Here is a 62,122-nt window from a genome sequence, read left to right on the forward strand (position 1 = left end):
TGGCTTAAGGCCGAGGTCCAACAAAAAACCCGGGACCTAAAGAACAGATGGTGGATGGAGAAAGCACAGGGGATACAGCAGCTGGCCGACAGCCATGGTGTGCGAGGATTCTTAAAGGCCACCTACGGCCAAAACTCCCATGGCCCCACCCCACTGCTGGCCAAGAACGGGGAAACAATCAAGGACACCGAGGCAGTCAGGACCCGCTGTAAGGAGCACTTCGAAGATCTCCTCAATCGAGACTCTGCCTTTGACCCGAGTGTCCTCGACTCCATCCCGCAGCATGCTACCTGCCACCACCTCAGTAAAACCCCAGCCCTGCACGAGGTAGAAAAAGCCATAAGACAGCTTAAGAACAACAAGGCTACGGGAGCGGATGGAATCCCCGCTGAGACACTGAAGTATGGCGGAGAGGTACTGTTGGCGCGAATGCATGACCTCATTTCTCTCATCTGGAGGGAGGAGAGCATTCCGGGAGGTCTCAGAGATGTTGTGATCATGACCATCTTTAAAAAGGGGGACAAGTCCGACTGCGACAACTACAGAGGACTCTCCGTGTTATCAGCCGCTGGGAAAGTCGTCGCTAGAGTCCTCCTCAACCGTCTTTTCCCTGTGGCTGAGGAGTTCCTCCCGGAGTCACAGTGCGGATTTCGTCCCCTATGGGGCACAACGGATATGATTTTTACAGCGCGACAGCTGTAGGAAAAATGCAGGGAACAGCACCAGCCCTTATACATGGCCTTCTTCGACCTTACAAAGGCCTTTGACACTGTCAACCAGAAATCATGTTTAACTAACTTACTGGAATTCTTTGAGGATATAACGAGCATGGTGGATAGAGGTGTACCGATGGATGTGGTGTATTTAGATTTCCAAAAGGCATTCGATAAGGTGCCACACAAAAGGTTACTGCAGAAGATAAAGGTACGCAGAGTCAGAGGAAATGTATTAGCATGGATAGAGAATTGGCTGGCTGACAGAAAGCAGAGAGTCGGGATAAATGGGTCCTTTTCCGGTTGGAAATCAGTGGTTAGTGGTGTGCCACAGGGATCAGTGCTGGGACCACAACTGTTTACAATATACATAGATGACCTAGAAGAGGGGACAGAGTGTAGTGTAACAAAATTTGCAGATGACACTAAGATTAGTGGGAAAGCGGGTTGTGTAGAGGACTCAGAGAGGCTGCAAGGAGATTTGGATAGGTTAAGCGAATGGGCTAAGGTTTGGCAGATGGAATACAATGTCGGAAAGTGTGAGGTCATCCACCTTGGAAAAAAAGCAGTAAAAGGGAATATTATTTGAATGGGGAGAAATTACAACATGCTGCGGTGCAGAGGGACCTGGGGGTCCTTGTGCATGAATCCCAAAAGGTTAGTTTGCAGGTGCAGCAGGTAATCAGGAAGGCAAATGGAATGTTGGCCTTCATTGCGAGAGGGATGGAGTACAAAAGCAGGGAGGTCTTGCTGCAACTGTATAAGGTATTGGTAAGGCCGCACCTGGAGTACTGCGTGCAGTTTTGGTCACCTTACTTAAGGAAGGATATACTAGCTTTGGAAGGGGTACAGAGACGATTCACTAGGCTGATTCCGGAAATGAGGGGGTTACCTTATGATGATAGATTGAGTAGACTGGGTCTTTACTCTTGGAGTTCAGAAGGATGAGGGGTGATCTTATAGAAACATTTAAAATCTTGAAAGGGATGGACAAGATAGAGGCAGAGAGGTTGTTTCCATTGGTAGGGGAGACTAGAACTAGGGGGCACAGCCTCAAAATACGGAGGAGCCAATTTAAAACCGAGTTGAGAAAGAATTTCTTCTCCCAGAGGGTTGTGAACCTGTGGAATTCTCTGCCCAAGGAAGCAGTTGAGGCTGGCTCATTGAATGTTTTCAAGTCAAAGATAGATAGATTTTTAACCATTAAGGGAATTAAGGGTTACGGGGAGAGGGCGGGTAAGTGGAGCTGAGTCCACGACCAGATCAGCCATGATCTTATTGAATGGCGGAGCAGGCTCGAGGGGCTAGATGGCCTACTCCTGTTCCTAATTCTTATGTTCTTATGTTCTTATGTCAACCGCGAGGGTCTATGGAGCGTCCTCCTCCGTTTCAGATGCCCCCAAAAGTTCATCACCAACCTCCGCCTGCTCCAAGACGACATGCAGACCGTGATCCTTACCAACGGATCCATTACAGACCTAATCCACGTCCGGAACAGGGTCAAGCAGGGCTGTGTCATCGCGCCAACCCTCTGCTCAATCTTCCCCGCTACCATGTACACCTCACACTCAGCAAATTCCCCGCTGGAATGGAACTAAACTACAGAACCAGTGGGAACCCATTCAACCTTCGTCGTTTCCAGGCCAGGTCCAAGACTACCCAACCTTTGTCGTCGAGCTACAGTACGCAGACGACGCCTGCGTCTGCGCACATACAGAGGCTGCACTCCAAGTCATAGTCAACAAAGCATGGGCCTTATGCTAAACATCCGTAAGACAAAGGTCCAGCCTGTCCTCGCTACTCAGCACTGCCCCCCCCAGTCATCAAGATCCACGGCGTGGTCCTGGACAACATGGACCATTTCCCGTACCTCGGGAGCCTCTTATCAACAAGAGCAGACATTGACAACAAGATCCAACACCGCCTCCAGTGCGCTAGTGCAGCCTTCAGCCACCTGACGAAAAGAGTGTTTGAAGACCAGGCCCTCAAATCCACCACCAAGCTCATGGTCTACAGGGCTGTAGTAATACCCGCCCTCCTGTACGGCTCAGAGACTATGGGCTAGAACCTCCAATTTTTTTGTCTGCTTAATGCCCATTTAATGCCCATTTTACCGCTGAAATGACATATAACGCCCATATAGTGGCCCATTTTGATACAAAATGGAAACTGGGGCTTTTTTAGGAAACTTATCACCGACCGTTACTTTCCCCATGTGCTTAATGCCGGGAAAAAATACGACCGCCCGCCCACTTTTTTTGGGCATAATCAGCAGAATGGGCGAATTCAACGCCCATAATATCGCCCAGCGTTACTTTCTGCACGGAATTAACGCTGAGATTCGTTATTAACGCCCACCCACTTTTTTTTGTCGTAAAGAGCATATTTGCCGAAACTAGCAGCCATGAGATCGCCCAGCGTCACTTTCACCACCTCGCACACATATCGGCCACAATATCGCTCACCCAAAAAACCGCCCACAACAAGTGGAACGAACGGGACGAACCACAGTGTTATGGACGCCATGTTGTAGATCACATGTCGCGCCCTTTAAAAGGCTGCTCTGCTTCAACCTCGGTGGAGTTCGGATGTACTCTGCAGGTCATTGGAGTTGATGTGAACATCTCTGCAAACATCTTGACCATACAGTGACCAATTGGAATTGAAGAGGTGTGTTCGTTGGGACATTCATTGTTTGTGACCAATCGGTGGCAGACAGAGAGCTACTGCAATGGGGCCTGTCCTTTCTCACCCTCTCTTGGTGACCAATTACATGCAGTAGACTTGACATCGCTGAAGGAACGCTCCACAGCATTATGTGCCCAATGTACGAAGTGACAGACTGATGAGGAGGACCAGACGTTACACCCCCCGCAAGTACAAGGAGGAGCATTCTTACCTCGACTTGCCCGACACCACCTGCCTTCGGAGACTGCGCTTCCACAAAGAGGTTATCACTGAGGTATGCCAGCTCATAAGGGGTGATCTGCAGCCTGTCAGCACCATCAGTACTGCACTGTCTGTCGAGGTCAAAGTCACCACCGCACTGTCGTTCTACGCCTCGAGTTCTTTTCAGGCCACAGCTGGCGACATTTGCGGACTTTCTCAGAATGCCACACATCGCTGCATTAGACAGGTCACTGAAGCCCTGTACACTCGCAGGAGAGACTTGATCAGCTTCCCGATGACCAGGGAGGCACAGAGTGAGATAGCTCTAGGATTCTTCAGAATTGCAAACTTCCCCAAGGTGCAGGGAGCAATAGACTGTACACACATCGCGATGCGGGCACCTTTTCTGGATGCTGAGGTTTTCAGGAACCCCAAGGGATTCCACTCCCTGAATGTCCAACTCATTGTTAACCACCAGCAAATTATACTGGCAGTGAATGCTCAATTTCCGGGCAGCATCCATGATGCTCACATCCTGCGTGAGAGCACTGTTAAACAAGTCGGATACAATCAGCCACAAGGTCAATGTTGGATGCTTGGGGACAAAGGATATGACCTCGCCACCTGGCTGATGACCCCTGCGTGACACCCACACCGAAGCCGAGAGGCGATATAACGAGAGCCACAGAGCCACTCGCAATATCGTGGAAAAAACCATTGGAGTGCTGTAGCAGCACTTTAGATGCCTGGACCACTCAGAAGGCGAGCTTCAATACCACCCTGAGCAGATAGCTCAATTCATGGTGGTGTGCTCCATGCTACACAACTTGGTTATCAGGAGGGGACAAGAATTGCCTGATGAGTCTGACAATCCACCTCACCAGAGAGAGGAAGAGGAGGATGAGGAGGTGGACGCTGACATCAGCCCAGACAATCAGGCTGACGCTGAAGCTATTCCCCCACCCCACTGTAGACCGCATGAAAGGGCCCATGGTGGCATGATAGCTGCAAGAGCCTTCCATCAGGAACTCATCAAGATCGTTTTTCCTGAAAGAACGTTGGTGTTATTTACAAGGCTGACACATTGCTGGGTGTGCAGGTCATACATCAATGGTGGGCATCACCTTGGTGACAGTTAAAGTTTAAGTTGATTGAAGTTAAGTGTAATTATACCCTTGATGTTAAAGAATCACCAGCGTGTAATGGTGCAGCTATCTGAGCCAATGCGCTACAAGGTTTTGTTAAATAAAAAACATTTAAACTGAACATTCATCTGAAATCATCAGTATTTCTGTACAAACCAACCCTACCCCCCTCTCCCCCGCTTCTCCTCCCCTTCCCCTCCTGACTCCAAGCTGCCTGACCGAGGAGCTCCTCAGGCGATGCTTCATTGGCGGGGGAGGGGTGACGGCTGAAGCGCTGCTTGGACAGATATGGGAGAGGACGGTCCCAAGGTGGGAACGTGCTCCAAGCCAGAAGCAAGATGTTACTGCTGGCTCTCATGTGTGGTTAGCAATGGGGGTACGTCACCTTGGGGTACAGTGCTGCGCTCTCGGACCACTGGGAGCCCCCTGCCACCAGTGTTCCTGGCTACCAGCTCCAGAGCCTCCACCATCTCTTCCATGTTATGTCTTATTTGTTGGACAAAACCTAGGTGCCAGCTATGTTCTTGGTGCTTAGTAAGCTTTTTGCTGCTGGTGAATTTCCCTTGTGCCTTCCACAACAGCCAGACAAGTACACACCATAGCCACACATGCTAGTGCTGTTGGGGAGGATTTAAACTAATATGGCAGGGGGATGGGAACCAATGCAGGGAGACAGAGGGAAACAAAAAGGAGGCAAAAGCAAAAGACAGAAAGGAGATGAGGAAAAGTGGAGGGCAGAGAAACCCAAGGCAAAGAACAAAAAGGGCCACTGTACAGCAAAATTCTAAAAGGACAAAGGGTGTTAAAAAAACAAGCCTGAAGGCTTTGTGTCTTAATGCAAGGAGTATCCGCAATAAGGTGGATGAATTAGCTGTGCAAATAGATGTTAACAAATATGATGTGATTGGGATTACGGAGACGTGGCTCCAGGATGATCAAGGCTGGGAACTCAACATTCAGGGGTATTCAACATTCAGGAAGGATAGAATAAAAGGAAAAGGAGGTGGGGTAGCATTGCTGGTTAAAGAGGAGATTAATGCAATAGTAAGGAAAGACATTAGCTTGGATGATGTGGAATCTATATGGGTAGAGCTGCAGAACACCAAAGGGCAAAAAACGTTAGCAGGAGTTGTGTACAGACCTCCAAACAGTAATAGGGATGTTGGGGAGGGCATCAAACAGGAAATTAGGGGTGCATGCAATAAAGGTGTAGCAGTTATAATGGATGACTTTAATATGCACATAGATTGGGCTAGCCAAACTGGAAGCAATACGATGGAGGAGGATTTCCTGGAGTGCATAAGGGATGGTTTTCTAGACCAATATGTTGAGGAACCAACTAGGGGGGAGGCCATCTTAGACTGGGTGTTTTGAATGAGAGAGGATTAATTAGCAATCTCATTGTGCGAGGCCCCTTGGGGAAGAGTGACCATATTTTGGTGGAATTCTGCATTAGGATGGAGAATGAAACAGTAAATTCAGAGACCATGGTCCAGAACTTAAAGAAGGGTAACTTTGAAGGTATGAGGCGTGAATTGGCTAGGATAGATTGGCGAATGATACTTAGGGGGTTGACTGTGGATGGGCAATGGCAGACATTTAGAGACCGCATGGATGAATTACAACAATTGTACATTCCTGTCTGGCGTAAAAATAAAAAAGGGAAGGTGGCTCAACCGTGGCTATCTAGGGAAATCAGGGATAGTATTAAAGCCAAGGAAGTGGTATACAAATTGGCCAGAAATAGCAGCGAACCTGGGGACTGGGAGAAATTTAGAACTCAGCAGAGGAGGACAAAGGGTTTGATTAGGGCAGGGAAAATAGAGTACAAGAAGAAGCTTGCAGGGAACATTAAGGCGGATTGCAAAAGTTTCTATAGGTATGTAAAGAGAAAAAGGTTAGTAAAGACAAATGTAGGTCCCCTGCAGTCAGAATCAGGGGAAGTCATAACGGGGAACAAAGAAATGGCAGACCAATTGAACAAGTACTTTGGTTCGGTATTCACTAAGGAGGATACAAACAACCTTCCGGATATAAAAGGGGTCAGAGGGTCTAGTAAGGAGGGGGAACTGAGGGAAATCTTTATTAGTCGGGAAATTGTGTTGGGGAAATTGATGGGATTGAAGGCCGATAAATCCCCAGGACCTGATGGACTGCATCCCAGAGTACTTAAGGAGGTGGCCTTGGAAATAGCGGATGCATTGACAGTCATTTTCCAACATTCCATTGACTCTGGATCAGTTCCTATGGAGTGGAGGGTAGCCAATGTAACCCCACTTTTTAAAAAAGGAGGGAGAGAGAAAACAGGGAATTATAGACCGGTCAGCCTGACCTCAGTAGTGGATAAAATGATGGAATCAATTATTAAGGATGTCATAGCAGTGCATCTGGAAAATGGTGACATGATAGGTCCAAGTCAGCATGGATTTGTGAAAGGGAAATCATGCTTGACAAATCTTCTGGAATTTTTTGAGGATGTTTCCAGTAAAGTGGACAAAGGAGAACCAGTTGATGTGGTATATTTGGACTTTCAGAAGGCTTTCGACAAGGTCCCACACAAGAGATTAATGTGCAAAGTTAAAGCACATGGGATTGGGGGTAGTGTGCTGACGTGGATTGAGAACTGGTTGTCAGACAGGAAGCAAAGAGTAGGAGTAAACGGATACTTTTCAGAATGGCAGGCAGTGACTAGTGGGGTGCCGCAAGGTTCTGTGCTGGGGCCCCAGCTGTTTACATTGTACATTAATGATTTAGACGAGGGGATTAAATGCAGTATCTCCAAATTTGCGGATTACACTAAGTTGGGTGGCAGTGTGAGCTGCGAGGAGGATGCTATTAGGCTGCAGAGTGACTTGGATAGGTTAGGTGAGTGGGCAAATGCATGGCAGATGAAGTATAATGTGGATAAATGTGAGGTTATCCACTTTGGTGGTAAAAACAGAGAGACAGACTATTATCTGAATGGTGACAGATTAGGAAAAGGGAAGGTGCAACGAGACCTGGGTGTCATAGTACATCAGTCATTGAAGGTTAGCATGCAGGTACAGCAGGCGGTTAAGAAAGCAAATGGCATGTTGGCCTTCATAGCGAGGGGATTGGAATACAGGGGCAGGGAGGTGTTGCTACAGTTGTACAGGGCCTTGGTGAGGCCACACCTGGAGTATTGTGTACAGTTTTGGTCTCCTAACTTGAGGAAGGACATTCTTGCTATTGAGGGAGTGCAGCGAAGGTTCACCAGACTGATTCCCGGGATGGCGGGACTGACCTATCAAGAAAGACTGGATCAACTGGGCTTGTATTCACTGGAGTTCAGAAGAATGAGAGGGGACCTCATGGAAACGTTTAAAATTCTGACGGGTTTAGACAGGTTAGATGCAGGAAGAATGTTCCCAATGTTGGGAAAGTCCAGAACCAGGGGTCACAGTCTGAGGATAAGGGGTAAGCCATTTAGGACCGAGATGAGGAGAAACTTCTTCACCCAGAGAGTGGTGAACCTGTGGAATTCTCTACCACAGAAAGTAGTTGAGGCCAATTCACTAAATATATTCAAAAGGGAGTTAGATGAAGTCCTTACTACTCGGGGGAACAAGGGTTATGGCGAGAAAGCAGGAAGGGGGTACTGAAGTTTCATGTTCAGCCATGAACTCATTGAATGGTGGTGCAGGCTAGAAGGGCTGAATGGCCTGCTCCTGCACCTATTTTCTATGTTTCTATGTTTCTAAAAACCATAGGGTAGTAATAGTAGGGGATTTTAACTATCCAAATATTGATTGGGACAAATGTAGTGTGAAGGGTATAGAGGCTGCGGAATTCTTGAAATGCATTCAAGAGACCTTTTTACAGTCAGTATGTAGAGGGGGCGGTCTTGGATTTAGTTTTGGGGAATGAAGCTGGGCAGGTTGAAGGAGTATTAGTGGGGGAGCACTTGGGTGCCAGTGACCATAATTCAGTCAGATTCAAGTTGGTTATGGATAAGGACAAGAATAGGCCTGGAATAAACATTCTGAATTGGGGAAGCGCTAATTTTGCTAAGTTAAGGAGTGATTTGGCCATAGTGGACTGGAAACAGCTACTTGTGGGTAAATCAATGTCGGAACAGTGGGAGCATTCAAGGAGGAGATCCGGAGGGTTCAGGCCAAACATGTGCCCTTAAAGAAAAAAGCTGGGAAAAATAATTCTAGAGCCCCCTGGATGTCAAGAGATTTACAGGGGAGGATTAAGAAAAAAAAGGGACATGTCACATATCAACGGCTAAATACTTTAGCATCTTTAGAGGATTATAGAAAGTTAAGAGACAAAATGAAAAAGGATATTAGGAATGCTAAGAGAGAGTACGAGAAATTCTTGACCAGTAAAATTAAGGAAAACCCTAAGATGTTCTTTAAATATATTAAGAGTAAGAAGGTAACTAAGGAAAGGGTAGGGCCTATTAGACACCACGAGGGTAATCTTTGTGAGGAGGCGGAAGATGTTGGTAGGGAAGAGGTAATGCAGATACTGCTATAGAGGAGTGTGATATTCTGGATTAAATAAATAGAGAGAGGAAGTATTAAGGGGTTTAGCAGCTTTGAAAGTAGATAAGTTCCCAGGCCCGGATGAAATGCATCCCAGGTTGTTGAGCGAAGTAAAAGAGGAAATAGCAGAGGCCTTGACCATCATTTTCCAGTCCTCTTTGGATATGGGCAGGGTGCTGGAGGATTGGAGGACTGCTAATGTAGTACCCTTGTTTAAGAAGGGAGAAAGGGATAGGCCGAGTAATTACAGGCCTCTCAGCCTTACCTCAGTGGTGGGAAAATTATTGGAAAAAATCCTGAAAGACAGTATAAATTTACATTTGGATCGACAAGGATTAATTAGGGACAGTCAGCATGGATTTGTTAAGGGAAGATCATATTTGACTAACTTGATTGAATTTTTTGAGGAGGTAACTAAGAGGGTCGATGAGGATAGTGCGTATGATGTAGTATATATGGACTTTAGCAAGGTTTTGATAAGGTCCCACATGGCAGACTGGTCATGAAGGTTAAAGCCCATGGGATCCAGGGCAAAGTGGCAAGTTGGATCCAAAATTGGCTTGGAGGTAGGAAGCAAAGGGTAATGATTGATGGATGTTTTTGTGACTGGAAGGATGTTTCCAGTGGGGTTCCGCAGGGCTCAGTGCTGGGTCCCTTACTTTTTGTGGTTATATATCAACGATTTAGATTTGAATATAGGGAGTATGATTAAGAAGTTTGCAGACGACACTAAAATTGGCTGTGTGGTTGATAATGAAGAGGAAAGTCATGGGCTGCAGGAGGATATCAATCTACTGGTCAGGTGGGCAGAGCAGTGGCAAACGGAATTTAATTCGGAAAAGTGTGAGGTGATGCACTTTGGGAGGGCTAATAAGGAAAGGGTATACATATTAAACGGTAGGCCACTTAATAGCGTAGATGAACAAAGGGACCTTGGAGTGCTTGTCCACAGATTCCTGAAAGTAGCAGGTCAGGTGAATAAGGTGGTTAAGAAGGCATACGGAATGCTTGCCTTTATTGGCCGAGGCATAGAATATAAGAGCAGGGAGGTTATGCTTAAATTGTATAATACCTTGGTTAGGACACAGCTGGAGTACTGCGTGCAGTTCTGGTCGCCGTATTATAGGAAGGACGTGATTGCACTAGAGAGGGTACAGAGGAGATTTACTAGGGTGCTGCCTGGAATGGAGAATCTTAGTTAAGAGACAGATTGGATAGGCTGGGTTTGTTCTCATTGGTCACGATGGGCCAAAATGGCCTCCTTCTGCGCTGTAAATTTCTATGTTTCTATGCCAGACACGAGGCTCCAAAAGAAAGCACTCTACTCGGAACTCCTTCATGGCAAATGAGCCAAAGGTGGGCAGAGGAAACATTACAAGGAGTCCTAGAAACGACCGCAGCTCCGTCACGTTCTGTGGTTTTGGTGCGTTCTTGATTGCCTCCATCTTCGAATCGGTGGGCCTGATGCCATCCGCCATGATTCTTCTCCCCAGGAACTCCACTTCAGGCACCAGGAAAATGCACTTCGAGCATTTTAGCCTAAGCCCCACACGATTAAGCCGACTAAGAACCTCCTCCAGGTTCTGCAGGTGCTCGACAGTGTCTATAACCAAGATTTCGCCCTGGAAGACCATGGTGCACAGAACCGACTTCATCAAGCTTTCCATGTTCCTCTGGAATATCGCCATGGCTGATCGAATCCTCAACGGGCATCTGTTGTAAATGAAGAGACCTTTGTGCGTGTTGATGCAGGTGAGGCCTTTCGATGATTCCTCCAGCTCCTGCATTATATAGGCCGAGGTCAAGTCCAGCTTCGTGAACGTTTTCCCTTCTGCCAGTGTCGCAAATAGGTCATCTGCCTTTGGTAACGAGTATTGATCCTGCAGTGAGAAACGATTGATAGTTACTTTGTAATCACCACAGATTCTGATGGTGCCATCTCCCTTGAGGACTGGAACAATAGGACTGGCCCACTCGTTGAATTCGATCGGCGAAATGATGCCCTCTCATTGCAGCCTGTCCAGCTCGATCTCCACCCTCTCTCTCATCATGTAAGGTACCGCTCTCGCCTTGTGATGGATGGGTCATGCCCCCGGAATCAAATGGATCTGCACTTTTGTTCCTTGGAACTTCCCGATGCCTGGTTCAAACAGCGAGGAGAACTTGCTTAGGAACTGGGCACATGAAGTATCGTCGACGGACGAAAGCGCTCGGGCATATCTTTCCCAGCCAGCTCCTGCCGAACAGCGTGGGGCCATCTCCCGGTACCACCCAGAGTGGTAACTCGTGCACCGCTCCATCGTAGGAGACCTTTATGGTAGCACTGCCAATTACGGGAATCAGTTCCTTTGTATACGTTCTAAGTTTAGTACGAATGGGAGTCAAGACTGGCCTTGAAGCCTTGCTGCACCATAACTTATCAAAAGTTTTTTTGCTCATTATGGACTGGCTTGTGCCCTTGTCCAGTTCCAATGCATACTGGGAGTCCATTTAATTCAACCTTCAGCATTATCAGGGGACACTTTGTGGTAAATGTGTGCACCCCATATACCTCTGCCTCCTCGGTCTGAGGCTCTGGTTCATCGTGATCCACCGTGAATCTGTCCTCCTCTGCAACACGGTGGTTTGCAGGATTGGCAGGGTTTGCAGCTCGCCTGCACATACGTTGGAGGTGTCCCATTGTTCCACAGCCCTTGCAAATGTATCCTTTGAAGCGGCATGAATGGAAACGATGATCACCCCTGCAGTGCCAAGGTGTTAATGGCCTTGTATTCACCACCCTTGATGGTGGACTCTGAATCATCTGCGGACGTGCAGCTGCAGGCGTGTAAATCCTGCCCTGTACATTTCAATTCAAAAACAACCTTACTTTGTTCACAGTATTTGCAGCAGCACTCGTGTGTTGAGAAATTTGTTTGGTATTGTCACTGATGGCAATAAACTCCTGGGCTATCGCTATGGCTTTACTCAAGGTTGGGGTCTCTACAGACAAAAGTTTGTGAAGTATTACTTCATGGCCAATGCCAAGTACAAAGAAGTCCCTGAGCATGTGCTCCAATTGACCTTCAAATTCACAATGTCCTGCAAGGTGCCTTAGCTCGGCGATGTAGCTCGCCACTTCCTGGCCTTCAGGCCTCTTGTGCATGGAGAACCGATACATCGCTATCAGAACGCTTTCCTTCGGGTTTAGATGTTCCTGGACCAATGTGCACAACTCATCGTACGACTTGTCTCTGGGTTTCACTGGAGCGAGCAGGATTTTCAGGAGGCCATACATTGGTGCCCCACAAATGATGAGGAGGATCACCCTTCGTTTGGCAGCGTTCGCTTCTCCTTCCAGCTCGTTGACCATGAAGTATTGGTCGAGTCGCTCCACGAAGGTTTCCCAATCATCTCCCTCTGAAAATTTCTCCAGGGTGCCCACGGTTCTCTGCAGTGTTGCGGTGGGGTTCGTCACCTGTATCTCCAGTTGTTATGTCTTGAATAAAGACTAGATACTGCAAGCTCAAAGTAAAGTGTAACCGTAGTCCTTTATTACAGATCTCAGAGTACCTCTCCAGCCTGTGATGCCTCCTTATATACAGGTGCTCCCAAGGGATTTTGGGATCCCTTGGGACTCCAGGGGATAAGCCATCTGGTGATTAGACATGGTATTTACAGGTTTACATACATAACAGTCATGATGACCCTTGACCTCCAGAATCGCGGGAATCGAGCATTGCCATGCCGTTGCTAACGATGGCCACACTTTACGGCAGAAGGTCAAAAAAATTTAACGCTACCGCCCATTTCATATCGCTCGCGGCAATGCCCATTTTCAAAAATGGAGACTAGGTGGTTTGAGAATGGGCGAGAATCCGGTGATCTGAAAACCCTTTTTTACTGTCCACACCGGAAATATTGCCCATTTTGGGGTGATAAGCACTACCGTGGAGATTCTAGCCCATGTACAGTAGACACCTCAAGTCGCTGGAGAAATACCACCAACGGTGTCTCCGCAAGATCCTACAAATCCCCTGGGAGGACAGATGCACCAACGTTAGCACCTCGACCAGGCCAACATCCCCAGCATTGAAGCACTGACCACACTTGATCAGCTGCGCTGGGCAAGCCATATCGTTCACATGTTCGATTCAAATTTGAATATAGAGAGTATGATTAAGAAGTTTGCAGACGACACTAAAATTGGCTGTGTGGTTGATAATGAAGAGGAAAGTCATGGGCTGCAGGAGGATATCAATCTACTGGTCAGGTGGGCAGAGCAGTGACAAATGGAATTTAATTCAGAGAAGTTTGAGGTGATGCACTTTGGGAGGGCTAATAAGGAAAGGGTATACACATTAAACGGTAGGCCATTTAATAGTGTAGATGAACAAAGGGGTCTTGGAGTGCTTGTCCTTGGAACTCTTTTTGGGAGGAAACTAAAACATTAAATCATTAAATCGTGTCCCCCTGGGGGGCACACCAAACCTTTTTTGTATGGTTTTTTTTGGGTTTTTTTGTGTTTTTGTTTTTTTTAAAGTTTTTTTGGGGCACTAAAATAATATTTTTTTTCTCCAAGTGCCCCCTATAAAAGGGGAGGGGGAGACTAAAAACACCGACAATTAAAACAAATTAAACTTTAAAACATAAAATCAAATTAAAATTTGGTTGCCGGGCTTGATGATGCACTCCAGTCCCTCCGGTGCCCACCTCTCGCGGAAGGCCGCGAGCGTACCGGTGGACACCGCGTGCTCCATCTCCAAGGACACCCTGGACCGGATGTAAGAGCGGAAGAGAGGCAGGCAGTCAGATTGAACGACCCCCTCGACCGCCCGCTGCCTGAACCGGCTGATGGCCCCCTTGGCCGTGCCCAGGAGCAGTCCTACAAGGAGGCCCTCGGACCTACCCGCTCCCCTCCGCACAGGGTGCCCAAAGATCAGGAGTGTGGGACTGAAGTGCAGCCAGAATTTCAGGAGCAGCCCCTTTAAATAATAAAACAGGGGCTGCAACCTCGTGCATTCGGTAAAAACATGGAACACGGACTCCTCCAGACCGCAGAAATTGCAGGCAGCCTGGGAGCCCGTGAACCGGCTTAAAAATTTATTGCACGGCACTGCTCCGTGCACCACCCTCCAGGCCAAGTCCCCGATAAATAGTGGGAGGACTCCCGCGTAGAGTGCCCTCCATCAGGGACCCAAGCCTCCTCCGGACGGCAAGATGGTACGCCATGGCGTGTCCGGACGGCAGGCGAGGATGGAAAAGTTGAGAGTGTGCAGGAGCAGCCTGTACAGGAAACCCCTCCGCGCGGAACTGAAAGGCATGGAGGGGATTTCCTCGAGGCGGCTCAAGTTTTGAGACGCTGGCTCCCGAGGGAGGTTCCGGGGTTTGGCGCCGATGAGGAATTCCGTCCAGACGGGTGTCAGTTCGGATGGGACCTCCCCATGTGCTTGAGCCTCCTCGATGCACCTAACGGAGTCGGGGCCCAGAGCTGTTTTTAGCGACTCGATGGCATCGGCCGCGCGGCGGACGTTGGCAGAATTTAGGCGCCGCGCCAGCGTGTCTGGCGCCATCCAGCCCGCTCCTCCGCCATCGAACAGGTCCCTGACCCTGGTCACCTCACCAGCCACAGCCCTCTCGTCCGACTGCCACCTAAAACCTCGGTCGTGGATATACGGATTCCCGAGCAGCGGCTCCTGCAGGACAGCCGCCACTCCAGCCGGTGGAGAGCTGCGCTTGGTGGAGACTTTGTTCCAGACCCTGATGAGTTCCTTGTAAAAGACAGGCAGCTCCTGGAAGGCGGTCCTGACGCCCCCCAAGCTCACAAACAGGAGCTGCGTGTCGTAGTTGAGGCCGTGCTGCTGGAGGAAGAAATACGTCGCCAGAGCACACCACCTAGGAGGGGGCTCGACATAAAGGTATCTCTGCAGGGTCTGAAGACGGAAAGTCTGAAGAAGTGGTAGTGAGGTGGCTCATGCGGACCTCTCCTTGCCATTCCAGGAGCCACGTGGCTTTGTCTCCCGGAACGGTGTGGGTTTCTTGCAGGAAGCACACCGCATATTTCCCCTCCCGCAGGAGCGAAAATTTGTTAAATCTATGGTGTGCCTCTCTGCCGCCGTTGATGTTGAGGCTGGCTATGGTTATCTTCATGACAAAAGCATAGTGCAACCTCTACCTAACCTATTGGGGGAGGGGGAGTGGAGTCGTTTGTTGAACTCCGCTCCTTCAGCAGCCCAGCGAGGAACCTTTTGAGCCGGCGCAGCTCAAGGCCTTGCGCCTTTGATAAGGGCCCGCCCGCGGCCATGGTTTTAGCGGCGGCGCGGATGGACGCGATGAGCAGCACGGCTCGGACCATCTTTCCTGGGCCAGATGGGCTTGGTTGCGGTGACCCTGGCTCTGGACCAAAAAGTCCCGGAGTTCCTTTACAGGAATGAGGGGGACTTAGCGACGGGCACGAGGAGATCCACCGCCTCACTGGCGATGGACTCGAGATCTTCTCCCTCGTCCCCCATCGAGTCCCCATCCCCCTCCGGGAGGTCGCCGCCAGCAGCCGGCCCGTCGACCGCACGAGGTACGAGAAACGGCCCGGCCGCTCCATCCGGCCCTGGCTCTGCCCCGATCCCACCCCCAGGATCGTCGGCAGAGGAGTCCCCACTGGGCTCTTTTAAAAGCGGTGCTGGGTCAGGAAGCGACAGCGGAAGGGGTTCCTCCTCCGCCCCAGTAACCGGGGAACGCGGAGAGACCTGGTCAAAGAAATTCTCCAGGTCCTCCAAGTACCCCAGCTCCAAAGTAGGGGGCGAGGGTTGTTGTTCTTCCCCCTCCCCGCCGCCACCCACCGGCCCAGCGTGTGGATGTATATTAAATTTTTTTTCATTTTCATTTTCTGCCGAGTCGTGCAAATCCCGGGGGAAGTTGGGTATTGGCTGGGCGGGCTCAGGTTCGGCCTTTTCGGCCCCACCCGCCTCAGTCCCCGGGACGCTTGACCCGGCGGCTACGCATTCCTCCGCGATCCCCACGCCCCCCACGACAGGCAAATCTTCCACGCCATCCCCGGGAGGCAGAGGCTGGGCAGCCTCGACTGTCTCACCCTCCCCGGGGAAAGACTCCTCGCGCCTACGGCGCAGTTTGGGGGCGCTGGTGGGGGACGTGGGACACGCGTTGGCCACCGACTCCTCCGCGGAGGGATGTTGTTCACCCTCCGCCTCATTGGAGCGGCGCCTCCTTTTGTTCCTGGGGTTGCGCGGAGGCAGGGAGACCTCCATGTCTGCCGAGGCCTCCCGCTCCACCCCCCCCTTTTTCTTATCTTGCCCACGCCCGAGCCCCTCTGTGATATTTGTCAAGGGCTCGGGCACGGGCTCAGGGCACCCCGCGCTCGCTGGTGACGGGGTTGGGCTGAGCGCGGTGATCAAATTGTCTGGCGCACAGAGGGAACCCGCCTCGAGATGTTTCGCCTTCCTCCGCGCCTTCTTTCCGATCGGACGCTCTCCCTCCCCCCCGCCGGAGGCCGTGAAAACAAAGGCCCCCGACGATGCCCGCGCACCCACAGCTCCCGGCACACGGACGCTACTAGGGGGAGGGGTGGCGGCGGCGCCAGCCTTGGCCGCCCTCGGTGGTTTGGCGGCCTTGGAGGCGGGGCAGTTCTTACGAACATGCCCCACCTCCCTACAGGCATGGCACCGCACGCCGTCCGACGTCCAGAAGACACGGTAGGCAGTCCCCTCGTGCACCACATTAAATGATCCCTCCGTCGTCTCCTCCCGCGCCAGCCGGACAAAGAGCTGGTGGCGGAAGGAGAACACATGGCGCAGGCTGCTCTCCCTGAGGGCGAGCGGTATGGGGTTGATCCCCGACCTTACCTCCACCAGTTGGTGTAGGTGATGGAGGAGGAGCCCAGCGGGAACAAAGGGCGGGACGTCAGAAAGGATGACCCTCTGCGCGGTCGCCTCGAGAGGGTCCACCGGCAGGAACGTCCCGCCCACCGTGAGCCCCTTTTCAAGGGCCAGGGACACCGCCCGCTCCGACCCCAGGAAGAACACGGCCTTCCCAGACATCTTGCGACAATGGCCGAGGGGCCGACTACCCCAGCCATCGCCCCGCACGCACTCCTCGATGGTCATTGTGGGGTGAGTGTAGCTCTTGACCCCGTGTTTCTTTGTTATTAGTCTGAATGGTGGCAGGGCAGCAGGAGGCGCAGGAGGTGCCGTGGATGTGGACACCGCCTGCGCATATGTCTTTGCTGGCCCTGCCACCGACATGGATGGGGCCGCCATCACGGGGTGCCTTTAAGGGCCACACCCACCCCAAAGTCACAGGCCTTAATGGTCTTAAATGGCCTCGTTGGTGTTTGAACAGAGGGAGCTCTAAAAGAGGCACACCTCTCCCCTAGTTGACAATTGGGGAGGGGCCTTGCTCCCTCTGCTCAGTTGTCTTAATTGGTTTTTCAATTAGGAGTAAAGGGGCTCTCAGAGAGAGAGGGGAGAGACAGAGAGAGAGAGAAAGAGAGTGGGGGGGGGGTGGGAAAGAGGGAAGGTGTGAGGGCAGGTCTCCCCTCACAGCGATGGGTGGGTGTTTTTCTTGGGGTGCACTCCCCAGATGATGGAAAAACAAACACAGTCTTTGTAGATGGTCTTCGGGTGGGGGGAGAAGATGTCTTCACCTGGGACAGCTGGAGCCACCCAGGCACACACTCCCAACGATGTTAAATAGGTGATTATTAGTTCTTCAGCCAGGTAGCTCCAGCTATCCCAGGCTAGGCAATGGGGGAGGGGTGCTTCAGTGGTGTGTGGGGCCTAGCTGTAAGCAAGACGCCCACACACACTTCCACACACACACACCCCCCGCGATGTTCCGGCCCTCTAGCAAGTCTTCTTTCCTCCCCCCACCGATACAACAAAGTCTTTAAGGGAATGCACCAAAACACACCCACCTTTGGTTGATTAAGTTTTCTCCCTCCCTCCACACTGGATAGTTGTTCTTTTTTCCCCCTCTCTCCAACTCTCTGCAGCAGTATTAAAGGTTGTTGAGTTTTCTGCTCTCCTCCTCTCCCTCTGGATGAATTGTAATTGTAGGAAGCCCCTTCCTCCTCTTCCTGGGCTGTTTCACAGGGCTCACTCAAGGCCTCCCAGGCAGGAGCAACAACAGCAAGCTCCTTCTCTCACTGCTCCAGGCTCTAACTGAATAGGCTACGCCTCCAAGACTCCACCATTGCTTAAAAACTCTTTTTGGGAGAAAGTTAAAACATTAAATCATTAAATTGTGTCCCCCCGATCTTGGGGGGGGGGGGTGCACCAAACATTTCCAAGGCCCTTTTTTTTGTGGTTTTTTGGGGGGGGGGGTTTTGTTTTTTTTAAAGTTTTTTTTGGGCAATAAATCATATTTTTTCCTCCAAGTGCCCCCTATAAAAGGGGAGGGGGACACTAAAAACACCGACAATTAAAACAAATGAAACCTTAAAACATAAAATCAAATTAAAATTTGGTTGCCTCCAGTCCCTCCGGTGCCCACTTCCCGCGGAAGGCCGCGAGCGTACCGGTGGACACCGCGTGCTCCATCTCCAAGGACACACTGGCTCGGATGTACGCGTAGAAGAGAGGCAGGCAGTCAGGTTGAACGGCCCCCTCGACCGCCCGCTGCCTGGACCGGCTGATGGCACCCTTGGCCGTGCCCAGGAGCAGTCCTACGAGGAGGCCTTCCGACCTACCCGCTCCCCTCCGCACAGGGTGCCCAAAGATCAGGAGTGTGGGACTGAAGTGCAGCCAGAATTTCAGGAGCAGCCCCTTTAAATAATAAAACAGGGGCTGCAACCTCGTGCATTCAATAAAAACATGTAACACGGACTCTTCCAGACCGCAGAAATTGCAGGCGGCCTGGGAGCCCGTGAACCGGCTTAAAAATTTATTGCACGGCACTGCTCCGTGCACCACCCTCCAGGCCAAGTCCCCGATAAATAGCGGGAGGACTCCCGCATAGAGTGCACTCCATCGGGGACCCCCGCCTCCTCCGGACGGCAAGATGGTATGCCATGGCGTGTCCGGACGGCAGGCGAGGATGGCAAAGTTGAGAGTGTGCAGGAGCAACCCGTACAGGAAACCCCTCCGCGCGGAACTGAAAGGCACGGAGGGGATTTCCTCGAGGCGGCTCAAGTTGTGAGGCGCTGGCTCCCGAGGGAGGTTCCGGGGTTTGGCGCCGATGAGGAATTCCTTCCGGACGGGGGTCAGTTCGGACGGGATCTCCCCACGTGCTTGAGCCTCCTCGATGCACCTAACGGAGTCGGGGCCCAGAGCTGTTTTTAGTGACTCGATGGCATCGGCCGCACGGCGGACGTTGGCAGAGTTTAGGCGCCGTGCCAGCGCGTCTGGCACCATCCAGCCCGCTCCTCCGCCATCGAGCAGGTCCCTGACCCTGGTCACCTCACCAGCCACAGCCCTCTCGTCCGACCGACACCTAAAACCTCGGTCGTGGAGGTACGGATTCCCGAGCAGCGGCTCCTGCAGGACAGCCGCCACTCCAGCCGGCGGAGAGCTGCGCTTGGTGGAGACTTTGTTCCAGACCCTGGTGAGTTCCTTGTAAAAGACAGGCAGCTCCTGGAAGGCGGTCCTGACGCCCCCCAAGCTCACAAACAGGAGCTGCGTGTCGTAGTTGAGGCCGTGCTGCTGGCGGAAGAAATACGTCGCCAGAGCACGCCACCTGGGAGGGGGCTCGATGTAAAGGTATCTCTGCAGGGTCTGAAGACGGAAAGTCGCGAGCTGGGTGCTGACGCACACCAACGACTGACCGCCCTCCTCAAGCGGGAGACTCAAGACCGCGGCAGAGACCCAGTGCTTCCTGTTGTTCCAGAAGAAGTCCACCAGCTTCTTCTGTATCTTGGTGATAAACGCAGGGGGAGGGGTCAAAGTGACCAGCCGGTACCACAACATGGCGGCCACCAGCTGGTTTATGACTAGCGCTCGACCCCTGTAGGACAGCACTTGGAGCAGTCCTGTCCAGCGCCCTAGGCGAGCGGCGACCTTGGCCTCCAGCTCCTGCCAGTTCGCCGGCCAGGCTCCCTCGTCGGGGCTAAGGTAGACTCCCAGATAGAGGAGATGGGTCGTGCTCCAGGCAAAAGGCCTGAGCTCCTCCAGCAGGGAGTCCACCCGCCACTGACCCACCAGGAGTCCAGAACATTTCTCCCAGTTGATCCTGGCAGAGGATGCGGCCGAGTAAATCTCCTGGCACTCACGCATCCTCCGCAGGTCAGCGGGATCCTCTACTGCGAGGAGCACGTCATCGGCGTAAGCCGAGAAGACGATCTCCACGCCCGGCCCTTGCAGAGCCCGTCCCGTCAACCTCGTCCGCAGGAGGCGCAGGAAAGGCTCCACGCAGATGGCATATAACTGGCCGGACATGGGGCATCCCTGGCGCACCCCTCTCCCAAAGCGAAGGGGCGCCGTCAAGGGCCCGTTAACCTTTATCAGACACTCCGCGGCGGCGTACAAAAGTCGGATCCGGGCGACGAAATGCGTCCCGAACACGAAAGCGCGCAGAGTTCTGAACAGATAGTCGTGATCCACTCTGTCGAACGCCTTCTCTTGGTCGAGAAATAGGAAGGTACCGACAGACCAGCCTCCTGGGAATGATGGATGAGGTCCCGGATCAGATGGATGTTATCGTGGATTGTCCGGCCCGGGACCGTGTAGGACTGGTCGGGATGGATCATGTGGTCCAGCACGGCGCCAAGGCGAGCAGACATCGCCCTGGCGAAGATTTTGTAGTCCGTGCTGAGGAGGGAGACCGGGCGCAAGTTCTTAAGGAGGCGGAGATCGCCCTTCTTAGGCAGCAGGACGATGACTGCCCTGCGCCAAGAGAGGGGCATCTCCCCGGTCGCCAGACATTCCCCCAGGACCCGCGCGTAGTCGCCCCCCAGGACGTCCCTGAACGCCCTGTGGAACTCCACGGTCAGCCCGTCCAGCCCCGGGGCTTTTCCCCTCGAGAGCCGGTTGAGGGCGCCGGTCAGCTTCGCCAGGCTTAGCGGAGCTTCCAGATTTTCGGCGCCCTCCGGGCTGACCTTCGGCAGGTCCTCCCACAAAACTCTACGCGCTTCCTCGCTGGACGGCTCCGGAGAGAACAGAGCCCCGTAATATTCACAGGCCCTGTTGTTGACGTCCTCCGGATCTGAGACGAGAGAGCCGTCATCGGCCAGCAGCGTCAAGAGCTGCTTACGGACACTCTGACTTTTTTCCAACGAGTAGAAGAAGGGGGAGCCGCGGTCCAGATCCCGCAGGAACCGGATCCGCGACCTCACGAACGCGCCTCGGGACCCGACGAGCTGCAGGTCCTTCAGCGCGACCTTCTTCGCTTCGTACACCATCCGCAGGGCCGGGTCCTGGACGACTTGACCGAGACGGGACTCCAGGTCGAGCACCTCTTTTTCTAGGCGCCCGACCCTGGTCGCCCGCCTCTTGGTCGACCCCCTCGCGTACTCTTGACAGAAGACGCGGACGTGAGCCTTGCCCACGTCCCACTATAGCCTCAAGGAGGAGAAGCCCCCCTGCTTCCTTCTCCAGTTGGCCTAGAAACGATAGAACGAGTCCTGGAACCGCATGTCCTCCAGCAGCTGGTTGTTAAAATGCCAGAACGCGGACCCTGTCCTCGCACGGAGCGAAGCGAGCTCCGCCTACACCAGGTGGTGGTCCGAACACGGCACCGGTCACATGGAGGCTACCGGGACGCAGGACACGTACGCCCGAGACACGTAAAGGCGGTCGACTCTAGACCATCCTACTCCAAGCCTCACCCGAGTAAAGGCGCTGGAGTCGGGATGGAGATTTCGCCAGACGTCCACCAAGTCGAAGGACCCGACCAGGTCCCTCAACTTCTCCATCGCCGTCATGCTCTGCGGGGCACCGGAGCGGTCCCTCGCCTCGAGGGTGCAGTTAAAATTCCCCCCGAGGACAATGCAGTTGCCGACGTCGACGGAGCCAAGAAGAGCGGACACTTCTTCGAAGAAGCGCGTTTGCTGCGGGCCGGGCTGAGGGGCGTACACGTTCACGAGATGGAGCGGCATGTCCCCCAGGCGAACCGTGACGTGCAGCAAGCGGCCTGGCACGAGCTCCTTGATCCCCAAGATCTCCGGCTGAAAATGCGGGGCCAACAAGATGGCCACCCCACAAGAAGTGGTAGTGAGGTGGCTCATGCGGACCTCTCCTTGCCATTCCAGGAGCCACGTGGCTTCGTCTCCCGGAACGGTATGGGTTTCTTGCAGGAAGCACACCGCATATTTCCCCTCCCGCAGGAGCGAAAAATTGTTAAATCTACGGTGTGCCTCTCTGCTGCCGTTGATGTTGAGGCTGGCTATGGTTATCTTCATGACAAAAGCAGAGTGCAACCTCTACCTAACCTATTGTGGGGGGGGAGTGGAGTCGTTTATTGGCCTTCACTCCTTCAGCAGCCCAGCGAGGAACCTTTTGAGCCGGCGCAGCTCAAGGCCTTGCGCCTTTGATAAGGGCCCGCCCGCGGCCATGGTTTTAGCGGCTGCGCGGACGGACGCGATGAGCAGCCCCGGCTCGGACCATCTTTCCTGGGCCAGATGAGCTCGGTTGTGGTGACCCTGGCTCTGGGCCAAAAAGTCCCGGAGTTCCTTTGCAGGAATGAGGGGGACTCAGCGGCAGGCACGAGGAGATCCACCGCCTCACTGGCAATGGACTCGAGATCTTCCCCCTCGTCCCCCGCCGAGTCCCCTCCGGGAGGTCGCCGCCAGCAGTCGGCCCGACGACCGCACGAGGTACGACAAACGGCCCGGCCGCTCCATCCGACCCTGGCTCCACCCCGATCCCACCCCCAGGATCGTCGGCAGAGGAGTCCCCACTGGGCTCTTTTAAAAGCGGTGCTGGGTCAGGAAGCGACAGCGGAAGGGGTTCCTCCTCCGCCCCAGGAACCGGGGAACACGGAGAGACCTGGCCAAAGAAATTCTCCAGGTCCTCCAAGTACCCCAGCTCCAAAGTAGTGGGTGATGGTTGTTGTTCTTCCCCCTCCCCGCCGCCAACCCCCGGCCCAGCGTGTACAGAATCGTTAAAATTGTTCATGTTTTCCATTTCTTCCGGGCCGAGCGACTCCCGGGGGAAGTTGGTTAATAGCTGGGCGGGCTCAGGTTCGGCCTTTTCGGCCTCGCCCGCCTCAGTCCCCGGGACGCTCGACCCGGCGTCAACGCATTCCTCCACTGGCCCCATGCCCCCCACGATAGGCAGACCGTCCACGCCATCCCCGGGTGGCAGAGGCTGGGCAGCCTCGACTGTCTCACCCTCCCCGGGGACCGATTCCTCCTGCCTACGGCGCAGTTTGGACGCGCTGGTGGGGGACGCGGGACACGCGACGGGCACCGACTCCTCCGCGGAGGGATGTTGTTCCCCCTCCGCCTCATTGGAGCGGCGCCTCCTTTTGTTCCTGGGGGACGCGGAGGCAGGGGGACCTCCATGTCTGCCGAGGCCTCCCGCTCCACTCCCTCCTTTTTCTTATCTTGCCCGCGCCCGAACCCCTCTGCGGTATTAGTCAAGGGCTCGGGCACGGGCTCAGGGCACCCCGCGCTCGCCGGTGACGGGGTTGGGCTGAGCGCGGTAAACAAATTGTCTGGTGCACTGAGGGGACCCGCCTCGAGATGTTTCGCCTTCTTCCGCGCCTTCCTTCCGATCGGACGCTCTCTCTCCCCCCGCCAGAGGCCGTGAAAACAAAGGCCCCCGACGATGCCCGCGCACCCACAGCTCCCGGCACGCGGACGCTACTAGGGGGAGGGGTGGCGGCGGCGCCAGCCTTGGCCGCCTTCGGTGGTTTGGCAGCCTTAGAGGCGGGGCAGTTCTTGCGAACGTGCCCCACCTCCCTGCAGGCATGGCACCGCACGCCGTCCGACGTCCAGAAGACGCGGTAGGCAGTCCCCTCGTGCACCACATTAAAATTGTCCTCCGTCGTCTCCTCCCGCGCCAGCCAGACAAAAAGCTGGCGGCGGAAGGAGAACACGTGGCGCAGGCTGCTCTCCCTGAGGGCGAGCGGTATGGGGTTGATCCCCGACCTTACTTCCCCCAGTTGGTGTAGGTGAGGGAGGAGGAGCCCAGCGGGAACAAAGGGCGGGACGTTTGAAAGAATGACCCTCTGCGAGGTGGCCTCGAGAGGCTCCACCGTCAGGAACGTCCCGCCCACCGTGAGCCCCTTTTCAAGGGCCAGGGACACCGCCCGCTCCGACCCCAGGAAGAATACAGCCTTCCCAGACATCTTGGAGGCTGCAACAATGGCCGAGGGGCTGACTACCCCAGCCATCGCCCGCACGCACTCCTCGATGCTCATTGTGGGGTGAGTGTAGCTCTTGACCCCGTGTTTTTTTGTTATTAGTCTGAATGGTGGCAGGGCAGCAGGAGGCGCAGGAGGCGCCGTGGATGTGGACGCCGGCTGCGCATATGTCTTTGCTGGCCCTGCCACCGGCGTGGATGGGGTCACCATCACGGGGTCCCTTTAAGGGCCACACCCACCCCAAAGTCACAGGCCTTAATGGTCTTAAATGGCCTCGTTGTTGCTTGAACAGAGGGAGCTCTAAAAGAGGCACACCTCTCCCCTAGTTGACAATTGGGGAGGAGCCTTGCTCCCTCTGCTCAGTTGTCTTAATTGTCTTATTTCCAAATTAGGAGGAAAGGGCTCTCAGAGAGAGAGGGGAGAGACAGAGAGAGAGAGAAAGAGTTGGGGGGGTGGGAAAGAGGGAAGCTGCGAGGGCAGGTCTCCCCTCACAGCGATGGGTGGGTGTTTCTTGGGGTGCACTCCCCAGATGGCAAAAAACACTCTTTGTAGATGGTCTTCGGGTGGGGGGAGAAGCTGTCTTCACCTGAGGTAGCTGGAGCCACCCAGGCACACACTCCCAACGATGTAAAATAGGGTAATTAATGATTCTTCAGCCAGGTCGCTCCAGCTATCCCAGGCTAGGCAATGGGGGAGGGGTGCTTCAGTGGTGTGTGGGGCCTAGCTGTAAGCAAGACCCCCACACACACTTCCACACACACACACCCCCCGCGATGTTCCGGCCCTCTAGCAAGTCTTCTTTCCTCCTCCCACCGATACAACAAAGTCTTTCGGGGAATGCACCAAAACACACCCACCTGTTGAAGATTGTAGAAATGGCTCTCCCTCCTTCCACACTGGATGGTGCTTTCACAGGTTGTTCTTTTCCCCCTCTCTCCAACTCTCTGTAGCAGTAATAAAGTTGATACATTTTTTGCTCTCCTCCTCTCCCTCTGGATGTTGAACTGTAGTAAGCCCCTTCCTCCTCTTCCTGGGCTGGTCTCCGGGTTCACTCCAGGCCTTCCAGACAGGAGCAAAAGCAGGGAGTTCCTTCTCTCACTACAGCACAGATCCAACTGAATAGGCCACGTCTCCAAAGCTCCACCATTGGTCCACAGAACTCTTTTTGTGAGAAAATTAAATCATTAAATCATGTCCCCCCGATCTGGGGGGCACACCAAACATTTCCAAGGCCCTTTTTTTGTGGTTTTTTTGGGGGGGTTTTTGTGAGTTTTTTTAAAGTTTTTTTTTGGGCACTAAAATCACATATTTTTTATTTTATTTTTTTTTCTCCAAGTGCCCCCTATAAAAGGGGAGGGGGACACTAAAAACACCAGCAATTAAAACAAATTAAACTTTAAAACATAAAATCAAATTAAAATTTGGTTGTCGGGGGTGATGATGCACTCCAGTCCCTCCGGTGCCCACCTCTCGCGGAAGGCCGCGAGCGTACCGGTGGACACCGCGTGCTCCATCTCCAAAGACACCCTGGCGTGGATGTACACGCGGAAGAGAGGCGGGCAGTCAGGCTGAACGACCCCCTCGACCGCCCGCTGCCTGGACCGGCTGATGGCCCCCTTGGCCGTGCCCAGGAGCAGTCCTACGAGGAGGCCCTCAGACCTACCCGCTCCCCTCCGCACAGGGTGCCCAAAGATCAGGAGTGTGGGACTGAAGTGCAGCCAGAATTTCAGGAGCAGCCCCTTTAAATAATAAAACTGGGGCTGCAACCTCGTGCACTCAATAAAAACATGGAACACGGACTCCTCCAGAAATTGCAGGCGGCCTGGGAGCCCGTGAACCGGCTTAAAAATTTATTGCACGTGACGGCTCCATGCACCACCCTCCAGGCCAAGTCCCCGATAAATACTGGGAGGACTCCCGCGTAGAGTGCACTCCATCGGGGACCCCCGCCTCCTCCGGACGGCAAGATGGTACGCCATGGCGTGTCCGGACGGCAGGCGAGGATGGCAAAGTTGAGAGTGTGCAGGAGCAACCCGTACAGGAAACCCCTCCGCGCGGAACTGAAAGGCACGGAGGGGATTTCCTCGAGGCGGCTCAAGTTGTGAGGCGCCGGCTCCCGAGAGAGGTTCCGGGGTTTGGCGCCGATGAGGAATTCTGTCCGGACGGGGGTCAGTTCGGATGGGATCTCCCCACATGCTTGAGCCTCCTCGATGCACCTAACGGAGTCAGGGCCCAAAGATGTTTTTAGCGACTCGATGGCTTCGGCCGCGCGGTGGACGTTGGCGCAATTTAGGCGCCGCGCCAGCGTGTCTGGCGCCATCCAGCCCGCTCCTCCGCCATCGAGCAGGTCCCTGACCCTGGTCACCTCACCAGCCACAGCCCTCTCGTCCAACTGCCACCTAAAACCTCGGTCGTGTAGGTACGGATTCCCGAGCAGCGGCTCCTGCAGGACAGCCGCCACTCCAGCCGGTGGAGAGCTGCGCTTGGTGGAGACTTTGTTCCAGACCCTGGTGAGTTCCTTGTAAAAGACAGGCAGCTCCTGGAAGGCGGTCTTGACGCCCCCCAAGCTCACAAACAGGAGCTGCGTGTCGTAGTTGAGGCCGTGCTGCTGGCGGAAGAAATACGTCGCCAGAGCACGCCACCTAGGAGGGGGCTCGACATAAAGGTATCTCTGCAGGGTCTGAAGACGGAAAGTCGCGAGCTGGGTGCTGACGCACACCAACAACTGACCGCTCTCCCCAAGCGGGAGACTCAAGACCGCGGCAGAGACCCAGTGCTTCCTGTTGTTCCAGAAGAAGTCCACCAGCTTCTTCTGTATCTTGGTGACAAACGCAGGGGGAGGGGTCAAAGTGACCAGCCGGTACCACAACATGGCAGCCACCAGCTGGTTTATGACTAGCGCTCGACCCCTGTAGGACAGCACTCGGAGCAGTCCTGTCCAGCGCCCTAGGCGAGCGGCGACCTTGGCCTCCAGCTCTTGCCAGTTCGACGGCCAGGCTTCCTCGTCGGGGCTAAGGTAGACTCCCAGATAGAGGAGATGGGTCGTGCTCCAGGCAAAAGGCCTGAGCTCCTCCGGCAGGGAGTCCACCCGCCACTGACCCACCAGGAGTCCGGAACATTTCTCCCAGTTGATCCTGGCAGAGGATGCGGCCGAGTAAATCTCCTGGCACTCACGCATCCTCCGCAGGTCAGCGGGATCCTCTACCGCGAGGAGCACGTCATCGGCGTAAGCCGAGAGGACGACCTCCACGCCCGGCCCTTGCAGAGCCAGTCCCGTCAACCTCGTCCGCAGGAGGCGCAGGAAAGGCTCCACGCAGATGGCATATAACTGGCCTGACATGGGGCATCCCTGGCACACCCCTCTCCCAAAGCGAAGGGGCGCCGTCAAGGACCCGTTAACCTTTATCAGACACTCCGCGGCGGCGTACAAAAGTCGGATCCGGGCGACGAAATGCGTCCCGAACCCGAAAGTGCGCAGAGTTCCGAGCAGATAGTCGTGATCCACCCTGTCGAACGCCTTCTCTTGGTCGAGGGATAGGAAGGCGACCGACAGACCAGCCTCCTGGGAATGATGGATGAGGTCCCGGACCAGATGGATGTTATCGTGGATTGTCCGGCCCGGGACCGTGTAGGACTGGTCGGGGTGGATCATGTGGTCCAGCACGGCGCCAAGGCGAGCAGACATCGCCCTGGCGAAGATTTTGTAGTCCGTGCTGAGGAGGGAGACCGGGTGCCAGTTCTTAAGGAGGCGGAGGTCGCCCTTCTTTGGCAGCAGGACGATGACTGCCCTGCGCCAAGAGAGGGGCATCTCCCCGGTCGCCAGACATTCCCCCAGGACCCGCGCGTAGTCGCCCCCCAGGACGTCCCAGAATGCCCTGTGGAACTCCACGGTCAGCTCGTCCAGCCCCGGGGATTTTCCCCTCGAGAGCCGGGCGAGGGCGCCGGTCAGCTCCGCCAGGCTTAGCGGAGCTTCCAGATTTTCGGCGCCCTCCGGGCCGACCTTCGGCAGGTCCTCCCACAAAACTCTACGCGCTTCCTCGCTGGACGGATCCGGAGAGAACAGAGCCCCGTAATATTCACGGGCCCTGTTGTTGACGCCCTCCGGATCTGAGACGAGAGAGCCGTCGTCGGCCAGCAGCGGCAAGAGCTGCTTACGGACACTCTGTCTTTTTTCCAGCGAGTAGAAGAAGGGGGAGCCGCGGTCCAGATCCCGCAGGAACCGGATCCGTGACCTCACGAACGCGCCTCGGGACCCGACGAGCTGCAGGTCCTTCAGCGCGGCCTTCTTCGCTTCGCACACCATCCGCAGGGCCGGGTCCTCGACGACTTGACCGAGACGGGACTCCAGTTCGAGCACCTCTTTTTCTAGGCGCCCGACCCTGGCCGCCCGCCTCTTGGTCGACCCCCTCGCGTACTCTTGACAGAAGACGCGGACGTGAGCCTTGCCCACGTCCCACCATAGCCTCAAGGAGGGGAAGCCCCCCTGCTTCCTTCTCCAGTCGGACCAGAATCGACGGAACGAGTCCTGGAACCGCACGTCCTCCAGCAGCCGGTTGTTAAAGTGCCAGTACGCGGACCCCGTCCTCGCGCGGAGCGAAGCGAGCTCCGCCCACACCAGGTGGTGGTCCGAACACGGCACCGGTCGCATGGAGGCCGCCGGGATGCAGGAAACATACGCCCGAGACACGTAAAGGCGGTCGACTCTGGACCATCCTACTCCAGGCCTCACCCATGTAAAGGCGCTGGAGTCGGGATGGAGATTTCGCCAGACGTCCACCAAGTCGAAGGACCCGACCAGGTCCCTCAACTTCTCCATCGCCGTCATGCTCTGCGGGGCACCGGAGCGGTCCCTCGCCTCGAGGGTGCAGTTAAAATCCCCCCCGAGGACAATGCAGTCGCCGACATCGACGGAGCCAAGAAGAGCGGACACTTCTTCGAAGAACCGCGTTTGCTGCGGGCCGGGCTGAGGGGCGTACACGTTCACGAGATGGAGCGGCACGTCCCCCAGGCGAACTGTGACATGCAGCAAGCGGCCTGGCACGGGCTCCTCGACCCCCAAGATCTCCGGCTGAAAATGCGGGGCCAACAAGATGGCCACCCCACAAGAAATGGTAGTGAGGTGGCTCATGCGGACCTCTCCCTGCCATTCCAGGAGCCACGTGGCTTCGTCTTCCGGAACGGTGTGGGTTTCTTGCAGGAAGCACACCGCATATTTCCCCTCCCGCAGGAGCGAAAATTTGTTAAATCTACGGCGTGCCTCTCTGCCGCCGTTGATGTTGAGGCTGGCTATGGTTATCTTCATGACAAAAGTAGAGTGCAACCTCTACCTTAACCTATTGTGGGGAGGGAGTGGAGTCGTTTATTGACCTCCACTCCCTGCGCAGCCCAGCGAGGAACCTTTTGAGCCGGCGCAGCTCAAGGCCTTGCACCTTTGATAAGGGCCCGCCCGCGGCCATGGTTTTAGCGGCGGCGCGGACGGACGCGATGAGCAGCCCCGGCTCGGACCATCTTTCCAGGGCCAGATGGGCTCGGTTGCGGCGACCCTGGCTCTGGACCAAAAAGTCCCGGAGTTCCTTTACAGGAATGAGGGGGGACTTAGCGACGGGCACGAGGAGATCCACCGCCTCACTGGCGATGGACTCGAGATCTTCTCCCTCGTCCCCCATCGAGTCCCCGTCCCCCTCCGGGAGGTCGCCGCAAGCAGCCGGCCCGTCGACCGCACGAGGTACGGCAAACGGCCCGGCCGCTCCATCCGGCCCTGGCTCTGCCCCGATCCCACCCCCAGGATCGTCGGCAGAGGAGTCCCCACTGGGCTCTTTTAAAAGCGGTGCTGGGTCAGGAAGCGACAGCGGAAGGGGTTCCTCCTCCGCCCCAGGAACCGGGGAACACGGAGAGACCTGGTCAAAGAAATTCTCCAGGTCCTCCAAGTACCCCAGCTCCAAAGTAGAGGGCGAGGGTTGGTAGTCTTCTCCCTCCCCGCCGCCACCCCCTGGCCCAGCGTGTACATGTTCTGTAAAATTATCATTTTCAGTTTCTGCCGAGTCGAGCGACACCCGGGGGAAGTTGGTTAATAGCTGGGCGGGCTCAGGTTCGGCCTTATCGGCCCCGCCCGCCTCAGTCCCCGGGACGCTCGACCCGGCGGCTACGCATTCCTCCGCTGGCCCCACGCCCCCGACGACAGGCAAATCTTCCACGCCATCCCCGGGAGGCAGAGGCTGGGCAGCCTTGACTGTCTCACCCTCCCCGGGGACAGACTCCTCTCGCCTACAGCGCAGCTTGGGGGCGCTGGTGGGGGACGCGGGACATGCGGCGGGCACCGACTCCTCCGCGGAGGGATGTTGTTCCCCCTCCGCCTCATTGGAGCGGCGTCTCCTTTTGTTCCTGGGGGGGTGTGGAGGCAGGGGGACCTCCATGTCTGCCGAGGCCTCCCGCTCCACTCCCCCCTTTTTCTTATCTTGCCCGCGCCCGAGCCCCTCTGTGATATTGGTCAAGGGCTCGGGCACGGGCTCAGGGCACCCCGCGCTAGGACATATGCGCAGGCGGCGTCCACATCCACGGCGCCTCCTGCGCCTCCTGCTGCCCTGCCACCGTTCAGACACATAACAAAAAAACACGGGGTCAAGGGCTACACTCACTCCACAATGAGCATCGAGGAGTGCGTGCGGGCGATGGCTGGGGTAGTCGGCCCCTCGGCCATTGTCGCGGCCTCCAAGATGTCTGGGAAGGCTGTATTCTTCCTGGGGTCGGAGCGGGCGGTGTCCCTGGCCCTCGAAAAGGGGCTCACGGTGGGCGGGGCGTGGTGATCAAATTGTCTGGCGCACTGAGGGGACCCGCCTCAAGATGTTTCGCCTTCCTCCGCGCCTTCTTTCCGATCGGACGCTCTCCCTCCCCCCGGCCGGAGGCCGTGAAAACAAAGGCCCCCGACGATGCCCGCGCACCCACAGCTCCCGGCACACGGACGCTACTAGGGGGAGGGGTGGCGGCGGCGCCAGCCTTGGCCGCCCTCGGTGATTTGGCGGCCTTGGAGGCGGGGCAGTTCTTACGAATATGCCCCAGCTCCCTACAGGCATGGCACCGCACGCCGTCCGACGTCCAGAAGACGCGGTAGGCAGTCCCCTCGTGCACCACATTAAAATTGTCCTCCGTCGTCTCCTCCCGCGCCAGCCGGACAAAAAGCTGGCGGCGGAAGGAGAACACATGGCGCAGGCTGTTCTCCCTGAGGCCGAGCGGTATGGGGTTGATCCCTGACCTTACCTCCCCCAGTTGGTGTAGGTGAGGGAGGAGGAGCCCAGCGGGAACAAAGGGCGGGACGTTTGAAAGAATGACCCTCTGCGCGGTGGCCTCGAGAGGGTCCACCGGCAGGAACGTCCCGCCCACCGTGAGCCCCTTTTCGAGGGCCAGGGACACCGCCCGCTCCGACCCCAGGAAGAATACAGCCTTCCCAGACATCTTGGAGGCCGCGACAATGGCCGAGGGGCCGACTACCCCAGCCATCGCCCGCACGCACTCCTCAATGCTCATTGTGGGGTGAGTGTAGCCCTTGACCCCGTGTTTTTTTGTTATCAGTCTGAATGGTGGCAGGGCAGCAGGAGGCGCAGGAGGCACCGTGGATGTGGACGCCGCCTGCGCATATGTCCTAGCTGGCCCTCCAACCGAGGTGGATGGGGTCGCCATCACGGAGTCCCTTTAAGGGCTACACCCACCCCAAAGTCACAGGCCTTAATGGTCTTTAATTGGCCTCGTTGGTTTTTTGAGCAGAGGGAGCTCTTAATGGGGCACACCTCTCCCCTAGTTAACGAATGGGGAGGGGCCTTGCTCCCTCTGCTCAGTTGTCTTCATTGTTTTTACAATTAGGAGGAAAGGGCTCTCAGAGAGAAAGGGGAGAGACAGAGAGAGAGAGAAAGAGTTGGGGGGGGTGGGAAAGAGGGAAGCTGCGAGGGCAGGTCTCCCCTCACAGCGATGGGTGGGTGTATCTCGGGGTGCACTCCCCAGATGGCAAAAAACACTCTTTGTAGAATGGTCTTCGGGTGGGGGGGAGAAGATGTCTTCACCTGAGGTAGCTGGAGCCACCCAGGCACACACTCCCAATGATGTTTAATAGGGTAATTAGTACTACTTCAGCCAGGTAGCTCCAGCTATCCCAGGCTAGGCAATGGGGGAGGGGTGCTTCAGTGGTGTGTGGGGCCTAGCTGTAAGCAAGACCCCCACACACACTTCCACACACACACACCCGCCGCAATGTTCCGGCCCTCGAAAGGTCTTCTTTCCTCCCCCCACCGATACAACAAAGTCTTTCGGGGAATGCACCAAAACACACCCACCTGTCGAAGATTGTCGAAATGGCTCTCCTTCCTTCCACACTGGATGGTGTTTTCTCAGGATGTTCTTTTCCCCCTCTCTCCAACTCTCTGTAGTAGCAATAAATGCTAAATTTTCTGCTCTCCTCCTCTCCTCTGGACGTTGAATGTGTAGTAAGCCAGCCCTCTCCTCCTCTTCCTGGGCTGTTCTCAGGGTTCACTCCAGGCTTTCGAGACAGGAGCTTCAGCAGGGAGTTCCTTCTCTCTCAGCAGCAGAGCTCCAACTGAATAGGCCACGCCTCCAAAGCTCCACTATTGGTCCACAGATCCCCTGAAAGTAGCAGGCCAGGTGGATAAGGTGGTTAAGAAGGCATATGGAATGCTTGCCTTAATTGGCCAAGTCATAGAACATAAGAGCAGGAAGGTTATGCTTAAATTGTATAATACTTTGGTTAGGCCACAGCTGGAGTACTGTGTGTAGTTCTGGTCGCCGTATTATAGGAAGGATGTGATTGCACTAGAGAGGGTGCAGAGGAGATTTACAAGGATGCTGCCTGGAATGGAGAATCTTGGTTATGAGGACAGATTGGATAGGCTTGGTTTGTTCTCATTGGAACAGAGGAGGTTGAGAGGAGACCTCACTGAGGTGTACAAAATATTGAGGGGCCTGGACATAGTGGATAGTTCATTGGTGGAGGGGTCTATTACGAGGGGGCATAGTTTTAAGGTGGTTGGTGGAAGGTTTAGAGGGGATTTGAGGGGGGGCTTCCTTACGCAGAGGGTTGTGGGGACCTGGTACTCGTTGTCTGGAAGAATGGTGGATGCAGAAACCCTCACCACTTTTAAGAGATGGTTGGATGGGCACTTAAAGTGGCGTAACCTGCAGGGTTACAGACCTAGAGCTGGTAATTGGGATTAGACTGGATGACCTTTTGTTGGTCGGCGCAGATATAATGGTAAGTACTGCAGGGAATAGAATACGGCCAGGGTGATCTCCTGGACTAGTTTCGATCGCCTGGATGGGTTGGAGAGGAATTTTCCCAGATTTTTCTCCGTAAATGGGCCTGGGTTTTTAATCTGGTTTTTGCCTCTCCCAGGAGATCACATGGCTCCGGTTGGGGTGGAGTGTAGAATGTTTCAGTATAAAGGGTGTCGCAGTTGTATGAGGCAGACTGGTTGGGCTGGGTGCTCTTTGCCTTTCCGTCATTATTCATAGGTTTATATGAAACCTTTAGGGCTGCTGATCAAGGGAGGCTCTTTGTCGGCCGGCACGAACACGATGGGTCAAAATGGCCTCCTTCTGCGCCATAAATTTCTATGTTTCTATGTTTCTATGCCAGACACAAGGCTCCCAAAGCAAGCAGTTTACTCAGAACTCCTTCACGGCAAGTGAGCCCCAGGTGGGCAGAGGAAATGTTACAAGGACACCCTCAAAGCCTCCCTGATAAAGTGCAACATCTCCACCGACACCTGGGAGTCCCTGGCCAAAGACCACCCTAAGTGGAGGAAGTGCATCCGGGAGGGCGCTGAGTACCTCAAGTCTCATCGCCGAGAGCATGCAGAAATCAAGTGCAGGCAGCGGAAGGAGCGTGCAGCAAACCAGACTCCCCACCCACCCCTTCCCTCAATGACTATCTGTCCCACCTGTGACAGTGACTGTGGTTCTTCTATTGGACTGTTCAGCCACCTAAGGACTCATTTTAAGAGCGGATGCAAGTCTTCTCGATTTCGAGGGACTGCCGATGATAATGACCATTTGAAGTGTAGTCAGTGTTGTAATGTAGGAAACCAATTTGTGCACAATAAGCTCTCAAGAACAACAATGAAATAAATGATTAGTAAATCTGCTGTCGCTGTTGGTTAAGGGATAAATATTGGCCAGGACACTCTGCTCTGCTTTGAAATAGTGCCATGGGATCTTTAACATCCAACTGAGAGAGCAGACGGGACCTCGGTTTAATGTCTCATCCGAAAGGAAGCTGAAGGGAGAAGACAGAAAAGGAATGTGTGAAGCTGAGGACTAGTAGGAAGACACCAGCATGAGGTGCACGCTGATAGGGACTGCAAAGCAACTCATTGCACAGTTATGTATTGATATTGTAACATTGCAAACAGGCAATCTTTAATGTGAGGGTGAAGGCTGATGGAGAAGACCGATATTAACTATTACATGTTTGAAATCAGCATGGAAGCTTTACATATCCTCCCTAAAGGTATAAACTTTCATATCATTAGCGTTTAATTGCAATAATTCTCCATGAATTCATGAAGGGTTGCAGCTGACTATTATTGGCGAGGTGAGTGTATGTCAATCACTTATTTCCTCCATTGGCCAATTAAGTCTCTATTCTGTGTACTTGCAATTCAATGAATTGCCTCGAGACTTCCAATTAATGCCTCACAAAGCCTTTGTGCTTGGTTTCCACGATTGTACTCAGTGCTGCACAAAATCAGTCACAAAACATGAGTCTTAACATTTGTGCAAATTCACAACACAATGTATTAATCCCTGTCCCGAGTCCCTACGGACAACAAGCTGATCCTCCTCGGCGACTCCAACGTCAGAGTCAGTAAGGACACAGACCTCTGGGGAGGTGTGATCGGCAGAGAGAGGGTAGGGAAATCCAGCGGTACCTTGCTCCTGACAAAATGTCTAGAACATGACCTTGTCATCACCAACACCTTGTTCCACCAGAGGGACAAGTACAAGGCATCGTGGCAACACCCTCACTCTAAGCACTGGCACCTGCTCGACTATGTCATTGTCCGAGCCAGGGATCGCAAGGATCTGCACATCACCCGTGCCATGACAGGAGCCGGTGACTGCTGGACGGACCACCGCCTAATCCGATCCATCATCGACATTAACATAGCCCCAAAGTGACGATGGCAACAGGAGTTAGATGTAGTCCTTACTACTAGGGGGATCAAGAGGTATGGCGAGAAAGCAGGAATGGGGTACTGAAGTTGCATGTTCAGCCATGAACTCATTGAATGGTGGTGCAGGCTCGAAGGGCCGAATGGCCTACTCCTGCACCTATTTTCTATGTTTCTATGTTTCTAAGCAATGCCATGAAAAATCAACGCCTGGGCACTCAAAGACCCAACTAAGAGAGCCCGATACAGCCAGCGCCTCACTGCCAACCTGGCGACCCTTGATGACCCCGAGACACAGAATGCCCATAGCGCTTGGTCTGCCCTCCAGGCCTTCATAACCAGTGTCTGCGAAGAAACGCTCGGTCACTCAACCAGGAAACACCAGGGCTGGTTTGATGAGAATGACCAGGAGATCCAGGGGCTAATAAATCGCAAATGCAGAGCATTTCTGAACTTAAAGCAACAACCCAACACGGGAGCAGGAAAGCAGCTCTACAGAAGGCTCAAGGCTGAGGTCCAACAAAAAACCTGGGACCTAAAGAACAGGTGGTGGATGGAGAAAGCACAGGGGATACAGCAGCTGGCCGACAGCCATGATGTGTGAGGATTCTTCATCGCAGTCAAGGCCACATACGGACCAAACTCCCAAGTCCCCACCCCACTGCTCGTCAAGAATGGGGAGACACTTATCAAGAACACCAAGGCAGTCAGGGCCCACAGGAAGTAGCACTTCGAAGATCTCCTCAATCGAGACTCTGCCTTTGACTCGAGTGTTCTCGACTCCATCCCGCAGCATGATACCCGCCACCATCATAGCAAAACCCCTGCACGAGGTAGAAAAGGTCATCTGTCAGCTCAAGAACAACAAGGCATCAGGAGCAGATGGAATCCCCGCTGGGGCACTAAAGTATGGTGGAGAGGCACTATTGGCATGACCTCATCTCTCTCATCTGGAGGGAGGAGAGCATGCCGGGAGATCTCAGAGATGACGTAATCATGACCAACTTTAAAAAAGGGGACAAGTCTGATTGCGGCAACTACAGAGGAATCTCCCTGTTGTCGGCCACTGGGAAAGTCATCACTAAAATCCTCCTCAACCGTCTTCTCCCTGTGGCTGAGGAGCTCCTCCCAGAGTCACAGTGCGGATTCCGTCCGCTACGGAGTAAAACGGACATGATCTTCATGGTGCGACAACTGCACGAGAAATGCAGGGTGTTGTGTCCTTAGATGCTCTAACAATGACTCCACGAGGCAATGTGTAGTGACCTTAGTCCTTTATTAGTTAACTCCAGAGTGAGGATCACACCTGGTGGCCTGCCTTTTATACTAGGCCAGGCACACCTGTACAGGTAACCTATAAGTCTCCCACTGCAGTGCCCTCTGGTGACACAACTTGTGATAGTACCAACAGTAGCCATGTAGGATACATGACATCACTCCCCCCTAAACCCTCAGTGTAAATCGCCTCTGCTTTAACTGTGCTCAGCTCTATCTGGGCCCTATCTGGTTGACCTTTGGCAGGTCGATCAATCTTGGGTGAGCACTTGCTACAGTAGAGTGCTGCTGGTTACTGTTTGTGTGTGTCCCTGACCACTCCATTCTCCCCCCCTCCACATATAGATTATGTCGGAGGCTCATTGCATTCATATACATTCCAGTTCAGGAAAATACATTACATTTGTGGTTCTGTTGTGAGACAAGTACGTTAGACTGGTGAGATACCTTATCGATGCAGTAACCGGTGTGTAAGGACAAACTAGTTCCAGAACTGCTGGATTGTGTCCCTGCAGTCTGGTGGCAGCGTAGTGCCCAATGCTGGCAGTGGGAACCCGGTTGGCTCGAGTTGCCAGCTCTTGCGGCTGTTGCCTTGGTCCCTAGTGTCGGGCCGGTTCACAGATGCCTGTGACCTCCCTGTCCTTTCTTTGCGCCCTGGGTCACTGCTGTTCCCTGAGGAGCTGTCGTCGAGCAATGCACAGGGAACTGCTGACTCACTGGCCTGGGCGATGTTTGGCTTGGGATCCTGGATGGTCCTGGTCCCCTTTGGGGGAACTGTGGTGGGTGACCCTTCGTTTTAGGGTATGGCCTTGGTGGTGATGGGGTCTGGGGACTGTGCCTTAGCACAGTCTGCTGTTTCAGGCTCGTGGCAGTTAGTGCCATTGGGTGCCTGAGAGGTGGAGCCGGTCAGGGGCAGGGTATCAATACCGGTGCCGTTGCCTTGCTGAGGTCGCTTGCTCTGCGCATGTGTTGGCTGCTTGTGGCCACACTCCATGGTGTATAACTCTGGTCCCTGGGACGCAGGCTACAGCATTGGATAGCTCGCTGGACCTGTGTGCTCCCGATGGATGTCTGCCCGCTGCATTGACTGTGTGCAGTTGAAATTCTACATCGCACAACTTTTCATTACTTTTTGTGGATACTCTGTCGCTCCGAACACGATCGCGTGACTTTTCCTTGCTTATTGCATGTACACAACTCTGATTATTACTTACACATTTTACATGATCAATTACACATTTTATTTCTAACTTACAGTTATTATTACATTGTTTGAGTGTGTGGAACTGTCCCTTTAATTGTAGTGGGTTAGGCCTCCTTTAAGAGAGCCTTGCTTGCTTTACCCCAATCCTCTTCTCCGTTCGGTGCCACGTGTTGCTCCATCAGCACTGTACCTCGTGGTCTGGCCCCGGCCATCCTTTTCTTCAGCGCCTCACCTCATGGTTTGGGCGCCATCTTTCCTTCATCCACGATGTCGACGGTGGAGATCCTCTTTTCCCCGGGTTCTGCCACTGATGCTGGGAAGTCGCCTTTGGATCCGATTTTCTTCCTCCGGAGTCCTGCCACTGGAGCCTGGAAGATGCGTTCGGGTCATCTCAGCTGGATCATCTCCACGCAGTCGTGCTGAGCGGTCTGTGCCTCAGGTGCTGTGCTGGTCTGCTCTCTGGTGCCGGGTCCACCCTCGGGTGAGGGCTTGCTTTGCCTCTGAGCGCGAGGGTCGTCGATCGCTGGAGGAGTGAAGACTTCCCACTTCCAATGGGTCTTCTCCATCTACCTTCTGCCGAGCAGCGTTGGTCCATCACCTGCAACAATCCACAGTGGTAACTTGTGCACCGTGCCATCATGGAGTACCTTTACATTCACGTTACCAATGACTGGGATAATTTCATCGGTGTAGGTGCGTAGCTTTGCCTGAACCGGGACCAACTTGGGTCGTTCAGCTTGATTGTCCCATAACCTCTCAAAGGCTTCTTGATTCATCACTGACTGGCTCGCCCCCGTGTCCACTTTCATGAAGACTGGAACGCCATCTTTCTCGACTTCCATCTTCAGCGGGGAAACACTCGGTGGTGCAGGTAAACATGCTATATACCTCATCGTGGGGCTGAGCTGCCTCTCTGCCTATCGTTTCATAATCCACGCTGGATTCATGGCCATCTGCAGACTCTTCATCGACACAGTGTCATATTTCTCTTACACATTCGCTGGAGTGGCTCTTTGTGCTGCAGCTTTTGCATACATAGTCTTTAAAGCGGCACTGGTGAGCCCTGTGATTCCCTCCACAACACCAGCATGGAGCTACTCAAGTAGCCCCCTCGGCGGACTCTGAGTTAAGGGACTCGGGGGCCTGTTCTCTCTTCCCTGAGAGGGTTCGCGCTCTACAATCCAGCCTCTATACGGCGCCACTCTGTGCACAGTACCTGCCGGGTTTGAGTCCTGAGGGCGAGACATCTGCCTAGAACCGCAGGTCGAGGTCATGAATGCCTGGCTCACAGAGATGGCCTTCTGTAGTGTGACTGTGGTCCACAGACAGTAGCTTATGAAGAAGGCCCTCATGGCTAATTCCAATGACAAAAATGTCCCGCAGCGCTTCGCTGAGGTGGGTGCCGAACTCGCACGGTGCCGCCAGCCTCCTGAGATCTGCGGCGCGATTTCTTGGCCTTCGGGCCGTCGGTGAGTATAGAACCGGTGTCTGGCTGTGAGGATGCTCTCCTTGGGCTTGAGTTGCTCCTGGATCAGGATTATGAGCTCCTTGTACGACTTGGTCGTTGTCTTTGCTGGTGCCAGCAAGTCCCTGACAAGGCCATAGACGGTGAGCCCACAACTGGTTAGCAAGATAGCTCTGTGCTTATCAGCCAGTGTGGCCGGGTCGTCTCCTGCCAGGTCGTTGCTGTGACAAAATGTTCGGGTATCCCCACAAAGGCTTCCCAATCATCACCATCGGCGAACTGCTGCAACGTACCAAGGGTAGCCATTTTCGTCGCCAATTGTTATGTCCTTGAATGCTCTAATAATGACTCCACGAGGCAATGTGTTGTACTTGAATTGTAGTGACCTTAGTCCTTTATTTGTTAACTCCAGAGTGAGGATCACTCCTGGTGGCCTGCCTTTTATACTAGGCCAGGCACACCTGTACAGGTAACCTACGAGTCTCCCACTGCTGTGCCTTCTGGTGGCACACCTTGTAATAGTACAAACAGTAGCCATGTAGGATACATGACACAGGGAACAGCACCAACCCTTGTACATGGCCTTCTTTGACCTCACAAAGGCCTTTGACACTGTTAACCGTGAGGGACTCCATTTTGGCTACTCCCAAAAGTTTGTCACAATCCTCCGCCTGCTCCACGACAACATGCAGGCCATGATCCTGACCAATGGATCCACCACAGACCCAATCCACATCCGGACCGGGATCAAGCAGGGCTGCGTCATTGTGCCAACCCTCTTCTCGATCTTCCTCGCTGCAATGCTCCATCTCACTCTCAACAAGCTCCCCGCTGGAGTGGAACTAAACTACAGAACCAGTGGGAACCTGTTCAACCTTCGTCGCCTCCAGGCCAGATTCAAGACCGTCCCATCCTCTGTCGTCGAACTACATTACGCGGACGACTCTTGCGTCTGCGCACATTCAGAGGCTGAACTTCAAGCCATCGTCAACATCTTCACCGAGGCATACGAAAACATGGGCCTTACACTAAACATCCATAAGACAAAGGTCCTCCACCAACCTGACCCTGGTCAAAATCCATGATGTGGCCTTGGACAACGTGGACCATTTTCCATACCTCGGGAGCCTACTATCAGCAAGGGCAGACATTGACGACGAGGTCCAACACCGCCTCCACTGCGCCAGTGCAACCTTTGGTCGTCTGAGGAAGAGAGTGTTTGAAGACCAGGCCCTCAAATCTGGCACCAAGCTCATGGTCTACAGGGCTGTAGTGAGGTCTGTGCAGCAGAGCAGATCTCCAACCATCCTGGTTAATCCTTGTCACTGGATAAAGACCGAGCTCTGTCAAGCCTGTGTGGTGGCTGGTGTGCAACGGTCACCACACGTTAAAAAGATCCACGCACAGGTATCTTCCACCCCCTCAATTGGAGTTCAGGACTGGAATATCAGGTCCTTCATTGAAACATCTGTGAACTCGTGGAAGCAAGTCATCCTCGTTCGAGGGACCACCTATGACAACGATGATGATGCTGATACCCACACTCCTGTATGGCTCAGAGACATGGACCATATATAGCAGGCACCTCAAATCGCTGGAGAAATACCACCAACAATGTCTCCGCAAGATCCTGCAAATCCCTTAGGAGGACAGACGCACTGACGTCCGTGTTCTCGATCAGGCCAACAACCGCAGCATTGAAGCACTGACCACACTCGACCAGCTCCGCTGGGCAGGCCACATTGTCTGCATGCCCGACACGAGACGCCCAAAGCAAGCGCTCTACTTGGAACTCCTGCACGGCAAGTGAGCCCCAGGTGGGCAGAGGAAACGTTACAGGGACACCCTCAAAGCCTCCCTGATAAAGTAAAACATCGGCACTAACAACTGGGAGTTCCTGGCCAAAGATCGTCCTAAGTGGAGGAAGTGCATCCGGGAGGGCACCGAGCACCTCGAGTCTCATCGCCGAGAGCATGCAGAAATCAAGCGCAGGCAGCGGAAGGAGCGTGCGGCAAACCAGTCCCACTCACCTCTTCCCTTAACGACGATCTGTCCCACCTGTGACAGGGACTGTGGCTCTCGTATTGGACTGTTCAGTCACCTGAGAACTCACTTTTAGAGTGGAAGCTAGTCTTCCTCGACTCCGAGGGACTGCGTATGATATATATTAATGGACATGAGGGGAAGGAAAAACAAGTAGTAATTAAAAAGAACACATGAGTGATTTGCTGTAACACATAGCTGCTTTGTTGTCATTGTATCTTCACACACTTGCCTTGGAGAACAGTGTGAAGTATTTGGAGGATTCGCAGGCTGATTAACAGTCTGACAGATTGAGAAATGAACGCACCTTCCATGGCCGTGACCATCGAAACAGCAGTCCATAGGGTGGTGAGCCTATATGGCAGGAGGGTTTTATGGGTTCGCATCACTCATATGGTGCGAGGGCACTCACACCCAAATCTATCCCGCTGGATCCAACCCAGAATTCCGAGCCAGAGCGCCAGTCCACGCACTCTCTCACCAATCCCACTCACCAATCCCCACTCACCAATCCCCACTCCCACTCACCAATCCCACTCACCAATCCCCACTCACCAATCCCCACTCCCACTCACCAATCCCACTCACCAATCCCACTCACCAATCCCCACTCACCAATCCCCACTCCCACTCACCAATCCCTCTCACCAATCCCACTCACCAATCCGCACTCACCAATCCCCTCTCACCAATCCCACTCACCAATCCCCACTCCCACTCACCAATCCCACTCATCAATCCCCGCTCCCACTCACCAATCCCACTCACCAATTCCCACTCCCACTCACCAATCCCACTCACCAATCCCACTCACCAATCCCCACTCACCAATCCCCACTCACCAATCCCCACTCCCACTCACCAATCCCACTCTCCAATCCCCACTCCTGCTCACCAATCTCACTCACCAATCCCCACTCCCACTCACCAATCCCACTCACCAATCCCCACTCCCGCTCACCAATCCCACTCACCAATCCCCACTCCCACTCACCAATCCCACTCACCAATCCCCAGTCCCACTCACCAATCCCACTCACCAATCCCACTCACCAATCCCCACTCCCACTCACCAATCCCCACTCGCACTCACCAATCCCCACTCACATTCACCAATCCCACTCACCAATCCCCACTCCCACTCACCAGTCCCCACTCCCAGTCACCAATCCCCACTCACACTCACCAATCCCACTCACCAATCCGCACTCCCACTCACCAATCCCCACTCACACTCACCAAACCCACTCACCAATCCAACTCACCAATCCCACTTACCAATCCCCACTCCCACTCACCACTCCCACTCACCAATCCCACTCACCAATCCCCACTCCCACTCACCAATCCCCACTCCCACTCACCACTCCCACTCACCAATCCCCACTCACCAATCTCCACTCCCACTCACCAATCCCACTCACCAATCCCCACTCACCAATCCCCACAACCATTCACCAATCATACTCACCAATCCCCACTCACCAATCCCCACTCCCACTCACCAATCCCACTCACCAATCCCCACTCACCAATCCCCAATCCCACTCATCAATCCCCAATCCCACTCACCAATCCCACTCACCAATCCCACTCACCAATCCTCACTCACCAATCCCTACACCCACTCACCAATCCCACTCACCAATCTGCACACACCAATCCCCACTCCCACTCACCAATCCCACTCACCAATCCCCACTCCCACTCACCAATCCCACTCACCAATCCTCACTCCCACTCACCAATCCAACTCACCAATCCCCGCTCCCACTCACCAATCCCACTCACCAATCCCCACTCCCACTCACCAATCCCCACTCTCACTCACCAAACCCACTCACCAATCCCACTCACCAATCCTCACTCCCACTCACCAATCTCACTCACCAATCCCCATTCCCACTCAACAATCCCCACTCCCACTCACCAATCCCCACTCACACTCACCAAACCCACTCACCAATCCCACTCACCAATCCCCACTCCCACTCACCAATCCCCCTCATCAATCCCTGCTCCCACTCACCAATCCCAACACACCAATCGCACTCACCAATTCCAACTCCCACTCACCAATCCCACTCACCAATCCCCGCTCCCACTCACCAATCCCCACTCACACTCACCAATCCCACTCACCAATCCCATTCACCAATCCCCACTCCCACTCACCAATCCCCACTCACACTCACCAATCCCACTCACCAATCCCACTCACCAATCCCCACTCCCACTCACCAATCCGACTCACCAATCCCACTCACCAATCCCTACTCCCACTCACTAATCCCCACTCCCACTCACCAATCCCCACTCACACTCACCAATCCCACTCACCAATCCCCGCTCCCTCGCACCAATCCCACTCACCAATCCCCACTCCCACTCACTAATCCCACTCACCAATCCCCAATCCCACTCACCAATCCCACTCATCAATCCCCATGCCCACTCACCAATCCCACTCACCAATCCCCACTCCCACTCACCAATCCCACTCACCAATCCCACTCACCAATCCCACTCACCAATCCCCACTCCCACTCACCAATCCCCACTCCCACTCACCAATCCCCAATCACACTCACCAATTCCACTCACCGGACCCCGGTCCCATTCACCAATCCCCACTCACCAATCCCCTCTCACCAATCCCACTCACCAATCCCCACTCCCACTCACCAATCCCCACTAACCAATCCCCTCTCACCAATCCCACTCACCAATCCCCACTCCCACTCACCAATCCCCACTCACCAATCCCCACTCACCAATCCCACAGACCAATCCCCACTCCCACTCACCAATCCCACTCACCAATCCCACTCCCACTCACCAATCCCACTCACCAATCCCCACTCCCACTTACCAATCCCACTCACCAATCCCCACTCCCGCTCACGAATCCCACTCACCAATCCCCGCTCCCATTCACCAATCCCCACTCACCAATCCCCTCTCACCAATCCCACTCACCAATCCCCACTCCCACTCACCAATCCCACTCACCAATCTCCACTCACCAATCCCCACTCCCACTCACCAATCCCCACTCACTAATCCCCTCTCACCAATCCCACTCACCAATCCCCACTACCACTCACCAATCCCACTCACCAATCCCACTCACCAATCCCCACTCCCACTCACCAATCCCCACTCACCAATCCCCTCTCACCAATCCCACTCACCAATCCCCACTCCCACTCACCAATCCCACTCACCAATCCCCACTCCCACTCACCAATCCCACTCACCAATCCCCGCTCCCTCTCACCAATCCCACTCACCAATAACCACTCCCACTCACCAATCCCACTCACCAATCCCCACTGCCACTCACCAATCCCACTCACCAATCCCCACTCCCACTCACCAATCCCCACTCCCACTCACCAATCCGCACTCACCAATCCCCACTCCCACTCACCAATCCCACTCACCAATCCCCGCTCCCTCTCACCAATCCCACTCACCAATAACCAATCCCCTCTCACCAATCCCACTCACCAATCGCCACTCACACTCACCAAACCCACTCACCAATCCCACTCACCAATCCCACTCACCAATCCCCACTCCCACTCACCAATCCCCACTCCCAATCACCAATCCCCACTCACACTCAACAATCCCACTCACCAATCTCCACTCCCACTCACCAATCCCATTCACCAATCCCACACCCACTCACCAATCCCACTCACCAATCCCCACTCCCAATTACCAATCCCACTCACCAATCCCCGCTCCCATTTACCAATCCCCACTCACTAATCCCCTCTCACCAATCCCACTCACCAATCCCCACTCCCACTCAACAATCCCACTCACCAATCTCCACTCAACAATCCCCATTCCCCTCACCAATCCCCACTCACTAATCCCCTCTCACCAATCCCACTCACCAAGCCCCACTCCCAATCACCAATCCCACTCACCAATCCCACTCACCAATCCCCATTCCCACTCACCAATCCCCACTCACCAATCCCCTCTCACCAATCCCACTCACCAATCCCCACTCACCAATCCCACTCACAAATCCCCACTCCCACTCACCAATCTCACTCACCAATCCCCGCTCCCTCTCACCAATCCCACTCACCAATCCCCACTCCCACTCACCAATCCCACTCACCAATCCCCACTCCCACTCACCAATCCCACTCACCAATCCCCACTCCCACTCACCAATCCCACTCACCAATCTCCACTCCCACTCACCAATCCCACTCACCAATCCCACTCACCAATCCCACTCACCAATCCCCACTCCCACTCACCAATCCCCACTCCCACTCACCAATCCCCACTCACACTCAACAATCCCACTCACCAATCCCCACTCCCACTCACCAATCGCCACTCACAATCACCAAACCCACTCAGCAATCCCACTCACCAAAGCCACTCACCAATCCCCACTCCCACTCACCAATCCCACTCACCAATCCCACTAACCAATCCCCACTCCCACTCCCCAATCCCACTCACCAATCCCCACTCCCACTCACCAATCACACTCACCAATCGCCGCTCCCTCGCACCAATCACACTCACCAATCCCCACTCCCACTCACCAATGCCACTCACCAATCCCCAATCCCACTCACCAATCCCACTCACCAATCCCCACGCCCACTCACCAATCCCACTCACCAATCCCCACTCCCACTCACCAATCCCACTCACCAATCCCACTCACCAATCCCACTCACCAATCCCCACTCCCACTCACCAATCCCACTCCCACTCACCAATCCCACTCACCAATCCCCACTCCCACTTACCAATCCCACTCACCAATCCCCACTCCCACTCACCAATCCCACTCACCAATCCCCGCTCCCATTCACCAATCCCACTCACCAATCCCACTCCCACTCACCAATCCCACTCACCAATCCCCACACTCACCAATCCCCACTCCCTCTCACCAATCCCACTCACCAATCCCCACTCCCACTCACCAATCCCACTCACCAATCCCACTCCCACTCCATCCACTCACCAATCCCCACTCCCACTCACCATCCCACTCACCAATCCCCACTCCCACTCACCAATCCCACTCACTAATCTCCTCTCACCAATCCCACTCACCAATCCCCACTCCCACTCACCAATCCCACTCACCAATCCCACTCACTAATCCCCACTCCCACTCACCAATTCCCACTCACACTCACCAATCCCACTCACCAAACCCGCTCCCTCGCACCAATCCCACTCACCAATCCCCACTCCCACTCACCAATCCCCACTCCCATTCACCAATCCCCACTCACCAATCCCCTCTCACCAATCCCACTCACCAATCCCCACTCCCACTCACCAATCCCCACTAACCAATCCCCTCTCACCAATCCCACTCACCAATCCCCCACTCCCACTCACCAATCCCCACTCACCAATCCCCACTCACCAATCCACAGACCAATCCCCACTCCCACTCACCAATCCTACTCACCAATCCCCACTCACCAATCTCCACTCCCACTCACCAAGCCCCACTCACCAATCCCCTCTCACCAATCCCACTCACCAATCCCCACTCCCACTCACCAATCCCACTCACCAATCCCACTCCCACTCACCAATCCCACTCACCAATCCCCACTCCCACTTACCAATCCCACTCACCAATCCCCACTCCCACTCACCAATCCCACTCACCAATCCCCGCTCCCATTCACCAATCCCCACTCACCAATCCCCTCTTACCAATCCCACTCACCAATCCCCACTCCCACTCACCAATCCCACTCACCAATCCCCGCTCCCTCTCACCAATCCCACTCACCAATAACCACTCCCACTCACCAATCCCACTCACCAATCCCCACTCCCACTCACCAATCCCACTCACCAATCCCCACTCCCACTCACCAATCCCACTCACCAATCTCCACTCCCACTCACCAATCCCACTCACCAATCCCACTCACCAATCCCACTCACCAATCCCCACTCCCACTCACCAATCCCCACTCACACTCACCAATCCCCACTCACACTCAACAATCCCACTCACCAATCTCCACTCACACTCACCAAACCCACTCACCAATCCCACTCACCAATCCCACTCACCAATCCCCACTCCCACTCACCAATCCCCACTCCCACTCACCAATCCCCACTCACACTCAACAATCCCACTCACCAATCTCCACTCCCACTCACCAATCCCATTCACCAATCCCACACCCACTCCAATCCCACTCACCAATCCCCACTCACACTCAACAATCCCACTCACCAATCTCCACTCAACACTCACCAAACCCACTCACCATCCCACTCACCATTCCCACTCACCAAGCCCCACTCCCACTCACCAATCCCCACTCCCACTCACCAATCCCCACTCACACTCAACAATCCCACTCACCAATCTCCACTCCCACTCACCAATCCCATTCACCAATCCCACACCCACTCACCAATCCCACTCACCAATCCCCACTCACACTCAACAATCCCACTCACCAATCTCCACTCACACTCACCAAACCCACTCACCAATCCCACTCACCAATCCCACTCACCAATCCCCACTCCCACTCACCAATCCCCACTCCCACTCACCAATCCCACTCACACTCAACAATCCCACTCACCAATCGCCACTCACACTCACCAAACCCACTCACCAATCCCACTCACCAATCCCACTCACCAATCCCCACTCCCACTCACCAATCCCCACTCCCACTCACCAATCCCCACTCACACTCAACAATCCCACTCACCAATCTCCACTCCCACTCACCAATCCCATTCACCAATCCCACACCCACTCACCAATCCCACTCACCAATCCCCACTCCCACTTACCAATCCCACTCACCAATCCCCGCCTCCCATTTACCAATCCCCACTCACCAATCCCTCTCACCAATCCCACTCACCAATCCCCACTCCCACTCACCAATCCCACTCACCAATCTCCACTCACCAATCCCCACTCCCACTCACCAATCCCCACTCACTAATCCCCTCTCACCAATCCCACTCACCAATCCCCACTCCCAATTACCAATCCCACTCACCAATCCCACTCACCAATCCCCACTCCCACTCACCAAACCCCACTTACCAATCCCCTCTCACCAATCCCACTCACCAATCCCCACTCCCACTCACCAATCCCACTCACAAATCCCCACTCCCACTCACCAATCTCACTCACCAATCCCCGCTCCCTCTCAATAATCCCACTCACCAATCCCCACTCCCACTCACCAATCCCACTCACCAATCCCCACTCCCACTCACCAATCCCACTCACCAATCCCCACTCCCACTCACCAATCCCACTCACCAATCTCCACTCCCACTCACCAATCCCACTCATCAATCCCACTCACCAATCCCACTCACCAATCCCCACTCCCACTCACCAATCCCCACTCCCACTCACCAATCCCCACTCACACTCAACAATCCCACTCGCCAATCCCCACTCCCACTCACCAATCGCCACTCATACTCACCAACCCACTCAGCAATCCCACTCACCAAAGCCACTCACCAATCCCCACTCCCACTCACCAATCCCACTCACCAATCCCACTAACCAATCCCCACTCCCACTCCCCAATCCCACTCACGAATCGCCGCTCCCTCGCACCAATCACACTCATCAATCCCCACTCCCACTTAGCAATGCCACTCACCAATCCCCAATCCCACTCACCAATCCCACTCACCAATCCCGCCACCACAAGCCTCACCACTCACCAATCCACTCTCCAATCCCTCTCCCCCATCCCTCACCAATCCTCCACTCACCAATCCCACTCACGAATCCCCACTCCCACTCACCAATCCCCACTCCCACTCACCAATCCCCAATCACACTCACCAATTCCACTCACCGGACCCCGGCCCATTCACCAATTCCCACTCACCAATCCCCTCTCACCAATCCCACTCACCAATTCCCACTCCCACTCACCAATCCCCACTAACCAATCCCCTCTCACCAATCCCACTCACCAATCCCCACTCCCACTCACCAATCCCCACTCACCAATCCCCACTCACCAATCCACAGACCAATCCCCACTCCCACTCACCAATCCCACTCACCAATCCCCACTCACCAATCCCCACTCCCACTCACCAATCCCCACTCACCATCCCCTCTCACCAATCCCACTCACCAATCCCCACGCCACTCACCAATCCCACTCACCAATCCCACTCCCACTCACCAATCCCACTCACCAATCCCCACTCCCACTTACCAATCCCACTCACCAATCCCCACTCCCATGCACCAATCCCACTTAGCAATCCCCGCTCCCAGTCACCAATCCCCACTCACCAATCCCCTCTCACCAATCACACTCACCAATCCCCACTTCCACACACCAATCCCACTCACCAATCTCCACTCACCAATCCCCACTCCCACTCACCAATCCCCACTCACTAATCCCCTCTCACCAATCCCACTCACCAATCCGCACTCCCACTCACCAATCCCACTCACCAATCCCACTCACCAATCCCCACTCCCACTCACCAATCACCACTCACCAATCCCCTCTCACCAATCCCACTCACTAATCCCCACTCCCACTCACCAATCCCACTCACCAATCCCACTCACCAATCCCCACTCCCACTCACCAATCCCACTCACCAATCTCCACTCCCACTCACCAATCCCACTCACCAATCCCACTCACCAATCCCACTCACCAATCCCCACTCCCACTCACCAATCCCCACTCACACTCACCAATCCCCACTCACACTCAACAATCCCACTCACCAATCTCCACTCACACTCACCAAACCCACTCACCAATCCCACTCACCAATCCCACTCACCAATCCCCACTCCCACTCACCAATCCCCACTCCCACTCACCAATCCCCACTCACACTCAACAATCCCACTCACCAATCTCCACTCCCACTCACCAATCCCATTCACCAATCCCACACCCACTCACCAATCCCACTCACCAATCCCCACTCACACTCAACAATCCCACTCACCAATCTCCACTCACACTCACCAAACCCACTCACCAATCCCACTCACCAATCCCACTCACCAATCCCCACTCCCACTCACCAATCCCCACTCCCACTCACCAATCCCCACTCACACTCAACAATCCCACTCACCAATCTCCACTCCCACTCACCAATCCCATTCACCAATCCCACTCCCACTCACCAATCCCCACTAACCAATCCCCTCTCACCAATCCCACTCACCAATCCCCACTCCCACTCACCAATCCCCACTCACCAATCCCCACTCACCAATCCCACAGACCAATCCCCACTCCCACTCACCAATCCCACTCACCAATCCCCACTCACCAATCCCCACTCCCACTCACCAATCCCCACTCACCAATCCCCTCTCACCAATCCCACTCACCAATCCCCACTCCCACTCACCAATCCCACTCACCAATCCCACTCCACTCACCAATCCCACTCACCAATCCCCACTCCCACTTACCAATCCCACTCACCAATCCCCACTCCCATTCACCAATCCCACTTAGCAATCCCCGCTCCCATTCACCAATCCCCACTCACCAATCCCCTCTCACCAATCACACTCACCAATCCCCACTTCCACACACCAATCCCACTCACCAATCTCCACTCACCAATCCCCACTCCCACTCACCAATCCCCACTCACTAATCCCCTCTCACCAATCCCACTCACCAATCCGCACTCCCACTCACCAATCCCACTCACCAATCCCACTCACCAATCCCCACTCCCACTCACCAATCACCACTCACCAATCCCCTCTCACCAATCCCACTCACTAATCCCCACTCCCACTCACCAATCCCACTCACCAATCCCACTCACCAATCCCCACTCCCACTCACCAATCCCACTCACCAATCTCCACTCCCACTCACCACTCCCACTCACCAATCCCACTCACCAATCCCACTCACCAATCCCCACTCCCACTCACCAATCCCCACTCACACTCACCAATCCCCACTCACACTCAACAATCCCACTCACCAATCTCCACTCACACTCACCAAACCCACTCACCAATCCCACTCACCAATCCCACTCACCAATCCCCACTCCCACTCACCAATCCCCACTCCCACTCACCAATCCCCACTCACACTCAACAATCCCACTCACCAATCTCCACTCCCACTCACCAATCCCATTCACCAATCCCACACCCACTCACCAATCCCACTCACCAATCCCCACTCACACTCAACAATCCCACTCACCAATCTCCACTCACACTCACCAAACCCACTCACCAATCCCACTCACCAATCCCACTCACCAATCCCCACTCCCACTCACCAATCCCCACTCCCACTCACCAATCCCCACTCACACTCAACAATCCCACTCACCAATCTCCACTCCCACTCACCAATCCCATTCACCAATCCCACACCCACTCACCAATCCCACTCACCAATCCCCACTCACACTCAACAATCCCACTCACCAATCTCCACTCACACTCACCAAACCCACTCACCAATCCCACTCACCAATCCCACTCACCAATCCCCACTCCCACTCACCAATCCCCACTCCCACTCACCAATCCCCACTCACACTCAACAATCCCACTCACCAATCGCCACTCACACTCACCAAACCCACTCACCAATCCCACTCACCAATCCCACTCACCAATCCCCACTCCCACTCACCAATCCCCACTCCCACTCACCAATCCCCACTCACACTCAACAATCCCACTCACCAATCTCCACTCCCACTCACCAATCCCATTCACCAATCCCACACCCACTCACCAATCCCACTCACCAATCCCCACTCCCACTTACCAATCCCACTGACCAATCCCCGCTCCCATTTACCAATCCCCACTCACCAATCCCCTCTCACCAATCCCACTCACCAATCCTCACTCCCACTCACCAATCCCACTCACCAATCTCCACTCACCAATCCCCACTCCCACTCACCAATCCCCACTCACTAATCCCCTCTCACCAATCCCACTCACCAATCCCCACTCCCAATTACCAATCCCACTCACCAATCCCACTCACCAATCCCCACTCCCACTCACCAATCCCCACTTACCAATCCCCTCTCACCAATCCCACTCACCAATCCCCACTCCCACTCACCAATCCCACTCACAAATCCCCACTCCCACTCACCAATCTCACTCACCAATCCCGCTCCCTCTCAATAATCCACTCACCAATCCCCACTCCCACTCACCAATCCACTCACCAATCCCCACTCCCACTCACCAATCCCACTCACCAATTCCCACTCCCACTCACCAATCCCACTCACCAATCTCCACTCCCACTCACCAATCCCACTCTTCAATCCCACTCACCAATCCCACTCACCAATCCCCACTCCCACTCACCAATCCCCACTCCCACTCACCAATCCCCACTCACACTCAACAATCCCACTCACCAATCCCCACTCCCACTCACCAATCGCCACTCATACTCACCAAACCCACTCAGCAATCCCACTCACCAAAGCCACTCACCAATCCCCACTCCCACTCACCAATCCCACTCACCAATCCCACTAACCAATCCCCACTCCCACTCCCCAATCCCACTCACGAATCGCCGCTCCCTCGCACCAATCACACTCATCAATCCCCACTCCCACTTAGCATTGCCACTCACCAATCCCAATCCCACTCACCAATCCCACTCACCAATCCCCACGCCCACTCACCAATCCCACTCACCAATCCCCACTCCCACTCACCAATCCCACTCACCAATCCCACTCACCAATCCCACTCACGAATCCCCACTCCCACTCACCAATCCCCACTCCCACTCCCAATCCCCAATCACACTCACCAATTCCACTCACCGGACCCCGGTCCCATTCACCAATCCCCACTCACCAATCCCCTCTCACCAATCCCACTCACCAATTCCCACTCCCACTCACCAATCCCCACTAACCAATCCCCTCTCACCAATCCCACTCACCAATCCCCACTCCCACTCACCAATCCCCACTCACCAATCCCCACTCACCAATCCCACAGACCAATCCCCACTCCCACTCACCAATCCCACTCACCAATCCCCACTCACCAATCCCCACTCCCACTCACCAATCCCCACTCACCAATCCCCTCTCACCAATCCCACTCACCAATCCCCACTCCCACTCACCAATCCCACTCACCAATCCCACTCTCCACTCACCAATCCCACTCACCAATCCCCACTCCCACTTACCAATCCCACTCACCAATCCCCACTCCCATTCACCAATCCCACTTAGCAATCCCCGCTCCCATTCACCAATCCCCACTCACCAATCCCTCTCACCAATCACACTCACCAATCCCCACTTCCACACACCAATTCCCACTCACCAATCTCCAGTCACCAATCCCCACTCCCACTCACCAATCCCCACTCACTAATCCCCTCTCACCAATCCCACTCACCAATCCCCACTCCCACTCACCAATCCCACTCACCATTCCCACTCACCAATCCCCACTCCCACTCACCAATCGCCACTCACCAATCCCCTCTCACCAATCCCACTCACTAATCCCCACTCCCACTCACCAATCCCACTCACCAATCCCACTCACCAATCCCCACTCCCACTCACCAATCCCACTCACCAATCCCCGCTACCTCTCACCAATCCCACTCACCAATAACCACTCCCACTCACCAATCCCACTCACCAATCCCCACTCCCACTCACCAATCCCACTCACCAATCCCCACTCCCACTCACCTATCCCACTCACCAATCTCCACTCCCACTCACCAATCCCACTCACCAATCCCACTCAACAATCCCACTCACCAATCGCCACTCCCACTCACCAAAGCCACTCACCAATCCCCACTCCCAATCACCAATCCCACTCACCAATCCCCACTCCCACTCACCAATCCCACTCACCAAACCCCAGTCCCACTCACCAATCCAACTCACCAATCCCCACTCCCACTCACCAATCCCCACTCACACTCAACAATCCCACTCACCAATCGCCACTCACACTCACCAAACCCACTCACCAATCCCATTCACCAATCCCACTCACCAATCCCCACTCCCACTCACCAATCCCCACTCCCACTCACCAATCCCCACTCACACTCAACAATCCCACTCACCAATCTCCACTCCCACTCACCAATCCCATTCACCAATCCCACACCCACTCACCAATCCCACTCACCAATCCCCACTCCCACTTACCAATCCCACTCACCAATCCCGCTCCCATTTACCAATCCCCACTCACCAATCCCCTCTCACCAATCCCACTCACCAATCCCCACTCCCACTCACCAATCCCACTCACCAATCTCCACTCACCAATCCCCACTCCCACTCACCAATCCCACTCACTAATCCCCTCTCACCAATCCCACTCACCAATCCCCACTCCCAATTACCAATCCCACTCACCAATCCCACTCACCAATCCCCACTCCCACTCACCAATCCCCACTTACCAATCCCCTCTCACCAATCCCACTGACCAATCCCCACTCCCACTCACCAATCCCACTCACAAATCCCCACTCCCACTCACCAATCTCACTCACCAATCCCCGCTCCCTCTCAATAATCCCACTCACCAATCCCCACTCCCACTCACCAATCCCACTCATCAATCCCCACTCCCACTCACCAATCCCACTCACCAATCCCCACTCCCACTCACCAATCCCACTCACCAATCTCCACTCCCACTCACCAATCCCACTCACCAATCCCACTCACCAATCCCACTCACCAATCCCCACTCCCACTCACCAATCCCCACTCCCACTCACCAATCCCCACTCACACTCAACAATCCCACTCACCAATCCCCACTCCCACTCACCAATCGCCACTCATACTCACCAAACCCACTCAGCAATCCCACTCACCAAAGCCACTCACCAATCCCCACTCCCACTCACCAATCCCACTCACCAATCCCACTAACCAATCCCCACTCCCACTCCCCAATCCCACTCACCAATCGCCGCTCCCTCGCACCAATCACACTCATCAATCCCCACTCCCACTTAGCAATGCCACTCACCAATCCCCAATCTCACTCACCAATCCCACTCACCAATCCCCACGCCCACTCACCAATCCCACTCACCAATCCCCACTCCCACTCACCAATCCCACTCACCAATCCCACTCACCAATCCCACTCACGAATCCCCACTCCCACTCACCAATCCCCACTCCCACTCACCAATCCCCAATCACACTCACCAATTCCACTCACCGGACCCCGGTCCCATTCACCAATCCCCACTCACCAATCCCCTCTCACCAATCCCACTCACCAATTCCCACTCCCACTCACCAATCCCCACTAACCAATCCCCTCTCACCAATCCCACTCACCAATCCCCACTCCCACTCACCAATCCCCACTCACCAATCCCCACTCACCAATCCCACAGACCAATCCCCACTCCCACTCACCAATCCCACTCACCAATCCCCACTCACCAATCCCCACTCCCACTCACCAATCCCCACTCACCAATCCCCTCTCACCAATCCCACTCACCAATCCCCACTCCCACTCACCAATCCCACTCACCAATCCCACTCCCACTCACCAATCCCACTCACCAATCCCCACTCCCACTTACCAATCCCACTCACCAATCCCACTCCCATTCACCAATCCCACTTAGCAATCCCCGCTCCCATTCACCAATCCCCACTCACCAATCCCCTCTCACCAATCCCACTCACCAATCCCCACTTCCACTCACCATCCCACTCACCAATCTCCACTCACCAATCCCCACTCCCACTCACCAATCCCCACTCACTAATCCCTTCTCACCAATCCCACTCACCAATCCCCACTCCCACTCACCAATCCCACTCACCAATCCCACTCACCAATCCCCACTCCCACTCACCAATCGCCACTCACCAATCCCCTCTCACCAATCCCACTCACCAATCCCCACTCCCACTCACCAATCCCACTCACCAATCCCACTCACCAATCCCCACTCCAACTCACCAATCCCACTCACCAATCCCGCCCCTCTCACCAATCCCACTCACCAATAACCACTCCCACTCACCAATCCCACTCACCAATCCCCACTCCCACTCACCAATCCCACTCACAAATCCCCACTCCCACTCACCTATCCCACTCACCAATCTCCACTCCCACTCACCAATCCCACTCACCAATCCCACTCACCAATCCCACTCACCAATCCCCACTCCCACTCACCAATCCCCACTCCCACTCACCAATCCCCACTCACACTCACCAAACCCACTCACCAATCCCACTCACCAAAGCCACTCACCAATCCCCACTCCCAATCACCAATCCCACTCACCAATCCCACTAACCAATCCCCACTCCCAATCACCAATCCCACTCACCAATCCCCACTCCCACTCACCAATCCCACTCACCAAAACCCAGTCCCACTCACACCCAATCCAACTCAGCAATCCCCACTCCCACTCACCAATTCCCACTCACCAATCCCACTCACCATCCCACTCATCAATCCCCACACCCATTCACCAATCCCACACCCACTCACCAATCCCCACTCACACTATCCAATCCCACTCACCAATCCCTACTCTCACCCACCAATCCCCACTCCCATTCACAAATCTCCACTCACACTCACCAAACCCACTCACCAATCCCACTCACCAATCCCCACTCCCACTCACCAATCCCACTCACCAATCCCCACTCCCACTCACCAATCCCCACTCACCAATCCCCTCTCACCAATCCCACTCACCAATCCCCACTGCCACTCACCAATCCCACTCACCAATCCCACTAACCAATCCCCACTCCCAATCACCAATCCCACTCACCAATCCCCACTCCCACTCACCAATCCCACTCACCAAACCCCAGTCCCACTCACCAATCCAACTCACCAATCCCCACTCCCACTCACCAATCCCACTCACCAATCCCACTCACCAATCCCACTCACCAATCCCCACACCCATCACCAATCCCCACTCCCACTCACCAATCCCCACTCACACTATCCAATCCCACTCACCAATCCCTACTCTCACCCACCAATCCCCACTCCCATTCACCAATCTCCACTCACACTCACCAAACCCACTCACCAATCCCACTCACCAATCCCCACTCCCACTCCCAATCCCACTCACCATCCCACCCACCAATCCCCACTCCCATTCACCAATCTCCACTCACACTCACCAAACCCACTCACCATCCCACTCACCAATCCCCACTCCCACTCACCAATCCCACTCACCAATCCCCACTCCCACTCACCAATCCCCACTCACCAATCCCCTCTCACCAATCCCACTCACCAATCCCCAATCCCACTCACCAATCCCCACTGCCACTCACCAATCCCACTCACCAATCCCACTCCCACTCACCAATCCCACTCACCAATCCCCTCCCACTTTCCATCCCACTCTCCAATCCCCACTCCCAGTCACCAATCCCACTCACCAATTCCCGCTCCCATTCACCAATCCCCACTCACCAATCCCCTCTCACCAATCCCACTCACCAATCCCCACTCCCACTCACCAATCCCACTCACCAATCTCCACTCACCAATCCCCACTCCCACTCACCAATCCCCACTCACTAATCCCCTCTCACCAATCCCACTCACCAATCCCCACTCCCAATTACCAATCCCACTCACCAATCCCACTCACCAATCCCCACTCCCACTCACCAATCCCCACTTACCAATCCCCTCTCACCAATCCCACTGACCAATCCCACTCCCACTCACCAATCCCACTCACAAATGCCCACTCCCACTCACCAATCTCACTCACCACTCCCCGCTCCCTCTCAATAATCCCACTCACCAATCCCCACTCCCACTCACCAATCCCACTCATCAATCCCCCACTCCCACTCACCAATCCCACTCAGCAATCTCCACTCCCACTCACCAATCCCACTCACCAATCTCCACTCCCACTCACCAATCCCACTCACCAATCCCACTCACCAATCCCACTCACCAATCCCCACTCCCACTTACCAATCCCACTCACCAATCCCCGCTCCCATTTACCAATCCCCACTCACCAATCCCCTCTCACCAATCCCACTCACCAATCCCCACTCCCACTCACCAATCCCACTCACCAATCTCCACTCACCAATCCCCACTCCCACTCACCAATCCCCACTCACTAATCCCCTCTCACCAATCCCACTCACCAATCCCCACTCCAATTACCAATCCCACTCACCAATCCCACTCACCAATCCCCACTCCCACTCACCAATCCCCACTCCCACTCACCAATCCCCACTCACACTCACCAAACCCACTCACCATTCCACTCACCAAAGCCACTCACCAATCCCCACTCCCAATCACCAATCCCACTCACCAATCCCACTAACCAATCCCCAATCCCAATCACCAATCCCACTCACCAATCCCCACTCCCACTCACCAATCCCACTCACCAAACCCCAGTCCCACTCACCATCCAACTCAGCAATCCCCACTCCCACACACCAATCCCACTCACCAATCCCACTCACCAATCCCACTCATCAATCCACACACATTCACCAATCCCCACACCCACTCACCAATCCCCACTCACACTATCCAATCCCACTCACCAATCCCTACTCTCACCCACCAATCCCCACTCCCATTCACAAATCTCCACTCACACTCACCAAACCCACTCACCAATCCCACTCACCAATCCCCACTCCCACTCACCAATCCCACTCACCAATCCCCACTCCCACTCACCAATCCCCACTCACCAATCCCCTCTCACCAATCCCACTCACCAATCCCCACTGCCACTCACCAATCCCACTCACCAATCCCACTAACCAATCCCCACTCCCAATCACCAATCCCACTCACCAATCCCCACTCCCACTCACCAATCCCACTCACCAAACCCCAGTCCCACTCACCAATCCAACTCACCAATCCCCACTCCCACTCACCAATCCCACTCACCAATCCCACTCACCAATCCCACTCACCAATCCCCACACCCATTCACCAATCCCCACACCCACTCACCAATCCCCACTCACACTATCCAATCCCACTCACCAATCCCTACTCTCACCCACCAATCACCACTCCCATTCACCAATCTCCACTCACACTCAGCAAACCCACTCACCAATCCCACTCACCAATCCCCACTCCCACTCACCAATCCCACTCACCAATCCCACCCACCAATCCCCACTCCCATTCACCAATCTCCACTCACACTCACCAAACCCACTCACCAATCCCACTCACCAATCCCCACTCCCACTCACCAATCCCACTCACCAATCCCCACTCCCACTCACCAATCCCCACTCACCAAAACCCTCTCACCAATCCCACTCACCAATCCCCAATCCCACTCACCAATCCCCACTGCCACTCACCAATCCCACTCACCAATCCCACTCCCACTCACCAATCCCACTCACCAATCCCCACTCCCACTTACCAATCCCACTCACCAATCCCCACTCCCACTCACCAATCCCACTCACCAATTCCCGCTCCCATTCACCAATCCCCACTCACCAATCCCCTCTCACCAATCCCACTCACCAATCCCCACTCCCACTCACCAATCCCACTCACCAGTCTCCACTCACAATCCCCACTCCCACTCACCAATCCCCACTCACTAATCCCCTCTCATCAACCCAATCACCAATCCCCACTCCCACTCACCAATCCCACTCACCAATCCACTCACCAATCCCCACTCCCACTCACCAATCCCCACTCACCAATCCCCTCTCACCAATCCCACTCACCAATCCCCGCTCCATCGCACCAATCCCACTCACCAATCCCCACTCCCACTCACTAATCCCACTCACCAATCCCCAATCCCACTCACCAATCCCACTCACCAATCCCCATGCCCACTCACCAATCCCACTCACCAATCCCCACTCCCACTCACCAATCCCACTCACCAATCCCACTCACCAATCCCCACTCCCACTCACCAATCCCCACTCCCACTCACCAATCCCCAATCACACTCACCAATTCCACTCACCGGACCCCGGTCCCATTCACCAATCCCCACTCACCAATCCCCTCTCACCAATCCCACTCACCAATCTCCACTCCCACTCACCAATCCCCACTAACCAATCCCCTCTCACCAATCCCACTCACCAATCCCCACTCCCACTCACCAATCCCCACTCTCCAATCCCCACTCACCAATCCCACAGTCCAATCCCCACTCCCACTCACCAATCCCACTCACCAATCCCCACTCACCAATCCCCACTCCCACTCACCAATCCGCACTCACCAATCCCCTCTCACCAATCCCACTCACCAATCCCCACTCCCACTCACCAATCCCACTCACCAATCCCACTCCCACTCACCAATCCCACTCACCAATCCCCACTCCCACTTACCAATCCCACTCACCAATCCCCACTCCCACTCACTAATCCCACTCACCAATCCCCGCTCCCATTCACCAATCCCCACTCACCAATCCCCTCTCACCAATCCCACTCACCAATCCCACTCCCACTCACCAATCCCCACTCACTAATCCCCTCTCACCAATCCCACTCACCAATCCCCACTCCCACTCACCAATCCCACTCACCAATCCCACTCACCAATCCCCACTCCCACTCACCAATCCCACTCACTTATCCCCACTCCCACTCACCAATCCCACTCACCAATCCCCGCTCCCTCTCACCAATCCCACTCACCAATAACCACTTCCACTCACCAATCCCACTCACCAATCCCCACTCCCACTCACCAATCCCACTCACCAATCCCCACTCCCACTCACCAATCCCACTCACCAATCTCCACTCCCACTCACCAATCCCACTCACCAATCCCCACTCACCAATCCCACTCACCAATCCCCACTCCCCACTCACCAATCCCCACTCCCACTCACCAATCCCCACTCCCACTCACCAATCCCACTCACCAATCTCCACTCCCACTCACCAATCCCACTCACCAATCCCACTCACCAATCTCCACTCCCACTCACCAATCCCACTCACCAATCCCACTCACCAATCCCACTCACCAATCCCCACTCCCACTTACCAATCCCACTCACCAATCCCCGCTCCCATTTACCAATCCCCACTCACCAATCCCCTCTCACCAATCCCACTCACCAATCCCCACTCCCACTCACCAATCCCACTCACCAATCTCCACTCACCAATCCCCACTCCCACTCACCAATCCCCACTCACTAATCCCCTCTCACCAATCCCACTCACCAATCCCCACTCCCAATTTACCAATCCCACTCACCAATCCCACTCACCAATCCCCACTCCCACTCACCAATCCCCACTCCCACTCACCAATCCCCACTCACACTCACCAAACCCACTCACCAATTCCACTCACCAAAGCC

General features: G+C 54.6%; 1 pseudogene; it reads left to right on the forward strand.

The window, feature by feature from the left end:
• Positions 1-44,035: 44,035 nt before the first annotated feature.
• Positions 44,036-60,587, forward strand: LOC139257676 (uncharacterized; annotated as a pseudogene).
• The last annotated feature ends 1,535 nt before the right edge of the window (positions 60,588-62,122 follow it).

Source organism: Pristiophorus japonicus, unplaced genomic scaffold (assembly GCF_044704955.1).
Source record: "Pristiophorus japonicus isolate sPriJap1 unplaced genomic scaffold, sPriJap1.hap1 HAP1_SCAFFOLD_890, whole genome shotgun sequence".
Classification (NCBI taxonomy): domain Eukaryota; kingdom Metazoa; phylum Chordata; class Chondrichthyes; family Pristiophoridae; genus Pristiophorus; species Pristiophorus japonicus.